General features: G+C 36.9%; 3 protein-coding genes, 1 long non-coding RNA gene and 5 other non-coding genes across 11 annotated transcripts; 5 read left to right on the top strand and 4 right to left on the bottom strand.

Annotated features, from left to right (window-relative positions):
- Window positions 1-5,352: 5,352 nt before the first annotated feature.
- On the bottom strand, window positions 5,353-11,468 carry LOC147524884 (ent-kaurenoic acid oxidase 1-like). The gene is made up of 8 exons (XM_086604575.1): window positions 10,831-11,468; window positions 7,290-7,767; window positions 6,921-7,184; window positions 6,609-6,698; window positions 6,434-6,512; window positions 6,229-6,335; window positions 6,002-6,123; window positions 5,353-5,648 (listed from the first exon to the last, which is right to left on the bottom strand). The coding sequence occupies exons 1-8, from the start codon at window positions 11,076-11,078 to the stop codon at window positions 5,543-5,545; spliced, it is 1,494 nt and encodes a 497-aa protein (XP_086460701.1). The 5' UTR covers window positions 11,079-11,468; the 3' UTR covers window positions 5,353-5,542.
- An 8,397-nt stretch (window positions 11,469-19,865) lies between these two features.
- LOC147524883 (uncharacterized) lies at window positions 19,866-21,440 on the bottom strand. Its single transcript, XM_086576917.1, has 3 exons — window positions 21,174-21,440; window positions 20,880-21,056; window positions 19,866-20,594 (listed from the first exon to the last, which is right to left on the bottom strand). The coding sequence occupies exons 1-3, from the start codon at window positions 21,438-21,440 to the stop codon at window positions 19,866-19,868; spliced, it is 1,173 nt and encodes a 390-aa protein (XP_086433043.1).
- A 439-nt stretch (window positions 21,441-21,879) lies between these two features.
- Window positions 21,880-27,017, bottom strand: LOC147524882 (uncharacterized). Of its 2 annotated transcripts, XR_015220916.1 has the most exons (6): window positions 26,726-27,015; window positions 24,987-26,662; window positions 22,323-24,865; window positions 22,149-22,239; window positions 21,975-22,044; window positions 21,880-21,894 (listed from the first exon to the last, which is right to left on the bottom strand). It is a non-coding gene; the product is annotated as an uncharacterized LOC147524882 (long non-coding RNA). The 2 variants fall into 2 exon arrangements; XR_015220915.1 differs by having other exon boundaries at window positions 24,987-27,017.
- Window positions 27,018-28,537: 1,520 nt separating this feature from the next.
- On the bottom strand, window positions 28,538-47,486 carry BSK2 (BR-signaling kinase 2). 2 transcript variants are annotated; one of them, XM_086604557.1, is made up of 8 exons: window positions 46,702-47,486; window positions 46,010-46,143; window positions 41,556-41,661; window positions 32,617-32,702; window positions 31,418-31,606; window positions 31,157-31,315; window positions 29,819-29,932; window positions 28,538-29,307 (listed from the first exon to the last, which is right to left on the bottom strand). In XM_086604557.1, exons 1-8 carry the CDS (start codon window positions 47,180-47,182, stop codon window positions 29,056-29,058), a joined length of 1,521 nt encoding a protein of 506 aa, XP_086460683.1. In that variant the 5' UTR covers window positions 47,183-47,486; the 3' UTR covers window positions 28,538-29,055. The 2 variants fall into 2 exon arrangements, with proteins under 2 accessions (XP_086460683.1, XP_086460687.1); XM_086604561.1 differs by lacking the exons at window positions 32,617-32,702; window positions 41,556-41,661.
- Window positions 42,077-42,149, top strand: TRNAC-GCA (transfer RNA cysteine (anticodon GCA)). Its single transcript has one exon. It is a non-coding gene; the product is annotated as a tRNA-Cys (tRNA).
- TRNAC-GCA (transfer RNA cysteine (anticodon GCA)) lies at window positions 42,552-42,624 on the top strand. The gene has a single exon. It is a non-coding gene; the product is annotated as a tRNA-Cys (tRNA).
- On the top strand, window positions 43,352-43,424 carry TRNAC-GCA (transfer RNA cysteine (anticodon GCA)). The gene has a single exon. It is a non-coding gene; the product is annotated as a tRNA-Cys (tRNA).
- On the top strand, window positions 44,028-44,100 carry TRNAC-GCA (transfer RNA cysteine (anticodon GCA)). Its single transcript has one exon. It is a non-coding gene; the product is annotated as a tRNA-Cys (tRNA).
- TRNAL-UAG (transfer RNA leucine (anticodon UAG)) lies at window positions 44,347-44,417 on the top strand. Its single transcript has one exon. It is a non-coding gene; the product is annotated as a tRNA-Leu (tRNA).
- Window positions 47,487-72,089: the final 24,603 nt, after the last annotated feature.

The following is a 72,089-nucleotide window of genomic DNA, read 5'->3' as shown; positions in this document are numbered from 1 at the left end:
TCCCACGTATCTTCCACAACCATCAATTTTCTCACGTTCATTTACTTGGCATCCCCTTCGTAGGAGGACAAAGAAGAAATTGTATGCTCGATTAGGTTTTAGATCTATCAGGCTTTGCTCTCATTCCACTAAGCTACGTCATAGGAAATCTTGGTGCTTAATCCTGTTTGATGGTGCATTCCATGTTAACTATTTATGGAAAGATCCACAATTGTTTAGATTATTGATATATGGGAAACTGCATGTTAATACATATATATCACATTAAGTCTAGGGAATCTGATTTTAAAAGACCCAAGTTTTCGTACAATACCAACTTTCTGGAGTATAGGCCAAACAAAAATTTTCAAACTTAAAAAGAGTTTTCCAATTTTGTTTGGGGGTGGCGTATTTTGGTATTTCATTTTAAATCTTGTTGCCACCCTTTGCCTGTCATGTTTACTCCAGTAGAGTTTATGTTAGTCAGTACGTAACAGTTTAATTGTGTTTCATGTTATCATATCATCTTTACAATATTTATGTTACAGGTACTGCCAATTTTTGCCACATTTCTATGGTAAATTCTTTCCTTATCTCTTTACACTTTGAGAAGAAAGCGTTCGATTGTTTGGGGGTGGGATAGAAACATTTGCAAAAATTAGACACTTTTAGAATGTAAATTACGCACTTTTCTTTATAAAAAAAAATAAAAATCATAAATATTGTGTATACTAGGCACTTAGTGATAATGGTATTGTTCCCTTCTCCATGATGATATTAGTCTAGAAATCTCACGTAGTACTTGAATTAGGATTTAATTTTGAAAACATAGATTAATACGTAGGTAATAGTCATTGCATCTTTTCACGAACCTCTTGCATGAGCATCTTTGATTGTACTTGGCAATATTTTTCTAAGACCTAGGTTAGAGTACTTAATACATATCCTGTGAGCATCTAGCCTAAAAGCCTCATAAGAGTGAAATATCTGAGTGATGACACAAGGGAGAAGTAAATTCCGAGTAGAGAAATCACACATCCACTTACTTGATCACCATACCATATCCTAAGCGAGAATTTAGGCCTTCTTTGGATCGATATAGCCAGAAATTCACACCTATATGAAATTTATTATCCGCTAGTCGCCCAACTGAGCCTTTCATTAGCCTTTTCACAAACCAAAAATTCTTTATCCAATAAAACAAAATAAAAAAAATATATAATAGAATCAGCCTACCTATCTAGATAAGTCTGAGAAATAGGATGAGTGAAGAAAAGAGAAGAGAAAAACCTGTGTAAACAAAAATTAGTTAGTTGCTTCAGGAAAAAAAAAAGTTTTCATCCAAAGAAAAGAAAAGAAAAAGAAAAATAGAAATAAAATAAAAACTCCAAAAGTAGAATAAAAGGAGTCAAAAAGCCAAAATAAAAAGGCTAAGGATGGAAACAAAGTATAGAAGCAAAAGAACAAGGTTTTCTCTAGTTACATAATATGAATACCCTACTTTCTCAGACTTATCTTTTTGAATATCATTTCCTTCCTTCTTTAACCAACACCTACGCCCCGTATCACCTAATAAAGACCTCTAGCTCAATTAGGAATAGGTTGGTGTGATAGTAAGTGGTAAATGTGTTTGATCGACCTCGGCTTCCTTGGATTGTCATTGAGATTGTGAGGAAACGTGTACCCACTGCACACTGGAGTTAGCAAACTTGAGTGGAAAAATCAGAGTGTTATATGTTTTGACACATTCCTTGTGAGAACCTACTTAGGCACGCTACCCAAAAGTTTCAGAAACAGACCTGCCATTGCATTTCATATCATAGTTCATTGTATAGTTGTTTATCTTAAGATGATTTGATTATTATGCATGTATTAGTTTAAGTTTTAGAATGATCATTCTTGTTTAAATACTAGTGAGATGTATAGATCATTGAGACATAAATAAGGAAACAATAGTTTTATTGCTTAGTCGTTGTAGTATAGATGAAGTTTGTGAGTACCTTCTCTAGAAAACTCTCACGAGGCTATAACTCGTCCACTAGGGAATTCCTCATGGTTTAAGGCCTTGTTGCATATGGTCAATGCAATCGCACTTAGCGAAACGAGAGTAGTTAGAACTCCATTTTTGGTCACTTATTCTAATTTCTCATATTTGCTTGAGGACAAGCAAAATGTTGTTTGGGGGTGGTTTGATAAGAGCCCAAAACTATAGTTTTAACCCCTTAACAATCATACTTTTAGACCAATTATGCGAGTAATAAATAAGAGTTAATGCTGATTACGTGTTTTTATGTATTTCAGGCATTGAAGTCAATTATGTGTAGAAATGTGCCATTTTGGCGAGATAAAGGAGCAAGGATTGGTTGCTAAGAAATTATGTGGTTAAAGGCCAAGATTCAAGGAGACAAAGCCTTTGTAAAGCCCGGTCAAAAGCTGAAAAGTCAACACGGGCAGAAACAGTGCACAAGTCAGTAGAACTTTTGAAGACCATATCTTTGGACTCAGGCCTCAGGATTGGGACTATCTTATGTCAAAACGACCGGCACGGAAAGAGCTTTCCAATGGTTTAAGCCTTGCCGCAATCAGAAGAGCAGAAGCGGATGAAAAGTCTGTTGAAGTCAAAGTCAACTGAAACGGGCTTTGTAGATTGAAGAAATTGGGCTTTGGGCTCGATTTTCCGGCCCAAAACATGGCTCCTCAGCCCATGCACGAAAATGTGGATCTGGTCTCCTCCTTTAAAAAAAGAAAGACTTAGCTCTTAAATCATACTTAGTTAGGTTAGAAGGTAGCCATTAGAGAATAGTTTTTTAGATCTAGATCTAGTTTTTTTACATTCAATTAGTTAGTTTAGAATCATATTTAGTTTTTAGAATAAAGGATTAGTTCTTCATTTCAATTTAGATTATTGATTTAATTCTTAGTTATATTTAGTTGTTTTAAATTCATTTTGAATCATTGTTCTTATTGTTCATTAGATTAATAAGTAGTTGTTATTCATTCAATCATGTCTTGTTCTTATTGTTCTATTAGATTTATAAAGTTAATTTCTTATTCAAATTATTACTCTCACCATTGTTCTTTGTGTTTGTTCAATTGAATTTGTTTAAGTCTTGAGAGTTAAGAGTGGAACGAATCCTTACTCCTTGTATTGCATGATTATGTTTTGAGAGTAAGAAGAATTGATTTAAACATAAAAATGGTAATATTACATATTAGTGTTGTTGACATTAATATTAGTGTTTTACTGTTTTTATGGGTTATCATTAAGCAGATAGATATACTAAACAAAGCCTTCAATCTGAGCCAAGGGTTTGTCCTAGTGCAAAGAAGGTGATGGGCTGGTCGCTGGTCAGTCGTCTTTGGGGTGAGGAAGTGGGCGTGCAGGCAATCATGTCCATGCTCCAGCCACTTTTGACCAGCTTCCTCCAGTTGCTTCCCAAAGTTGTTTTCAACTCAAAGTGAGACCTAAAATTATAAACAAAATGGATCAATAATATTCAACAGTAAAAAAACTTGAAAATAAGAAAAACAAGTTGAGAAATTTTAGGAAAAGAGAGACATACTCCCCTTTTAATTCACTCTTCTTCTCATATTAGTAGATCTATGACAGCAGCGCCATTTGATAAGAATAGATAGTAGGGTATTGGGGTTTTGAAGTTGTTCATCTTAGATCTAATGTGAGAAAGATGGTGATGGAGAAAACCCCACTTTTTCTTGATTTCTCTTTTGTTTTTGGTATGGTTTTTTATGTATGATGATGTTGAGAACTAGTTATTATGGTTTTGATGATGAAAACATGAAAATAAGAGTTGTTTTAGTATGAAAAACATGAAGATTAGATAAGAGAAAGGTAGCTTGGTTAGCAAGTTATACTCATTTGATTGATTCAAATGAGTATAACCAACTTTGGTTGGGTGAATGAATGATTAAGAAGATGTTTTGAAGAACTATTGTTATGAAAAGTTAAATTAAACACAATGAATAGAAGAAAACCAACTAGATTCAACAAAGTTTCAAGTTTTAGAGTAATGAAAATGGAAAACAATGAATTAAAAGTAAATAAAAACAATTAACTAAATTCTTATCTCCTACTCCTACTAGAGTCTAGCTATTAGTTAACTAGCTCCCTTATTTTGTAGGCATCTCTACACTTAATTATATATGTGTAGAAATATACAAGTTTGCCCTCATCTAATCTTATCCAACAAGCAACCTAATCTAGAAGCTTCTTATGCCTTCTTTGAGTGGATAGGGTCAAGCCTTTTGGGCCCAAGCCCATGCCTTTGGGAATTTGATCATTTGGTCTTTTGAGACTTTTGTGCTTAATCATTGTCTTGCAAAGGGTTTAGTCATTGGTTTTTGAAGCCTTTGAGTGTTTCTTGAGTTTTTGAGTTTTTGGACCTTTAAGTTGACTTTGACTGATTTTTTTGCACTTTTTTTCAGTTGTCCCATAAGGTCCTTTTTAAGCTCCTTTTGTCCCTAGATCTCGTCTTTTGAGGTATTTAGTCAAGAATAAAGTTGTATCCTGAAAAAACGATAAGAACATGAGTTTTTTACATTATTGATCATATAATTTGACTAAATTGAAACATTATAAGAAGATAAAAACGCATATTTGGAGACTAATCACCCATTTTATTTGTGAGCCAATAAAACAACAAACTCATATTTTAGAAAATTTCCAACAGGTACTTACAATTGATTATTCCTATTAAACTGTCAGTACAAGAAGCAACAATGTTTGGAGTAACACAAGATGTCTAGCAGCGACATTTTCCTTATTCTGCAGGCTCAAAAAGGAATGGAAGTGATTGTACAAGCTTCTAAAGCAGGACAAACTTTGCTAGCAGTAGTCGGTCATGGTATGTACTTATTTGTTTGTCTTTGTGGTATGAAACAACTAAGTATCACATGAAGCATACTGGGTCAAGTGGTAAAGAAGACTGGGGCAGTAGCCTGCAGCTAATGTATCTGTTTATGATGTTTCTATACTTACCTTTATTTTTGTGTTTTTGTACATGTGAAATCAACTTTGTAATTTTTTTATCTTAATGAAAACATAGTTCACTGAACTCTTACAGAACAGCATGATCAGGCTCCGTGCTCTATAAATCTGTATTGTTAATTCGCACATGATGTTAGTGTTTGCATATATCTATACAGCTTTTTTACATGTACCCGTAAATCAACCAGCCGAAAAAAATGTTTATCTTTGAACGATAAACTCTGTTTTACTCTTCCTTATGCTCCCCTAGCCAGATAACCAGATAGAGTACAGGTTTATAGGATTGTTTGTTTCTTTAGAATCTGAAAAAAGAAGGTTATACTTATCTGTAAATGCAAGCACGGAATATAAAGGCTATACTTAAGAAGTTTAAGAACTCTGTTTTTCTTATTATGGAAAAAACCATTTGCTGATAATTTTAGCTGATCCCTTTAGATGGTGGGAAGCTTTTCTAATTCATTGTAACAAAACTGCTATGAAATTGCATGCATCGCCACAAGACAACTAGCTAGAAAACCAAATTATCCAGGATGAAGATGCCAGCAAATGGTTTCCTTATTACATGGATGGTGCTGAAATTTTCCTGACTCTTGCTACGCAATTGTCTGTGGGTCTTGTATGGGGCAAATACATCAACCGACACTTTGGGTTGAGCCTTTCAAGCCTGCACGTAGAAGAATACAGTTAATACTTAATACTCATTTAACATAGAAATTCAGAAAACAACATAACAATAACAACATTTCAGTGTTTTGTTTCGTTTTTACTTCTGATGATTTATTCAGTACAACATTTATCAGTATATTTTTTTTTCAGACATTTATTTATTGCAAAACCGTAGAATTGTTCTTATTTCATCGGTCAAAAAAAAATACAAATCAACAACTCTTCCTCGAGTTCAGTTCGTTCTGGGAAACTCCGAAACTTACCTCAGACATCAATGAACATATATGAGGTGTTTTGTTTTGTGGATTGGCGAGATATAGTTAGAGTGGCAGTAAAAGCAGTAGAGCATACCGATAGTTGAGGAGAAAATGATGCATGAAAATAGCAATCTCTAGCTTAGCTAGATCATTTCCAGGGCACAACCTGCTTCCAGCTCCAAATGGAAGGTAACTTCCTGCTTTTGGTGTATATCCCTGAACACATTTTATAGGTTACGTGGTTAACATTCTTGTAGATACATATATAATCTAGTTGTACGACCATGTAAGCTTAAATTAAAACTCCGTGATATGACTTACATCCCATCTAGATGGATCAAATTTTTTTGGATCTGGGTAAACCTCAGGATCCTTGTGAACATTCCTGAGCCAAACCTGAACCTTCCAGCCCTTGGGTATGACATAACCTGTTAAAATCAAGACCGCCCCATTTCTAAATCTCATTGAAATGGAATTGCACACTTTTAAAACAAGAAAAAGGAGATATGAAAGAACGTTAACTAACCATTCATATTGACATCTTTTTTTGCCTCACGGAATACCACCAATGAGAAACTAATAAAGCGCATTGTTTCATCAATCACCTTCACAATTTGAGCTACCATTGTTAGTGTAACATTTTAAAGAATAATGAACACTATAGAGTGCTATGGTGGAATACCTAGGTAACTGACATATACCTTGTTAAGATAATCCATCTGTCTAATTTCCTTGAGCGTCAATCCTTTCTGCGTTGATGGCCTGTTCTTTACAATCTCCTCAGCCTCAGCCTAAAACATGTAGAAGCCAATTAGGATCGGAAGAAACATCTGCAAACCTGTAGATGGCTAGAACTCATGAAGCTAACTTGGTCCAATCATTGGCGTCACCAAACCAAGTTACTAGCTCGTGAATTAGAATGCCCATTAATAATAATTGTTGAAGATTTGAAACTTTTTCTTAGAAAGAAAAAGGGGATATTCTTATATTAGTTGGTTGGAATCTAGCATTACCTTGGCCTTTTGGAACATATCAGGATGTTCATGCAAGAGAACAGTAGCCCACATTGTTATATGACCAGAGGATTCATGACCCGCGTTCAAGTACATGACAAGGGTATCAATAATCTCCTCATCATCCAACTGTCTACCATCCACGTCTTTGACATCCAGTAAATTATCTAGCATGTCTTTCTTTGCTGGAAGACCATCTCTTGCTCGTACCGTTTTTCTATCATTCACAACAGACTGAAAGATTTCTACCAGCCTTTTTCGAGACTGAGAACCAAAGAAGGTAATCTCAGAGCCAAGGGAAAAAGAAGGGGGACAAAGGCACTATAACTGAACACACATAAATATAAGTATCAAGTACCACGAGCTCACCTGGCGTGCTCTATAATAAGCGAACCCAGGTAGGTTGATTGCCATGGCTCTTACTCCATAGTTTAATGTTGTATACACCTCTTCTAGAGCCTCCATTACGGACTCCCCTCCCTTGCTGATAAAGATGTGCATAATTATCCTGAACGTAAGCTTCCTTAGCTGAGTTAAGAACTCAATTTCCCCCATGTTAGACCATTTCTCCAATGTGGATACTACATTGTCTTCGATGAACTCAAGATATACGGACAAAGCTTCGTGACCATTGACAGGAGCCGCCGTTAGCCTGCGAAGCCACTTGTGGTCTTCATATGAGAGACCTACAAATGACTTCCTTCCAATCAGTTCCACAGTAGACTGTGGCCAACCAGGTTTGAACTTTTCGTCGTCCATAAGGACTTGCTTGCATGTTTCAGGTATTGTAACCATGATAGTTGGGTTTCCAAACATGAAGGCCTTGTACATTCCAGTCCTGCCAAATCTGCATTGTTTTTGTACAAATAATATCAGAAAGGAGAATAAGATGCATGTCGTTACGAGGATTCGACGCCATTTCTATTGGGGGGGGGGGCGGCTCTTGTTTTTAGTAGAATTCACACTAGATTACTGTACAAGGATGTGAAATTCCATCAAAACTGATGGATGGAAATTTTTTGCAATTTTTTCTCAATGCCTTCATAAGGCAATTTGGAAACACGCAAATAGTCAAGTAGACCTTGCACAACATTGTCCAACAGAACTAATCCGTAGTCTGCTTGGAATAGTTCTAAATTTTTTTTTTGTAATTTGTACTTGTAATTTGTAATGATTGGGCTTACAATGGAGATAAGGTTGTAAGCAATAATAGTAAAAGTAAAACAAATGTAGTATACTTGCATACAAAATTACAAAGTTACTGATTGGGCTAGAGTTAGTTAGATTCCAACGGGTTAGATTGGGAAGGCCTAACCCCAAGCCCCAACATAATCCAATCTCACTGGACAGTTAAAATTAAACCTTGGGAGTAGCCCCTGGGGCTTGGCCTGCAGTTCTAACTGGTAGAGAAACAGAAGTGATAAATGTATTGGTCTTTGCAAAATTGCAGGTGTGGAAGAGGCAAATGTATTGGTCTTTGCAAAATTGCAGGTGTGGAAGAGGCAAATGTATTGGTCTTTGCAAAATTGCAGGTGTGGAAGAGGCATCATTAGGCCATACCCGGAAGTGAAATAAAATTTTAATTGAGTTTTCCTAATACAAAAGTGAAAGTGAACTTGTGAATTGGGGTTAGGCAATCGGCCTGTAAGGCCTTAAGATACGGTCGTATAGTAAGCTATACAAGGCCTGTTCATAACTTTGTTTAAGAGATCTGAGTGGGTGCCAATTGTCGTGGTATACTGGTATGTTTGTATGATCATACTATATATATCCTCATAAAAGATAAAGTTTCAATACTAGATTACTAGCTTCATTCTCAAGCTACTTAGCTCTATGGCACTTTTTGTTTTTCCGTATAAAATAACTTATCATGTATTGAATCCAAACAAAATATGTGTTCTTTGGCATATAGTGAAGTAGATGATATCAATCTACATAAAATTAAGAGTTTACTAGTATTACCCCCACTAGATGAGCCAATTATGATTTCTTTCTTGCTAGAGAAAATTAGGGTCTTCCCCCAACACACAGCATATCCAAGTCAATTTTAGTTGACCGTTATCTTTCAAGTAGGGTCTCCCCCAACACAGCATATCCAAGTCAACTTTAGTTGACCGTTATCTTTCAAGTCAAGCTAAGCAAAATGATACTACTACTCTCACCACTTTTAAAATGAACTTGGCAAAAAAATCAGGAATTGTGAGGGTGGTGTTATTTTGCTTAGAAAGATAACAGTCAACTAAATTTGATTTGGATGTGCTATGTATTTGGGGAAAACCCTAATTTCCCATATAACAGGAAGGAATTCTAATTGGCTCATCTAGTGGGGATAATACTAGTAAACTAAAATTAAACCAGGCAACTCCGAATAACGAAAATAAAGTGCAAAATGTAAAAGAAGCGAGAATGCTAGCAGGCGAGTGACATGAGTAAACAACATTTTTTCTTTGAAATTTATCCAACTTTAAACCCCAAGACAAAAGTGTAAGATATATACTAAGATAATATTTGCAACTCGTATTTGCATTGCCTGCTGCCATAGTGCCATTCGCCAATTCTTATCTTTTCCCTATAAGGAAAACTCCCCAAACAATAGTGTTATTTCCATTAATTGGATTTTTCGCTTTTCAATTTTGCCCTCGCTCAAAATTTCTATTTACAATGCTATAATCTGATTTTATTTGTAATTTATTATATTTGATAAGGATGAATGTGTAAATGCAATATTCAACTCTAACTAGAGTGGTCAACAATTGCGGCGGTTGGGCTGAAATTCGATGGGCTTTTGAGTGGGCTTCGGTTGTAATTTTTTTAAAATCAATCTTACCATATGGACCGGGCTTTTGTTGGGTTTGCTTTCGTGGCTTGGTTAATTGGACAACTCTCAATTTCACGCTCATAGAGCGTGCCCAAAATGTTTCACTCATGGAGTGTGCCCAAAATGCTAATAGAAGATAAAGAAAATGGTGAGAAGCCCACGTAGAAAAGCAGGATATATCCAATTGTGAAGAGGACAACTCATGTAGTCCATCAGTCCATGTGATCTTGGGACTCAAATTCTAAATTCTAGTTGGGTCTCGCGATTCTCATCACATCTCATTGGAGGTCGCGTAGCCTATCTGGGAAATGGGAACACACAATGGCATGATCATTGAGGACATGGCGACACGCTGCATGCTTTGAGACTTGAGAAAACTGAAAATTCAGAATCCAGGGCCAGGGTCTGTCACTCTGTCCGCCGGACAGGGGACTCATGTCTACATTTTAAGACAGCAATAAAAAGAAATGTTTTTCTACGTGGTAAGCATCATTAGTCAATACATCAGTTGATGATTGTCCTCCTATTACTTTAATTTTGACCAACCCACCCTGTGCAAGATGTCAATTCACTATAATTAAAATTACGCAAATATAGACAAACATTTTCTATGCTCTGAAGTCCAATTGCAAATCCAAAAAATAGAAACAACAAATACAGATTAAGCCATGATAATACTTGGCAATGCGAAAGCAAAGCCGTGAGTGCATATCACTTTTTAGACTAAAAACAGAGGAAACTGGTATCATTTCACATTTTAGTCGCCATTTTGCTTCAACCAAATTTCAACCAGATTTAAACCATAAAACTAGCTTAATTGCCTATTTAAAATTTCAAAAGCCAAAAACTAATTGACCTTATTAAGAAAAACAAAAAACATTAAAAATTTAATAAGAAAGAAATGCCACTGAAAATGACAAGAACCGTCCATTCTCTTTCATTCTCTCTTATAGCTTGAAAGCAACACTCGTAAGATTCCCAAAGTAAACATATCCTTTGGTTTTCTCAAATACCAGATGTCCAAATTTTGCAAACAAAGCTGTTTTCATGAGTTCTATACAGAAAGAAAGAGAGGGAGAGAAACAGACTAACCTCTTGACAAAGCCATTGATGAAGGATTCAGGATCATTAGACTTGAAAGCTCTAAGAAAAGACCACATATTTCCAATCAAAGGCCACCCTAGATCACCTGGAGGGAGAGAAAGCCTTGTTTCGCCTAACTTTCTTTCATAATACCACTCATTTGCTCTCTTGAGCAATCCCAACACAACAACAAAACCACCTAACAAAGCAGTAAACACCACCACCCAAGAGTTAATTCCCTCCCCTGTATTCTCCATTAGAGCAACTATGTTTAGTGAACAACACACACCACTAGCATTTGGTGTTTTATAGACAAAAGAAGTACTAGTAGTTGTCAAAATTTCCTACATGGTGCAAATAAAGAAAATAGGAGAAAAATAGTAAAATTGATATTTAGTGAAAACAAGGTAACAACATTAATTTTTCGACGAATAGCTTTCCTATTATGGGCCTAATGAAGAGGTCTAGGATAGAGTTTGCCGGCCAGGCATCCGGCTTTGTCCTGATCTTAACTATTTATTATTCTTTGATTCTTTCTCAATGTAAACGAAACCCCAACATTCGCAAATTGCAACAACAATGCAACATTCAAGACAGGTGTCACCATTCAGTGGAATCTGATTAGGATGTTAGTGGTGACTGGTTACAGAAAAGCTAGCTCATGTTGTGGTCTAGTTCTAAAGGATCCTGCTTCCTGCTCCCTCGTGCATCAACCATTGTCTTGAGGAAGCTGTGTTAATAATTGGATGATGAGTACTTCCTGTTATACCACAGTATTTGTTGATTTGGCTGAACTTGTCCAATTAATTGGAAACCCAATTTATAAGCATTTCATTTGGTCAATTTTGTCATGATCCCTAGTAAGTCTCCATTTGATCGAATCTTACAATTTGTGGCTAATTAAGCATGCAAGATCAACTTACCTGATCTTGCTCATATAATCAATCATTTCCAACATTTAATTTCACATTAATAGCCACATTATTGGCATATCCACCAGCAGCGCTAGTGAGCATTATAGACCGCATATCGATCCACAAGAAAGATTGCCATTTTAAAACAGAAAAAAAATAAAAAATAAAATAAAAATAATGGGAATCATATTTATTAAGAATTTCTTTTAGAACTTTTTTTTACTAAAACAGAAACAATATGCATAAATTATCCGATAATAACATCTTAAAGTCTGAGCATCCTAACTCAAAACCCGCCAGCTTGCATCAAGTAAGTGTGCTGCTGTGACTGTTGGCCTGTTGGGTATAACCGTATAACTACCTTAATGTTGGCTTTGCCTGTGTCCAGGTTCGAGTCCGGTTGGCTTCATTTACTTTTTTGATACAAAAAGGCAGTGAGTGGAGAGTTCTAATAATCTATATAACATTACGCAAGGCATTAAGTTTACACTCCTGATGTAGGACTATTAATCTGAACAATGTAATAGTCTAGTTGCTCATTAAAATTAATTAGTTTCTAGTTAGTAGAAATCCAAATGAAAATGTTACTGAATAGACAACGGAATAAATAACCTGCTTCCGTCTGCTAGGTGAATAGGTGATGCTTAGGATGTTTGACCCTTTGACGTGAGCTCCACTTTCAACTCTGAAGGACCTTTCGAAAACTATATCCCTAGTGCTCCATAAAGTGACTGCACACATGATGTCTCAGTGCTAAACTTGATCTGTTTCTGGTGTGTAGATACTGCTCAATTATGCATATCCTCAATAATTATGGCTTTGAAAAAATACTATCTTGTCCACTGTAATAATAAGGGAAAGGTTTCTGATTTATCTTTTGTTGTTTGTGCCCTTATTTATTAGGGTAATTGCTTCATTCGGCCATGATAAATACACATTGTTCTCCAACCGGCCACGATTTTTAATTTTGACCAATTCAACGGGTTTTTTACCCTTTTGTCTTTCCTTACAACACTCTCTTTCCTCCTACCACTCTCTCTCCTCTTGTACTTCTGATGTGACATGCACAGTAATATTTATCCGTTAGATTCTCTTAGTGATACGTACTACCGATTAATAACCGTTGGATTTCAACCCATCAAAAATGAAAACGGACTTTAGCTATTAGGGAATCAGAAACCAGCAACTTATGGATCTACTATCAGCAATTTTTGGTTGTTTTTGTTGTACAGACATAAAACAACGTTGACCTCGATTTTTGTGCCAAACTATAAAAGTTTTTACAAACATGCAAAGCTCCCAGCTTTTTTACTTCATCTTCTTGATTATCATTTCCTTCGTGATTTTGGTAAGGTTTTTCATGGAGGACAAGAACACAAATCTTGATAATGGATTTTTATAAGGTTCATCTTCTTGATTATCCTCTCCTTCTACGGTTCTCATTGTTTATTGATATGTTTTGAACTTTAGTTTGCTATATTCAGTGTTGGTTTGTTTCTAGGTCGTCTTGGGTTTGATTTTACGTAGTAGTGTGTAGAGTTTTTTAAGGTTTCCATAGTTGTGCTTACTATTTCCATGTTGATTTTGTTCTTATTGCATAGAGTGAAGAAGTATGTAATAGGTGAGGTGAAATTGAGAGTGTTTGATATGTATATTTCTTTAGAAGGATTCATGTATCTTGTGGAAGGTTTGTCCAAGCGCATGAAATTGACTTTTTGTGTGATGTACTTGATGAACAAGTCCTTTTCTAGATCGATGAAAAAATTGACTACTTGAATATGATTCAAAAGCAGAAGAAGACAACTGTGCAGTTATTATGGTGAGCTTGGATTACCTTTTCAGTCACGGTTCCGCCAGGTTTTAGCAATGAAAACTGTGTGGATGCCACCATTAGCTACACTTACATGTACCATCAACAACTTGGGTTTCTTTGGAAATCCCACTTCCACTTCACATATCACCTTATAGAGTTTTGGAAGTATGTTTCACTGTATAGGTTTGGGCATGAATCGATGTAATGATATTTTGTGGTTTGTGAAACGGCTGGTTCATTGTGCTTGAGTGTCAGCACAGTAACTGTTAATGTTCATATGTTTTGTTTGTGATTATATCAAGGGTACCCTTATATCAGTGTTGTTGTTTATAAGGAGATAATGAGAAAGAAATTTGTATGGAAACTCAATAAGAAAATATGTATTTAGCATTCACAAAACTGGGCTGGACGGGCCATTCTAAATGGAGGTAACCGGCAACGTATTATGTATGATACATCAGCAACTAAAGCCATATACAAGAACACAATTATAACTATCAGGTTGACTTTAATATACACCTATAACTTATGTACAAAATAGTATTATCCAATAACAAGTTAAACAAAAGTTAACTTTGATAAGTTTATCCAATATCAAGTAAAACAAAAGTGTAGCATTTAATAACACATACTGAAGTTGAGAAGTAGTAACTAGCATCTCAGTGCCATATTTCACCATTGTTCCCACCCAACTCAGTTACAAGCTTGTCCATTGTTCAATATTTAAAAAGTGTTCTTATACAAATAGCCAAAAATGTTTCGAAGTCCCACCCTTTGTAAAATGACCAGAATCAGAAGTTGCTGATGGTTGGTACACAAGAATATGTATGTACTTAGATAAACTGGTGAGATGAAGAATCTAGTTTGGGTACGAAAAAACTTTGCCACGTGTTAGGAACGATACGATAGCATTAATTATTCGCCGAATAGTTGAAGAAATGATGGTTTTTTAACCTTTAACTGGCACGTGTTGGTAGTAATATGCGTGAGCTATAAGGACTGCTGTTCAGTGTTCATTTTCGGACCAAAAAAACTGCCCAAATTGAAAACCCTTGAATCCCTAATTTTCTAACCATTTCCAATCTTTTAAAAATGAGAAAGCTTAATTTAACTGTTCGTATGTCACTCGATAAAATGCATAAATTGTTCAAGGCATTCACTACTGCAGTGAAGGAAGATTTTGAGAAGTCTTGTTTCGGGAAGTTTTTAAGCATTAACGAGAGAATGCACACCACTACTACGCTAGTGTATGTTGTTTTGGGACACCAAGTAGGTAAACTTTGCTATCGAATCGGTAAGAAGGATTTGGTGTTTAAAAAAAGTGATGTTGCTCTTATAATGGATCTTAGTGTGAAGCCGGTTTCTAATTCACTCTACACGACAGGCATCAAGATCCCATCCCAATTTTGTGCAAGGTTTTTTAAAGGAACCACGGTTTCTGAAACAGAAATATTGGAAGCTAGAAACTTGGCAAAATCAAGTGTTGGTGAAGAAAGTCATAATGATGTGTTTAGGCTGAATAGGTTGTATATACTGTTGTAGGTTGTGCTTCCAGGATCTGCTAGGACGATTGATGGGAGGTATATTGATCTGGCCGAGAATTTAAATGAATTTGACAGCTTTCCTTGGGGCACACCTCTGTTTGAAATGTTGGAAGAGTCTTTGGAAGACATGTCTATCCTGGTGAGTGTTGGAAAGGATTCTTTCGCAGTTTATAGTTGTTTAATTTGTTTTGTTATTTGGGTATATCTTCACATCCCATCTCTTGGGGCTCGAAGACAAGTTGATGGTAGGTTCCCAAGAATACTAGATTAGGTAGACTTGCCTTCAAGAAACGTACATCTAGAGACTTATAAGAAAAAGATTCAGCCTCTTAAGGGGAAGGCAGTGGTGTTGGAAAGTCTAGATCTGTCTGAAGGAGAACTGAATGAAGAAGTGATAAAGAATGTTTTGGCACGATAGCCCATGCAAAGTGGTGCAGCAGTTTTAGGGAAATACAATAATGAGGAACTGTTTCAAAGACAGGCAAAAGTAATTAAAGGCCTTGTAAGTAACTTGTTTTCTTTACTATGTTCAACAATGTTGCATGTTGAATCCCAGAATGATAATATATGGGTAACTAGTTTTTGACATATGAAGTACTCATATAATCTTATAATGTTATAGAAGTTGTAATATGATATGGGTACCCAATTATATAGTTTTGAATTGGAATTGCAAATGTTGTTATATGAAGCACTGATAATGTGTTGTTATGGAACTGCATGTTTCAGTATTTTTTCATATATGAAGAAGTAATATGTTACGGTACCATGATTGATATATTGTTGACCAATATATGTCAGCAACAATGTATCTGTTGTGGTTTACAAATAGTGAAGTGGGATCTTAATTATAATATTTGTTATGTGCTCTGATCAATCTAAACCAGATTACTAAGGAGGTTAGGAATGTTGGGGATATACTTCAGAGTGAAATAAGGACTGGCATGGAAACAATAATTCAAGAGATTGTTCATGGTGGGTTGAAAGGTGGTATGGAAAGTTTAGAGGTTAAGGTTGTGATAGGGGGGGCCTAGAACAAGGGGTAGAACAAGGAGTAGAAGTTTAGAGGTTGAGGTTATGAAAGAAGCTAGAACTAGAAGCCCAAAGAAGCCAAGCAATGTAGGTGCTGATGCTATACTGAAAACACCAACAAGGTCTTCCCAGAAGAAGGTTCACTCATAACCTAAGAAAGGGAGTTCATCTGCTTCTAAGAAAGTTACCTTTGAGGTTTCTCCTAATACCTCATATCAAAGAAAAAGAGCATTGGACAAGGATCAAAGGCTTAAAGTTATGGGAGATACTTCAATACGTGCTAAGTATGAAATAAAGAAAAGGAAAGTGGTCAAAGTTTGTGGTACCCGAGTTCAGCCATCAAGGGCAAGCAAAGTTGAGGCTATAAAGGCTAGTGAGAGGCAAAACTTGAAGAAAAAAATATCAAATCAGTGAGAGAACAAGGGAACGGGAGATGAAACTTAAGGAAGCAGAGACACCCAAACAGATAAGAAAGTTGATCTAGGCTGAGTCAGATGAAGATGAAGATGTTGAACAATAACAAAGAGGGCAAAATGATTCGGAGTCAGTTGCTGCAAGTGTTTTGCAAGAGATTAGTGAGGCCATACCAAAAGGGACATACCAAGAACATAGTGTGGAGCTGGAGGAGGACCTGGTGGGGGTACAAACTGCTATAGTACCTTATGCTGAATCTGCAATGCTTGACGACCATGTTCCCTTTTACTATCCTTTGGCTTCTGCTTTAGTGTTTCCTCTTGGTAATCTTGATAGGGGAAGCAGTCCTGAATAGAGAAATGGAAAAAAATCAGTTTTGCTTTACTATTGGTTGGAAGTGCAGAGCTCCCTGACATAACCGAATTGCCAGCCCTATCACCATCAGAAGGAGCAAGCACTGAACATGTTATGGCATCTGTAGATGAAGATCAGAACACTGTGGGTCAGCATGATGCTGCTAATTTGGAGGAACCTGATGTGGTACTCATTCACACTTAAATGGAGATGGAAATGGATAAGAAAACTGAAGAGAGTGGTCGTACGTAGAAGAAGGAGGAGGGAAAAAAACTGGGAAAAGAAAGTACTGGTTTATGGGAAGAGAAAATGGGAAAGGAATGTGACTCATTAATCAAGGTTGCTCTGTCATCAACCTTTTACAAGAAAACAACTACCAAAGGTGAGGTAAATGTTGTCAATTATTACTGGAAAAAGTTCAGTAGGAAGAAGGATCAACAAAGCTCTCCAGATATGAGAGTTTTTGGGTACGATCAAGTTATTTCAATGCATAATTTTCATTCGTTACATGGAAGACAGTGGGTGGATGGTGAGGTAATGAATCTACCATTAGTAATTTGCTCTACAACTATCAGCAACTTGGTATTAATGTGCAAAGTAAACTACTACAGAAAGTTAATTGTTACTAATTACTATATGATTCTTTTCTAGGTTCTCAGCTTATATGTCAAGTTATTGATAAGGTGGTATAAGCAGCACTATAAGGAACATGTCATTCCAGAAGAGGAAGTGTATACTGTTGTGGAGGATGTTTACTTTGCTGTGAGTTTTCTATACTTTAATACTAAGTTTCTGTTGAAGCTTACTCACTATTCTGCCTTAAGTTTGATAAGCTTCATCATCACTTTGTGGATGTAGAAATTCATCATAAGAGAGTATGGGATATTCAAGAAAAAGCTACAAGACCCAAGTTTTCGAGCTGCAAGTCCAGAGGAGAGAGTGGGTAATAGTTTGTACCATACAGATGAAACTGTTAAAGAGTATTTGGACCCCTGTGAAGGAAGGATTAGAAATCAACCACACCAAGTACAAGGTAAGGGAGCAATTGTACCTCTTCAAGTTCATGGTAGTCACTGGATTGTTGATGTCTTTAACTTTAAAAAGATGAAAGTGTGCACCTATGATTCTCTTGGTGGAAACCAAATTTCTGATGAACAACTAGCTTTGGGGATAATGATTCCTTATGTGCTCAGGTGTGTTGATCTAAGCTCCATTGTTGATTTGAACACATCATGGGCTCGTGAATTTGTTATTGTCACACAACAACCAGATTCCAACAGTTGTGGATTACATTGCCTTGCCTTTATTGATAGTCTTCTTAGAGGTATTCCTGATAGGGTAAACCATATTGACATGCAACCATTTAGAATGCGGCTGAGGATTGGAATGGACATTATATTATGTGGGTTAAATCCAGATGAAGTGGCTAAGAAAAGAAAAGAATTTGAAGAGAGGTTGATAGAAGGAAGTCCGCAAGCAGAGAACTAAGTTAACAGAAGGAAGGAAGTAGCAGCTACTGAGAAAGAGGCACTAAAGCAAGTTGACATTGGCATAGAGGTACAGAGTGAAGCAGATTCAGCTGGAATTGACAAAGAGCCCAAGGATGTTGAAGTAGCTACTAAGAACCAAGTGGACATTGACCAATGCCAACATAGTCAAATGAACAAGGATGTTGAAGCTGGAAGTGACCAAGTGAACAAGTATGTTGAACCTGCTATTGAGAACCAAGTGAACAAGGATGTTGAACCTGCTACTGAGAACCAAATGGAGATTGACCAATGCCAATAGAGTCAAGCAGATGCAGCTGGAAGTGACCAAGTAGACGAGGATGTTGAAGCTGCTACTGAGAACCAAATCGCCATTGACCAAGATGAAGAGAGTCATGATGATGCAGCTGGAAGTCAGGTACAGCTGAAGGATGCAAAAAACAACAAAGATAAGAATGGTGAAGATGGGTCTGCTGAACAGCAGGAGAACATAACTGAAGACAAGAACTAGGGGATATCGAAATGATGTCTCATTTTAAGACATTTGTTATTATTTTGGAACTTATGTGTCTCATTTTGCAGTGCTTCGTTTTGATAAATATAATATTTTGATGTCAGTGGTTTGTTTAGATAACGTCTCTCATTTTCAAGTTACAATCCTATGTGTTTCAATTGTGGCGTTAATTTTACAACAAAATAACTTACATAGTTATTGAAAGGCCAATACCATTACATTGATTCCCAACTTACATAGTCATTGAAAACAACAAAATACCATTACATTGATTCCTAATAACTACATAGTTATTAAAAGGCCAATGAAAACCCAAATAACATTACAAGCGTAGTTACTGACACTACCTTTATATGGTGTTGATTGTTAATTCAATTAAAGTTTTCGTTGGTAAAATCAGCCGGAACCCCAGCTGAAAAGTCAATCCAAGCGGCATCATCTGTCGCATTAGGGCAGGTTTTTCTGTTGTGTCCAAGGGCACCACAACAGATGCACCTTCTCCTTTGCATTGGCACACCCTCCCCTTTAGAACGTTTCCTCTTCTTTTAGGGCCTGTCAGGCATTACCTCATCTATGGGAAGACGAACCATGATGTTGTAACTTCCCCAATGCCACTGTTCTTTGCCCTTCAACGGTGTCCAATTCTCCTAATAGGTATCCATCATCGTTTCCTTTAAGTAGCACGGCAAGCAGAAGTCATAACCGACCATCGTCAATGGCCTTCATTGCATGGCTGCAAGGAATACCAACTTGTTGAAAAAAACCACATGTACAACATTTATTTAGTAGGTCAACTGTATTCGTGTGCCCTACGCTAGTAACCGAGTATTTGTACTCACTAGCCCTTATTGTAGTGAACGGCCGACTAATATAACGAGAGCAAATGATTACATCCTCAGCTATTTTCGTTAGCTTTGTCTTCATCTTCGAAGCCATAACCCGATAGTCATAAAAGTGCCTCATAATATTCATTCAAATACCATTTAGCAGAGATGTAATTGGCATAGCTCGCTCAGCCATAATCATCTTATTCCAACTCTCGATATGATTTGTATAACAAATTCCATACCTTCTCATTTCAGCATAGGCAAATGACCACTGTTCCTTAGGAATCTTTATTATTTTTCTGTGACCTTTACTATCACTACACCAAATGCGACACATGATTCTCACAAAGTCAGCTTTATCATAAGTTTCTGCTGCGGTCTTAACTCTACCTTTGGTGTCTTCTTTGCTGACATTGTTAGAGATATGTTGTGCACAAAAGCAATGGTACGCATTTGGAAGATTTTTTGGCACTGCCTGGAGAATGCTTGTATGCCTATCTGATAATAGAACAAACTTATCTGTAGGACCAACTACAACATCTCTGAGTTTCTGAAGAAACCAATCCCAATGTTCATTGTTTTCTTTTGGGACTACACCAACTGCAATTGGAAAGCAATGACTATCTCCATCAACAGAAAGAGCAGTTAGGATGACATACTTGTATCTACCCTTCATGAAAGTTCCATCAATCATAATTAACGGATGAAGGCACCTTCTGTAGGCACAAACAGTTACGTCATAGCTCATAAACAAACGCTCAAATTTGTGCTCACTTGTTGTTATTATATCAGTGTGGCAATCTAGATCAATTTTCTTCAGTTCTTTAAAATAAATTGGCAGCATCTCGTATGATTGACTAAAGCTGCCCCTTATCTACATTGAAACAAAATACACCAGATGAGATTACATATGCCTAACAGTTACTTATTTAGTTGTTGACAGTTACAAGTCATTTAGCTTTCCTAACAGTTACACGGCATGACATATACAAGTTCATTGAAAAGATGATACATGTTCTTCATAGCATACTATAAAGAATAATTTGGTGTACAAATAGGTGTTCTTCATAGTATACCCTAAAAATAGAATTGTACTAAGACTGTACATATTGCTACTAGTTCTCCTCAAAGTTGCTGACAATTACAATAGTACTCTGACCTTTTCTAACGCAATTTCTCTGGCCCTCCACGCAACTTTATATGTCACATCAGTTAGTTGTGCCTGTTCCACCTCCAACTGCAAGTTCTTCGCAGTCAGTTCTTCATTGTCCTTAAGCTTGGACATAACAATTTCTGAAACCCACTTTGCGTCTACTTGTGAATTTTTTGAAACAGCCTTATCTTATGCACAAGTGTGTGCATCTCTAAAAGTTATAACCACCCACATATCAGACCCAGTTGTAGATTTTGCATACAAATAAAATGGACAGTTAGTTGCCTTACACTTCATTACCAACTTTTGGGAGGTAGCATTGCAACGACGTAAATCAAACATGTGTGCAATTGCATAAGATTTCATGTCGTTCACAAGATCATCCCGAGTGGTGTAGTGTTGACCTACTTTAGGGGGTACAAACTTCAACCCCTCATTACAAGGATTTACAACCTCACTTTGGTTAGTATGGGTTTTTAAACTATGAGAACCACACAAAGGATAATATCCTTGACGTAGGTCTTCGAAATTCAGATCTTTAGCACTAAAAACCCTAGCATCAACCATTCCCTCCAATTCGAAATCAATCTCACCTTCCTCATCGCCATCATTCACAACTGTTATAGGTGTGTCCCCCCACAAATACTCTTAACTTCGGTTTAGAGTCGACTATATATCACCATCATCACAATCGTATTTTTCAACTTGATCATCATCATCATCTTCAACTACTACAACTTCACCCGCAACATCATCTTCATATTCATTTTGAAATTCAACATCCTCATTACTTTGAGAATTGCCGATTATGTTTTCTTGAGGAATGTCAGCTGTATCAGGTAAATCATTTAGTATTTGAACTTCATCTTCATTTTGAAATTCAACTTCCTCATTACTTCGAGGATTGGCAATTATGTATTCTTCAGGAATGTCAACTGTATCTCCATATGGATTTTGCAAATCAAACTCTTTATAGTCTGGTTTATCAGCATCTTCAACACCAGTGGGATCATCCTCTGCACTACAATAGGTCAACCATTAGTGCGCGGACTATCAACAACTCAAACTATAATTATCCCCTATAATGTTTATACTGCTTACCTCCAATGACAATTACAATAGGTATCCTTTCGTCTTTTGATTTGCAACTACCAACTGCACTTGAGTTTCCCTTTGGAAACAAATCTAAAATAGTTACTAAATGTGAATAATTTAACAGGAATATATTAATAACTAACATATTTACAAGTGTACTACATGTTCGTCATCTCTCACCTGCCATGACCTTTTCGAACATCTCCAAACTGTGTAGGACATTTTCAACGACATTTTCATTTTCTATATCTTACAATTGACGAGTCACAGTCTAAGGAACACAATATTTATAACTGTCAGTAACCAAACCATTTACTAGAACCAAGAATAACTAAAATAAAATTAGTAATTTACCTATTAGTTCGTCCACAAGTTTAAATTGATTGAAAGAATATTTCTGTCGAGCTAGTACTTTTTCTTTCAAAAAAGATTGTTTTCTTAGAGAATCAGTTATTGGAATTTCTTCATTGAGTTTTTTCTTCATACAATGTTCTCCACCACTTGATCCATGACATACACTCTTTAATAGAAAAGGTTTAAACGGCTCACTACAAATTTATTTCTTCTTTATACTAGGAATTCCATAACTTGATCCAAGACTTGCACTTCTAACCATTTTTTGTTTAAATAGTTCACTACCAATCGGTTTATTCTGCACTCTAGGTTGTCCACCACCTTTTCCAGGAGTAACATTATCTACTATAAACAGCTCAGTACGAACTTTTTTGTTCTTCACAGTAAGTTGTCCAAGACTTGATCTTCTAACTTGTCATGCTCCCATACCACATGGTGTGATGACGATTGCTTCATTGATAACCCAAACTTTCATTGATTTCATTGGAGTCTTCTTCTGCTTCTTAATCATGTTCAAGTAGTCAGTTTCTTCATCGATTCTACAAAAGGACTTGTTCATCAAATACCTAACAGAAAAACCAAATCTCATATGCGATGACACAGCTTCAACAAGACACATAAATCCTTCAAAAGGAGTATCTACATCAAACACTCTCAATTTCACCTCACCCCCTAGATACTTCATCACATCATGATTGTCAGATTTCATCTCGCCATCATAATAAATAAGCATATCGAATGAACCTGCAAAAATACTAAGTTAGCACAATAAAAAGTATGAGCTTTTAATAAAACGACAATAAAATTCTTTTATTTATTGTTCTACATTTATGACATTGTATAAATACCATAACTATAAGAACAAAATCAACATGGAAATGGTAAACAACTATGAAAACCTTATAAAAAAATACTCACACTTCTACGTAAAACCACAAAGAAGCAAACCGAAACATAAACCTACGTAGAAACTAACCAACACTAAAAACAACTAAACAAACATCAAAACTGACCATTATCAAAGTTTGAGTTGTTTTCATCTATCAAAATTCTTAGAAAAATCGAAAAGGAGAAGACAGTAGAGGAACAAAAAAAAGAACTCAGAGAAAAAAGTGTAGCTTTGTAAAAACTTTTTGAAGTTGGCACAATAAACGAGATAAATATTGTTTTGTCTTTGAACTATAAAAACAACGAAAAAATTGCTGATAGTAGATCCATAACTTGCTGGTTCTTGATTCCCACAATAGCTAAAGTTCGTTTTCATTTTTGCTAGGTTGAAATCCAACTGTCATTAATCGCTAGTACGTATCGCTAAGAGAATCTAACAGATAAATATTATTGTGCATGTCAACATCAGAAATACAATAAGAGAGAGAGTGTGTTGCAGAGGAGAGAAAGTGTTGCAGGAGGAATGAGAGTGTTGTAAAGAAGGGCAAAATGGTCAAAACCCGTTGAAAAAGTTAAAATTAAAAGGCATGGCTGGTTGGAGCACAATGTGCTTTTATCATGGCCAAATCATACAATTACCCTATTTGTTATGGTTCTGTTTTGGGTCATCTTATTAGCCAATCCCTATGCAACGACAACTACTCCAGTAGCTCCGGACAGCTACTCCAGTAGCTTCGGCATACCTATCTCATCTGTTGAAAACTTGAAATTTGGGTTTTTAAGCTTCACTGGATGTTTTTACTTAACTGATTCTAATGGATTAATTTAATTTATACCCACGTATTGGACCCTTCACACACCTTCATCTCGAGATGATGTACAATGGTGACCCTGTCAAGACACTGGTGTTCAGTGTTCAGAACGTAGTATTGACAAATGCGAAAGAGATTCTAATTTTAAGGGGAGGACACCTCCAAAATGCTTTTATATCCCACTCCCGTTCTCTTCCACACTGCTGTAGAGCAAATGTGCAAGGTTCCTAAAATGGCTAAAAGGATGGCAATGAAATTCAACGGAGCCCAGCGTATCATGGCAAAGAAAGAGAACTGGATATAAGAGTCTTTAACTCTTGACGGATCTTGTAAATGCAGTTCTGGACCATGCCTAATGCATTGGGATATCGGTTTCTCAAATATACTTAAACGGCTACATATAAAAATTAACGTGATTTTGTCTGACAGCATTTTAATCAATAAAGTGATTATTTTCTACCCTACTAACAGGATCTCTTCAGGGAGAGTTGAAAGAAATTTAAGTTGGACGTAAATGAGTCAAAAATATAAGGGAGGAAAATTATTGCACATATAAAATCGAACTAAATATAGGCGAGATCTTGCTGGTATTAGTGCTTAAACAGATTACCTCAACTTCCAAGATACCATCAAGGCATACGCATACCAGTAGTGGCTAATTCATAATTCAATGGATGCCGGATTATACATGGATAATATTGAATTGGGAACTAATAAAGATTTCGAGTGTTCCAAAATGTAGCTCGATCCCACAGTATTTGGTGCACCTTCATCCTTGGCAGTACCATCAAACTCCAGTACTCCACTCATTGTCCATTTGTCCTCCATACAACCACTGGTTTCCTGCAATTTTGAACTGGAAAAATAAAGACACTCTAAAAAGAAAGATGCATTTTAACAGCAAGAATTAATATTAAATAGAAATTTGTTATACAGTAATACAATGGTTGGATTAGAACCACACTTGTTATATGACGAAGCTGAGAGAACTGGGCACCCAACAAATATCAGAAATGAGAAGGGAACTTGAACAATCATAGAGCCACAACAAGATCTTCAGAGTTCAGACCACAACAGGTTCTTCAGAGTTCTTTCTAAAGTGAAACTCGACAACAAAAATAGTGGAAATCCAAATAAGTAGCCCAGACGCGAGATAGTGAAATAACACGAAATAGTAAATAACTGTCAGAGCACTGAACTAAACTATATTGGCAAGTCCCTGCTTCTCCCCAAAAGAGGAACACTAGGAGATGAAAGTACACATGCTATGACTGTTCTGTGATTCACCAGACAGTAACCTATGTATAACGTATTGTTCGACTGTATCCTCATGTTCCGTCAGAATATTTGTTCATACTGATCCGACGCAGTATGTATAAAAGTTCTTAATGACACTAAAAATTGTGCAATTTGTCATTGAGGACAGGAAGTAAACAGAAGGTGTTACTGAATTTGGAAAAGGTTCCTATCAGACTTCATACAACAAAAGGAATTGTTGAGGATGGACTGGAGGACACTGCTGTAAACACATCATCCCATACACCGAGATGATCCCTACCATTTGAGGATCCTAAGCTTATCCCCTAACCAAAGACCGACTGGTTGGATGACGATGGCTACAAGTCCTGCCATTGTCTTCAACACCACGTTCCAAACTATTATATATATACGATGACCATAAATTTAAGTCCTACTTAATTATATGTACACAATCTACAACCTGTATCAACCGAAAAAATGAAGTGCTCCCCAAAACTCAATCAACTAGACTATTACTACATGCAGAAGTAGTTCATATCCAGAAGCATACAGTGCCGAGATACCCATCCCAGTTGCAATTAAGCTCAACACCACTATTTATGGTAAACGGCTTAGCTTGTCAGGCCAACAGACCATCTGGCAGCGTTTTTGTATCATTTAAAAACAAAGACAGACACATACTGCGACAAAGAAGATGGTCGTAACTTACATGAACCATGACTACACAGGATTCTAGAAAATAGCACTTGAATACTTCCATCCCCTCTCAAACCTAGACAGTACTAAAGACGACGTGCAACAAACAAGAGCATTTACCAGTGACCACATAATTAATCAACTATAAATTTGAGCATATTCGTAAAAGAATCTATCCTACATCTGAAACACCTAGAAAAGCAAGGATTACTAGCATAAAAATAAAATAAAAGAGCAAGACCATCATACACCAACAGAAATGTCATTCATTGTTTATGTTTACATTAGAAAGAGGAAACCATATGAATATGTTTAATTAAACCACAACATAACATAACATAACAATCCAGTACACAAAGTTATTTCCATGACTGGGCGCGGTTCGGGCCTCAATTAGGTAAAGGTTTAGCATCCGGCGACTGTGTGTAAGATATTGAGATCAGCTCAGACCTACACTTCTCAGCTTCATCATCTTTCACATTAACCAGACTTCTTCCAGTAGTAGTAGTACTACTACTGTTTAAGTAATCAACTAATTGTTTCGAAGCAAGAAACGTATCTGGATTTGATATAGCAATTAGCGACTCCCGTGTCTGCTCCTGCTGTGATACGACCTTCTTTTCAGGTGACCCGGTATCCATATAATTATTTTTATTACCCTTTTCTCCTGTAACAATTCCCTTTCTACTAATAATATCAGGTTCAATTAACAAGAAATTAATAAGATGAAGGGGTGAACGATCGTACCTTAATAATACATATATATAGTCGGAAGTTTATTGACCACTCTTGTCCGAATTTGATTTGTGGAGAAATACTAGTTGTGCTCGTATTTGTACACGGAATTGCTGATTGGGATTTTATTGCCCGGTCTTATCTATAAAGCTTATAAATGATAAATGCATCCAAATATTTGTCCGTAACCCCAGTAGTTTCAAAATGATTCGTTGCCTGTCTGCAGATAAGGCATAGCTATTTAGACATGCCCCTAAATTCGCGGAGCTCCAATGTAGCTAGGACAGCAAATGCTATGTGTCACGTTGAACACGAATCTAAGGCAAACATTTTTAGGGGTTGATTTTAAGGTTAATTTTAAGGTTAACGAGTATTACCCCCACCCACTAGATGAGTCAATTAGAGTTTCTCTCCCACCAGTCAATTAGAGTTTACTAGGGGTGGGCAATGGGCCGGGTTGGGCTAGCCCGGCCCTAAACATTTAAAGCCCTTAAGATATTAGGGTCGGGTCGGCCCGGCTTTAAAGTCAGCATAGGGCCGGGTCGGGCCGGGTCACAAGTCGAAACCTCAAGCCCTGACCCTGACCCTAGCCCTCTTTAAAGGCTTTAGAATTAGGGCTTTAGGGGCCTATATATTTTTTTTTTACTACATCGGTTTTAAAACTCATTTATATTACAAAATGTCTGATAATCTACAAACTCAAAGTCCAACCAATCTAGTAATAATCCTCGTATAAGTCTAAAATTTAAAATGCACATCCACAATCTAATGAATGAAAAGACATCGGAGTTGAATTTGTTCTTCCTCAGACTCAAACCTCACTAAAATTACATTTAACATTGAAATACATAGACAAATAATTATATTATCATTTTAAAGGAAGAAGTAATATATATATAAAGAAGAAACATAATAGTTTTGGTTAAAGGGTCATGGAAGTTGTTAAACTATTTGTAATATCATAAATTATTTCTATAATAGATTCAAACAAATATAATATTACCTTTCTTCTAATTTAAAAGTGATTCAAGCTTTGTATATGGAAATGAAAATATTGGCTTTTGAACAGTGATGGAGAAAGGTTTGAGATTACAAATGTCATTTTTCCGACAAAGGTTGTTTTGGTTTTACATGTTACAAATGTCTGCTTCTATTTTCTTTTAATGGTGTGGAAGGAAATCTTTAGTTTTAGACTTGGCTTGGATGTGAATAAAAATATAATTTATAAGAAATAAATGAGAAAAGAAATTGAGAATAATAAGTTATGGACTTTGACTTGATGATCAAAGGAATAAAGTCTTATTTTTATTAAATTTAGTGCTCGTTGTTCTTAGGTACCGCTAAGTAAGTTGACAAGTTTTTGTTATATAAAACAAGTTATTGGAAATACTGCTTGGGTGTAAGTGATAAATTACAGAAGACAATATTATTTTAATTAAAATATTTAACAAAGAGTTGAATGATTATGGTATGTGTATTTATAGTGAAAGTATGAAACAAGGCCGGTTAGGGCTTTGGTTAGGGTCGGGCCCTATGTTTTAGAATCTTAGCCCTAGCCACATACTAGAATGCATTAGGGGTAGGGCCGGCCCGGCCCTAAACTCTGTGAGGGCTTTAGTTGTGAGGGCTTTATAGGGCTTAGGGTCGGGTCGGTCAGGGCCGGGTTAGGGTCGTTAGGGCCGAATTCCCACCCCTAGAGTTTACCATGTTTTTTTTGTGTGTATTTAGAGAGAGACCCTAACTTCCCATAACTTCCCATCTAGTGGGAGGTAATACTAGTTCACGGGAAAATTTGGTTTCAACAATATTTTTTGAGAACAGAGGTAATATCAAACAATTCTAGTTTCTTAATTCTGAATCTGCCCTTTAAACATCTGGTACAAATTAATCCATTGTTACTGAGGGGGAAGGGTCTCCATCACATTACCACTCTTGTTTCTTGTTTTTACTTAACTAAGAACAATTGTATGAATTCGACCCCAGGATATACGAAGTCTGAAATGAAACAATTGAATGTGTTTGTTTTCTTGGAGATCACGAATACTATTTGAGACGAACAGAAGACGACAGAGAGCGCTTCAAAGCAGTCAATGTGATCATCAATTTCGTCAACTTATTCCTTGAGATGACTGTACAATTCCTTTCCCTCTTCCAAGTCCGCTGTTAAAAGGCACTGGACGCATCCACTAAAACAATTCTTACCTCCTAAGCTTCCCCAATTACTAGCTCTCGAGTTCAGTAACGTATTTTTTCTTCTTCTCTACACGCCTTAGTACCTAGCGTATCAACACCAAAGTGACAGTACAACATGAGGATTACTTTTAGACTGTGACACCTGAACTTTAACCACGCCAGCTATTCTGCTTCTTTGTTTCAAATGCAGCACCATCATTGAGCATGTCCTGAGCATCTGTTTCCATCCCAAGCTTAGAAAGGGCAAGAGCTTGCAGGTAAAAGGAAGTGGGCCACTCTGGCATGCACACTTGGGCCTGCATGGCATCTCGGAGAGCCAGTTCTGGCTGGCCATTCATCAGGTAAGATAGGGCACGTCTTGCAAAGACGGTAGCAGAAGGAACAGGCATCAACACCACCAACTGCATATTGGGAAGGGGTGATCGAAAAGTTTAGTAATTCAATATTCTAATCAACTATGAAAACTTCAATCTATTGTTAAATCATACAGCTCTTAGAGCATGCTAAAAGAAACAAAAAACTCATACAGAACAACCGAATTATTTGATAAAGTTTATTCCTCAATTAGTCACTATGTTCAAAAGTCATAACATCTTTCCTTTTATGCAGGTACAATTCCCAATTTGAATTCTTGAAACAGAACAGATAAACATATGTTTATCGAACCAGATCAATTCATGACAAGAGATTGAAAAGATATATTAAGTCGAAATGGTTAGGTAAACATTTGATGATTGATGGAGATATTAAATACATGTGCCTTTAAGAATTTGTGGAGTATTGGTGTCTGTGTGTGTTTGTGGTGGGGGGTTGGAATGTGGGATTGCCTTTTTGTAATTTGGGAAAGTCACATCCCAGACTAACTATAATTCAGTCCAGTGGGCAAGTTACAACCCCAAAAGAATATAATACCTTTGAATAATTGTCAATGGCACTCTTAAAGTCCTTGTCTCTAAACGCAATATCCCCAAATTTCTTTGTATTCAACATTTCTTGCACCTGCTGCGTCCATTCTTGAAATGATAGCTACATAATTGTACAATGTTGTCAGTGAACACATACAATGAGATTGCAAGGCCTCAGTCATAAAAAGTGCAAATAAGTTACAACTTGCAAGGAAAAAACCTTGTTAAACCAATTCATGTATTTAGCAGTATCAATAATCATCTTATGAAACGCAGATCATGTCATAGTGGAAACACGGATCATGTCATAGTGGTCTGAAATGTTGCAGTTCATGCAAACTCAAAGAAAAGAACTCCTGCAAAAGGGGATTCGAAATGACTCCTTTGTAAGGAGCCCAAGCAGCTGAGATAATTAAAACTATTCTAGGCTTCTGGCAAGCACTGGAAATTGGATATGAATAGAAAGGAACAACAGGAGGTTCGCGTGAACAGCAGAAAGTGAGAACACTCTTACCAAGGGAGTAAAAGATGTGTTACAAGAACCTTTCAAGGAAAAGTGCAAAGACTGAAGGATAATGACCAGAACAAGAAGATCACAACCACCTCAACGTTTGTGTGGAGTTAAAATAACAAAAGCAGAATTTCATGGGAACAGTTACATGGCAGTGGAAAATGTGTTGCAGGTGGAAATTTCAGCAAGCCATAACGGCATGAAGATAGGTGCTAAAATGGTAGACAAAAAGATCCAAAATCTGATCAGTTCGAAGGAGATTGAGACCTGGAAGAACAAATGGGTCTTCACTCTTCTACTAAGCAATGGACCAGAGTAGAGGGATGCTGTGATTTGTGGTTCCTCTTGTACTTCAACTTATCAAGATACTACATGAGGACAAAGCTAGATTATTGATTTTCAGGTTTTGTGACTGATACATGTAACTAGGAGGTGAGTTTGAGGAAGGCATATAATGTTTGACTAGCTATTCACTTGTGTGATTACTCTTTGATAAGGCTCAGGGCAATGAATATAACAGCCTGCCTTTTGCAAATAAAAATGACAAAATTCCTATTAATTTTACAGCTAATGTTAAGGACACTAACAATGATGACGAGGAAGACAATACTAAAACTGTTATAGTGATGATTGTAGTGACCAAACTGATTATGAAATCGTGAATACTAGTTAATTAGCAATATGATATATGATCTACTTCTTAGGAAATTTGACACTTTACGTTCTGTCAGACTAGCGTTAAACATTAAATGACCCTTACTACATACAAATTTGTTTGTCACAAAGGAAACACAAAAAATAGCCAAGATATAGTTAAAAGTAACGTCGTCACACCTCATTTTCAGCACCCTCTTCATCCTTGTATCCTGTTTTAAGCAAAATATCATGCACGGCGGTAAGATCCATCCTGACACAAGCCTTTCCCAGAGGAGAAAACAATGTTGGTGGAACTGCCGTGTTTTTTTGCAGCCCCAGGAGGACATGTGATGCCACCTAACAAACCCGGTAAGAACAAATCAAAACGGCTTAAATGCTAAAATAAACATAAAGAAGATATCCAAACTTCATTGGAATAAATGTTATCACAAATATTACCTCTCTCTGCTTTTGTAGGGGTGCTACTGCTGTAACAAGAAACTTAGTATTGGGTCGATCTCTAGCCTCGGACTGAAGACATTTAGAAGCAAGTTCAACCAAGTTGGTTGCATCTTCATTAGTATATTGTCCCTCTAATGATGAATCCATCAACAACAACACGTTCTTCCCCCTTATCAAATCAAGAGCCTGAAAAACAGTTACAAAAAAAATACATTTATTTGAAGAAATACTCTCTTCTTCGCATGATTTCAAAGGACTAGCTCAATCTTAACAACTCTCACTCCCTCGAATCTAGAGCATTCCCAGGTTTCTTTACTCAAATGTCTATACTTTTCAAATCTAGAGCACTCTATCAAATTTCTACCAGTTGATTCTCTCCAATACATGATTTCGTAGGATTTTACAGTTTTATATCTCGCATCAATTCTAAACATAGGCAAGAAAAGGTGGAAAAGGAAAGCTATTTTTCTGAGATGTTATGGGGACACAACACTCTATTCACCAAAATTCAGGACCCATTTGTATGAAAAGGCTATAATGTTAGCTTTTCATAGTTCAAGAAAACATAAATGATGGATAAGTTAATTTATCAAACCAATTTATTTAAAAGTACTCGTGAAAATTATATTACTTCTAAATTTTACCAACACACCAACTCGAGAATAAGAGAAACAGGGAAACTAAAGAGGCAGATGTTTCCATGGACATGAATGCATCGGCAATGTTGAACATTTAGGTATCTTAGCTACACATCAAACAGGGACTTCATATCCAGAGAATTGTCATTAATATGACATTATTTTGGTGTTAACCATATTTATACTAATCATTCCCGATAAAATCTATGACTTAAAGAGCTCCAAGTGCAACCATGAGCCTACTAGAAAAGTAGTACATATGTACACCACAATAATGCAATTTAGATTCGAACAGGAGTCTCTGAAGAATCACAAGTTAATGGATGTGTTCAAATGACCAACTTACTAGTTTTTATCATTCTCTTATATTCTCTCAACATGGTAGTATTAATCAATTTCATTTTAGTCAATATATCAAAACACATACAAGATCGTATACTTCACAGAGATGGGACACAATGAGAATATTCTCCTTAAGGGATGTCCAAATATCAACATAAGCACTATAAACAATAGAGAACAAGTAAAAAATATATATATGGAGACAAATCAGTATACATGGCTAGGTGGAATATGCTTGCCACTCAAAAGATCCAACAGAACTGTCCCATAACTGTAGATTGCACTCTCAGGGATGACTCTGCCTGCGCAGTTAAACATCCAATTAAACAAAACACAGAGGACTTCTCAAGAAACGGAACAAAGATACATATGTCAAAAGATGTGTACAAACAAAGGCAGGAGAGTAAGGTAACAAATGAATGAAATCCACAACTTGAAACATGACAAAACTCACATAAATCCCATGTGTGTGTATACTGATCATATGATCCTAAAGAAAACAAAAAAGGAGTGAACCTTTACATCTTCAAAACTAAGGAATTAGTGCAAATATCACAGTCAATAATAAGCAAATCCTTTTTTTACTGCAAAATTCGTAAACTAACCAGCCAATACACATTTAACTTGAGGAAGACACTAAAGTTTGTGTTCTTCAAGTTTTGGTAGTGTGAATTTGATATGGTATCAGTGTGATCCTTTCTTTTGTTTGATCTTTGATTCAGTTTAAATCAACAATGATCTTCCATCGTGTCTTTCTTTCATTGCAACTTCTATGAAAAATCATTATCATTGTGTTTGCTATTCCACAACATTGTGCCCATTCGCAGCCTTGTCTACTTTCAATTGCATATCAAAGCGCCAAGTCGAGCTAACATAATCTTTAGTCTTGCTGTATCGAAAATCGACGTCGTTGTCTTATAGTTTTATTTTAGTTCGACAGTCTTTGTCTCGAATATTTTTAGCTGCTTTTATTGCTGCTGCAAATCAAGCTCGCTCTATTACATCTATAACAAAGTGACTTAATTTTTTTCAGGGGGGTTCATACAAGGCTAAGAGTATCTGTACCGTGCGGCAAATCTCCAACAATCCATAACTTTGAGGCTGTCTGTCACTTTGTTTTGGTAACTCACTTTTGGTGTTTTTACCATTTACTTTGGTGTTAATTGTTGCTTGTTGGAGTTCCAATCACTCTTTGGTTGCTTAGTTGCAATCTATTTTCTGGACATATTCATTAAATCTGTACTTCATTAAATATGGGACTGCAATTGATAATGAAGTCAAGCAAATACACAAGTGCTGAACAGATGAATTCTCATTCAATTTCAGACTTTGTTGGCATCTCAACAGGTGTAGCTCTTGCTGCACCACATGCCTCTGCTTGGATTATAGCTAGGTTACATGGACACGCCATATTTTGAAAAAAATCTGTGTCGGATACGTATCCACGTGTCCGTGTCGGACAAATATTGTATTTAATTTATCTCGAATTTCTGATTTACCATCTAATTTAATAAATTTATAATTATTAAAAAATTAATTAATTATTCCTATCCATGTCCCTGTGTCGATCTTCAACTGCTCGCCATATCCGACACCCCGTATCCGTGTCGGACACCGACACGCGTGCCCGTGTCAATGTAACCTAGGATTATAGATACTAGAGCTAGTAATCATGTGTTCTTCATCTTCATTATATTCATCTTACTCATATTTTGACGTTATCACTTATTTTCAGTTCCCAAACACAGTTTACACATACTGGGACGGTTAAGTTTTCCGAAGACTTCAAATTGGATAATGTTTTCTACATTCTAGCTTTCAAATTTAATCAGTTGTCCAACACTCAATTAACTAAATCTCTTCGATATTCAATGACATTATCTCACGATCACTGCATTTTTCAAAATCTGCAAGCGAAAAAGAGGATTGAATGGGGTAATGTACGTAATGACCTTTATTAGCTTAAGGCTCCTTTCGCACTTCATGTTTACTCTTATTAAATGTTCCAAATATTATGCCTGTGACATGTGTCCTCAAGCAAAGCATGTTAAGCCATAGCTTATGCTTCTATATTAGTGAGCATATTGTATTATTCTCCATATACTAATTAGGAATGTATTAGTTGTAATTACCTTTATAGCCTTGTAATTATCTACTTATACCTCCTTGATGAGAAGAATAAATACGGAAAATTATATAGAAACACAAGCTATGGCTTAACAAAGCAACCACAACCACAAGCTATGGCTTAACAAAGCAACCACAACCACAAGCTATGGCTTAACAAAGCAACCACAACTAGACCTTTTCAACTAATGCATTGGTAGTCTTTCCAAACCCTCTTTAACCGCTGCTCGTTATTTCTTGACAATCGTTAATGATTTTCTCGCTAAACATGGATTTTCTTAATGCATTTATGTTTGAGACTGAAGTCTATTTGAAAACCTTCTGTGCCGTGGTGAATACCCAAAATAATTGTCATATTAGGAACTTTGTCTCTGGCAATAGTGGAACTTTTAATCCCCAAATTCAAACTATTCGTTCTGCCATTGTAAAAGAGTTTTCTCTCCAATGAGATGCAAGACTTCTTTTCTCGTCTTGGTGTCATTCATCAGCTTAGTTGTGTTAATACACCCCCAAGAAAATGCCATTGCTAAAAGATAGCACCGATATCTTTTTAATTTTGCACGCACTTCACATATTCAATCTAATCCGCATTTAACCTTTTCGGGGTATAAATGGTGATGCTAGGAGAGTAGAGACGACATTATAGATAAGTAAACCAGTAAGAAATGGTAATGAAGTAGACAACGGAATACTAATCTTAATTAGGATGGAAGAGGGTGGTAGAAAGTTATCTTATCTCTTTACAATACATCACTTTATAATACTGATACTTGGGAGTCAAGAAACCCAAGATGGAAACAAAATAATACTCCTACCACATTTATAGAACATGTGGAGATACAATAAAATTTTTCCTCAAAGACAAAATATAGTATCATATCTTTCCTTATACCAATATTTCTTAACACTCCCCCTCAAGCTGTAAATATACAACTTGGTATATTACAGCTTGGACTACATGCATAAACTCGAAGAAAAATCAAAACTGCACCCCCTTTCGCAAAGAACCACCGCTAGACAATAAACCCAATAGCGCATGAATATCAGTTATAGTGCAAACTGTAACTATAACTATAACAACACTTTGATGACGCGTTTCTTGGCTGCTGCTCAATCCATTGCTTCTATGGCTAACGAAAATACAAAGTGCAAACCGTATCACTAACGATCGCCGCTATTTGGCTGCCGCTACCAATATCATGTCTAAAGTCCACACAATACCATTGCAGTTTAGGCTCATTATAGGCTTTGACTGCTACCTGAATACTCATGCATGCAGTTTAGGCATAACTGCTACCTATATTGTTATAGTTATGGCATGATTACAACGTGGATATTGAAGAATGCCTTATACTTGCTACCGAGCCAATACTTAAACTGAACAGACTGCCTCATACTTCTTAATACCTCATTCTCTTTCATAACTCCATATTCTCCTCCTCAAGTTGGAATATACAAAGGATTTTGTGTCCAACTTGGACAACTAAAATACAATACTTGGGGGATTGGGATGTGGAAGGGGGTTAGATCCAACAAATGGATGGGGGTGTAAACAAAGATCCACTAGAAATACTAGAATACTTTCTACGCATGCATTTACTTGCAAAACACATGTGAATATACCACCAAACTACAACTTCACTTTGAAACACATGACTCAACAACAAACAAAACTGATGAGAAATGCTCCTCTTCTTAGAGGCTTCATACTAGTTGCGGAAGCTGGTAGTATTTGACGGTGTACCAAATAAACAATAATTGTGGCAAAGTGCCAAAGAATACTACTTGAATACTCATGAGCAAACACGATACTCGAGAGAGACCAAAAATACTGTGAAGAAATCCAAATAAGCTTGAAACTCTCTTCAAGAACCTCAGAATCTGAAACTTACATTCAGGAAATACCAACTTGATGAGAGTACAACATTTCAAACAAATGACAACCAGACTCAACACTCCATAAGCTCATTTGTTAATATTAAATACTACATAGGGATTGAAATTCCCAAAGAAACCCAAAAAGGGGGGGATTTGGTTTCCTACAAGCAATATTGAATACCTAGGAGATTTTAGAACCTCCAAATCCCAAAACATATGACTTTTTCTTTTCACTCAAAAAGCACCTCATTTTTTTTAATACCAAAAAATGAATACTGTCAGGGCTTTTTCGTACCCTAAATACCTAGGAAGCACGGATATGGACACACGACACGGATACGCGGACACGACATTTTTCAAAAATATAGGACACAGATACGTCATGGACACGTTTGAATAATATATATATATATATATATATATATAAATATTATATAATTGAGCATTTTTCACCAAATTCAAATTAAAATGGCAATTCTACTTCATAAAATGACCAATTCAAACACATTAAGCAGCAACTTACATGTACAAGTGTATAACACTGCAAACAAATGCCAACAAAAAAGTTCAAAACAATACAAAGGATTTGTCAATCAAGTTGTCCAACTTCAATCTCTACTATCTCTCTCTCCCATTGATATCCGTCTCACTCTGTCCCATTGATTTCATGGGGTTTTAAAAGGAAGGTTTTGACAATTTATCCATGGAGGTTTTAAAAGGAAGTTCCCTTTTTTTGCAAATTAAAATTAGTTAGTCAGGTACCACTTAATCACTTCATCTTTCTTCTCTTGTATCTCTTCTTATCTTAGATTTTATTTCACCTTTTTTTTTTTATTGAAGTTCCAAAAAAAATTTGTGAGATTACTATTCTGGCGTGTCCCCCGCGCGTCGGAAATTAAAAAAATTAATTATAAAATCAGATACTCCAAATCGCATATCCGACACGTATCGGGGCGTATCCGTGTCAGACACCGATACTTCACCCTTACAGACGTATCGGTGCTTCATAGCTAAATACTTCAATAGAATCAAACTTGATCAATGATTGACACGAAAAGAAGGAATGCTACAACAAGAAGTACTTGAATACCAAGAAAACTCAATACCAACTACTATTTTATTTCTCAATAGTACCTAAAAAATACACAGAGAACCATACTAATTCACCACAAGGTCTAGAAGACTTTTCTGATAAGATTTTTCTGGAATTTCTAGAATTTTCGGAAAACTTCGGAAAATACATTAAAAAACAAAACCACTTTATGTACCCTACTGACGTTAATCTAACTGAGAGCCCTCAATCTGTGACTTCCAAGAATGATTTTGTAGATCCAAGAATTACAATATACTGCTAGTTGATACTATTGGTTGGGATTTCAATTACGAGGAAAATTGAAAGTTGAAAGTGAATGATATATAATTTTTTTTTCTTTGTACACTGATTTTGGTGGAAACCTCTCCTAACATACCATTGAACTCAGATTTAAACCTGAAGCCCGGGTACCAAGTAAATGGTGATGCTAGGAGAGTAGAGACGACATTAAAGATAAGTAAATCAGTAAGAAATGGTATTGAAATAGACAACAGAATACTAATCTTAATTAGAATGGAAGAGGATGGTAGAGAGTTATTTTATCTCTCTACTATACATCACTTTATAATATTGGTACTTGGGTGTCAAGAAACCCAAGATGGAAACAAAATAATACTCCTACCACATTTATTGAACATGTGGAGATACAATAAAAGCATTCCTCCAAGACAAAATATAGTATCATATCTTTCCTTGTACCAATATTTCTTAACAGGGGGAATGAGGGGGAATGTGTTTTAACCGCTGCATATCTCATCAATAAAATGTCACACCCTTATTGTCTAGGAGAACACAATGTGAAGTTCTTCTCAATCAAACTCCACCTTATTCGCTTTTAAGGGTTTTCGGTTGTTTATGCTTCGCTCGCAATAAAAAAATCAAACACAAATTGAATCAACGCACTAGGCCAGGTATATTTGTGGGTTATCCTTTTGCACAAAAGGGTTATGTTTCATGTGATGTTGTTTTTTATGTGTCTATTTCCGTATCGTGATGTGAGTCCAGCACCTTCAACTAATCCTGTGACGCCTTTACCAATTCCTGATACTTATGATCATGATTTTCCAACTTTACCCACGTCATTACTAGATCCCTACTGTCGTCACAACCATCTACTATATTATTACCTTCACCACCAACACCATCTCAATCTTTAACCCAAGAATCACTATCACAAGAAACAACTTCACCACCTACACTAGCTCCAATACCTCCTGATCCAATACCCTCAACGTGAAGAAATCGTCCTGGAAATATCTCAATGATTATTCGTGCGCTCCATTACCTCTCCAAACAGTTTTAAGCAAAGAGGTACAGATCATCTTCTTAAAATCTATATCTCTTATAATATATATTCTACTGCACATAAAGCACTTTTGTCTGCTATTTCTTCTGCAGGTGTTCCTAAATCATTCTGAGGCAGTGAAAATACCACAATGGCGTGATGCCATGGAAATCGAAATTGCAGCTCTTGAAAAGAACCATACTTGGTGTATTACTAATCTGCATCGTAACAAGAAACTCATTGGTTGTAAATGTGTTTATAAGATGTTCGTTCTGATGGTTCTATTGAGGGCTATAAGGGGCAGTTAGTTGCAAAGGAATTTTACCAGATTGAAGGCCTCGATTATCACACTACATTTGTTCCTGTAGCGAAACTTGTAACTGTTTGTGCACTTCTCTCTATAGTTGCTATTAATCAATGGCCAATACATCAACTAGATGTGAACAATCTATGATGCACGGATACTCCTAAAATGCCATTGCACCCGTATCGGTCGGGTACGATACCAATACAGGTACTGGATACTTCTAGGGTACTGGAATCCCTAAAATAGACCTGGTCCGATAGTTCTACTCCATTGACTCCATTGAAATGTAAATTGTTCTTGAGCCTTCAAGCTGGATTGACTTTGACACGCATTATAATAGTTTTTCACTTGTTCTTGACTAACTTTACTCAAAGAATTGCTAACATAATTTTCAGAATACACATATTTTAAAATATTCATATTAATTAGCCATACCCATAGACCGTACCCGTATCCTAATATTTCAAAAAAACTGTATCGAACCCCGTACCGATATTGCCGCATCGGTACCCGTACCCGTATCCGTGCATCATAGTGAATAATGCATTTTTGCATGGAAATCTTAATGAGGAAGTACAAGCCACTACCTCATTGTTTTGGTCAGAAATCTTTATATGGTCTTAAACAGGCATTTACAATGGTTTACTTACTGCACTAGTTTGCAAGCTGTAGGTTTTTCTCAATCTAAAGTAGATTCATCTCACTCAGATCGGCCACTTCTATTTTTGTATTTGTCTACGTTGATGATATCATAGTAACTGGCATGGATATTGTAGTTGTTAATGAGCTAAAGCAATTTTTATCTTGGAAATTTCACATAAAGATCTAGGTTGTTTGAAATATTTTTCTAGTACTGTAGTTGTTCAACCACATCAAGGCATTTTCTTAAGGATGCTGGTTTGGGTATTTCTTAAGTTGCTCAGAGCTTCTGTTTGTGATTTTCCTATGGAGCATAATCTTCATCTCTTTTCTACGGGTGGTACTCCACTCATACTTGTCTTCTTACAGGTGTTTCGTTGGTCGTCTCATATATATTACAGTTACTTGGCCTAACATTGTGCATGTTGTACATGTGCTAACCCAGTCCATGAGTGCTCCTTATTCTTCTCATATGGTTGCTGCCAATTGAATACTTCATTATTTGAACAGTTACACTGGCAAGGGTATACTCAGTATTCTTCATTTGCGTGGTTTCTGTAATTCTGATTGGGCTGGTTGTCTTACCACACACCGTTCAACAACTGGCTATTGCCCCTTTCATAGTTTGAATCCATTATCTTACAAAACAAAGAAACAAAAGACAATTGCTCACTCCTCTGCTGAGGTTAAGTACAGAGCAATGTCTTCTACTTCTTAGCTCCAATGGTCAAAATATCTTCTTTCAAATCTTGGTATATCTCATCCTACACCTAGTTCACTTTATTGTGACAATACGGCGGCTATCCATATTGCTGAAAATAAGGTTTTCATGAGCGGACAAAGCATATGAGTTAGATTGTCACTTTGTTAGTGAAAAATTCAGTCCAAGTTGATTGCTCCAAAACATGTACGTTATGTTGATAAACTTCAGATGTTTTCACTAAGCCTTTTGGCGCAGATCCTTTCCAACGTCTCCCTCGCAAGTTGGGCATTACTCATGTACATGCTTCATCTTGAGGGGGAGTAATGGGAATGTAAATTCTTTCCTTCTATTTCCATGTAACTCTACTTCTTTTGTATATATTTCCAGGTTTGCATGTCTTTCCACATATATAGGAAACCTACTTGTAATCTGTAACTAACGTAATACAGAACATGTCTTCTCTCAACTTGGAGCAGCATGACTGAGGCTTAAGCCTACTCTTTGAGGCTAATATGCTCCCTCTAAAAGACATGGTCAATTTCAATACATACATTATCCTAATCAGAATATTTTATGGAAAGAAAATATGGCCCTTGTGACAATTCCACAAAAGGAAATTAAGCACAATCTTAAAAACATTATTAAGAAATAAATGTGAAGAAAATAAAAGAATCCCACGCTGTGGACTATCCATATAAGGTGAGATTGTTTAATATTGCCCGGATTTCTTTCTATATAAACTAACCATTCAAAGTGTGAAAGGCATTTGAGATCTGGTTCTTTATTTATTTGTAATTTCTAATTAATACCTCCTTAAGACCTCAACAAATGAATTTATCACTACAAATATTTGCTTGCATCCTGCCCCTTCATGCGGCTTCCACTTTGCAATGTGATGCGTGTGATATGAAATTCCAAACCTCTCAGTCTCTATTATTCTTTTTAATGATACTTAGGTTTAAATTTCAAATCAATCCAGGTCGCATGCAACAGAAAGTGTAACTTAGGCAATTAACACCAAAATCACAAGCATATCAAGTGGTTCCAGTAATATGAAAAATTCCAAAACAACAATACACAACTTATGATTAATATCTGTAAATCAAGCTTCAAATAAACCTACCTGTCCGCAAAAATTCTGGTGGAGTATAAGCTAGGTTCGTACTATAGCTCTTCCCATCTCGACTATTTTTCATAAGGCCAAAGCTAGATAAACGAGGATCACCATCCTAAAAGGGGTGTGGGAAAGAAAATAAAATCAATCAAAAATAATATACTCATAAAATTGATACCTGTAATTGAGGAAACATCAGCAATTTACAGACATAAAACCTTCCATGAATATACATATTCTACAAATCCAAAAAATATATATACGAATGTATATATATATTCATAATAACAATATCACTATAAAGAAACTAGGGTAATGTTCGATTACATTTAGGGTACTCCAAAGCAGCAAGCAAAGGTTGTCTACAATAGCTCCATAAATGAAGCACAAGAACAAAAAGTGTGATTCAAATCGATCAGACATTTTTTTTAAGAAAAAAAAAGACAATTTGTTCTATTCAGGACGAACTAGACAATCATCAATACAACTGTAATTTACTTTACACTCCTATCAACTGTTGTTCAGCAAATGGGTCCATAGCTCAGTTGGTAGAGCATTTGACTGCAGATCAAGAGGTCACCGGTTTGAATCTGGTTGGGCCCTTTTTTTTAGCGGTGAGAGAAAAAAACATGTTCAATGAAAGATACATTCGACTAAAGAAAAACCATATCATATTTTGAAAACTTGTTTTTCCAATTGAGAATTGGGAAACAGGAAATTGCAAAATTGCAAAACAATTACATCCACACTCCGCCCAATTGGTAAAGCCATGTTGATTTCCAAGGAAATCTAAATTGCTGTCTTGACTCTTGATCAGACCAATTCACACATGATGGTGCAATCTATTAAGTGAAGAGTCTTTAGAAATGCCCACTAAAAACTCTTCATGTAGACCACTATTTGGTTTTTCTACAGTGATGACATTCATTTTTCAATATGAACATAATTTACTAGACAAGACGCATACAGTACTCCCAGAAAATTAATTACCAATTTCTGGCAAGTGGGTCCATAGCTCAGTTGGTAGAGCATTTGACTGCAGATCAAGAGGTCACCGGTTCGAATCCGGTTGGGCCCTTTTTTTTCCAAGGCATGAAAAAATTACAAGTCCAATAACAGATTCCATTGCACAAACAAATCATTCATAAGTCAAAGAAAATTAGAAAACAGATATATTTGCTCGACCAAAATCAGTATCATACAGTATTACTGTATGTAAAGTTGTTTACCCACATCAACTTGTAAAGCGTACCTAGAACAAGTATGAAGGGCTGATTTTTTTTTGTAGAGATGATCTACCCACCTCCAACAATGGAGATCATCCCCACAAAAAATCAGCTCTCAACTAATGTAGGTACCATTTTGGAGTGGAGTGGCTCTACCCCTACCCAGTTTCAATTGGGATAAAAAAGGACAAAACCAAAAATGAAAACAGAACATATTCATCCTCACTTGAAATGTGTTGTATGTCCATCTTATTCAATACCCCAACCATTGTTCGACACAATAGATAAAGCTCTGTTGACTGCAAAGGAAATTCCTTTGTTGTATGTCGACTCTTGATAAGACCCAATACACAAAACTACGTATTCTATAAATGAAAGAAAGTTTTTCGAAAAACCCACTCATATCTCTTTAAGTAAGACCCAATACTATCCTCTCCAATCAAAAGAAAAAATAAAACCAACGTATGCTCATCATGAGTAGTGATGCCATTCTTTTGCAAAATGAACATCATTTACTATTCATGACAGTGCACAGAACTCCAGTAAATTGTAGCATATTCAAGAATTATTTTTGCAAATGGGTCCATAGCTCAGTTGGTAGAGCATTTGACTGCAGATCAAGAGGTCACCAGTTCGAATCTGGTTGGGCCCTTTTTTTCCAATGGATGAAACAATCACAAGAGACCAAAATGAGTATCATATTTTGTAAAAATGTTTCCCGCCATGCACTCTGGTTGCGAAGTGTACCTACAACAAGAATGAAAGGCTAATTTTTTGTCGGGATGACCTACGCATCTCCCACCATGAAGACCATCCTCGCAAAAAATCAGCTCTCAACTCATGTAAGTCCCATTTTGGACTAGAGTGCCTGAAAGGGACTGTAATACAGGAGTGTGGCTCTGTACCTCCCCATTTTCAATTGGGAAAAAAAAGGACAAAAACCGAAAATGAAAACATATCAAATATCTCCTCACTTTAAATATGTTGTTGTGTGTCCATCTAACCCAACTTCCCAACCATTATACTGTTGACTGCAAGGAAATTCTTATCTTTTATGTTTTGTCATTTTGAGAAGACTCATTACGGCAATATTATGAAACCTATAAATTGAAGAAAGTTTTTCAAAAGGCCCACTCATATCGCTTAAAGTAAGACACAAATTTAACCTTTCCAATCCGGGAATGGTTACTAAACACGACAGTGTGCAGCACTACAGCAAACTTTAACATATCAACCCTACCACTTTTGAGCAAATGGGTCCATAGCTCAGTTGGTAGAGCATTTGACTGCAGATCAAGAGGTCACCGGTTCAAATCCGGTTGGGCCCTTTTTTTAAAAAGTATAAAAATACTGTATTAGTAAAATTTATACCAGATTTTGTAGCATTCTTTTTTTTTTAATTCTAACTTGGAAGAACCATATATACATATATTAAAAAATAAATAAGATACACATTCCACCCTGCATGCAAGCATTTGACTGCAGATCAGGGGGGGGGGAATGGTTACTAAACACGACAGTGTGCAGCACTACAGTAAACTTTAACATATCAACCCTACCACTTTTGAGCAAATGGGTCCATAGCTCAGTTGGTAGAGCATTTGACTAGATCAAGAGGTCACCGGTTCAAATCCGGTTGGGCCCTTTTTTTAAAAAGTATAAAAAATACTGTATTAGTAAAATTTATACCAGATTTTGTAGCATTTTTTTTTTTTTTTAAATTCTAACTTGGAAGAACCATATATACATATATTAAAAAATAAATAAGATACACATTCCACCCTGCATGCAAGCATTTGACTGCAGATCAAGAGGTCACCAGTTCAAATCTAGTTGAGCATTCTCTCAAGGTGTGCTTTTTTGTTTGGGAAAACTCAGGAAAGGAAATCAGGAGTTGGCCACCTTTTCCTTAGCTTTTGTTGTGTTTGCAAAGGAAAGGGTGTAAGACTTTTCCTTCAGGATTTTAAACCACAGAGAGGAAAGGTATTTTCAGTCCGCAGTTCAAGCCACAGATTTGGGGGGGAATTTCTTTCCTTTGTTTCAGTTTTTGCAAAACAAAGATGAAAGTATAAGGAAAAGGAAAGAGCAAAGGAAAATTGAAAGCTTGAATAATACATTCCATACCCAGTTTCCTTTCCTCTCCCTAGAAAACATAATTGACTCCATTCCCCAGTTTCTATTTCCATCGCCCAGTGGCCCAGTTTATGAAACAGACAGCGGTAAGAAGTTGTTTCCATTCCATTCATTTCTTTTCCATTGTGGACCGTTCTTTGTTTTACCTTTCCTTTCCCTAACTTCAAGTTAAATAAATACGCCCTTAGTACTTTAAAACGAAGTCCTATAAAAGATATATTCGATTTACTGAAACCAATATTATATTTTGCAACATTGTTTATCGAACTTTTACTTGGAATAGAATGATATAATCAATTAAATTACACCAATACCCAAGTAACTAGTTAGAAATTAATTCATAATGACCCAGACCCAGACCCAGACGAAATATAATGTGGGTCAGCAATTTTGGCTACGTCCACAGAGCGCACCAGAATCCATTGTATTCAATCAAGCTTTCTAAAATTTAAACAGAACCTCCCTACTTTCCCAATAACTTTCTCCGAATATGACAGATTCACCATAGATAAAAATTAGGGTTACATAAGCCAAAACAGAATAGGACACTAGATTTATCCCACAGGTCAATGGCAAAAAACAGGCTCCACAAATTAACACCCAACAATCAAAATAAAACGTATTACGATTTATCACCAATCACATGTCCACAATCTTTATCCTACATGTGTTCTACTTCTTTTTATTTCCTTTTTGCTTACACTCTAAACCATATTGTAGGAAAGTAAACCAAGTAAGTCCAGATTTTTTATCACTTAAAAGTTTAAAATCCAGACCACTTTTTGCTGAACATATCAAAGAATCTCAATGCACTATACCTTTTTCCTCCAAAGTCGTGCTAACAAGTTCCATACATATGATATGAAACCAAATAATTGGGCAAAAAAATTGATATGCAACGCTTGAATTGTAAAAAATTGGAAAAGAAAAATAATAAGATTATGAAGGTTAGAACCATAATTCCTATAAGTATATGGAGAAAGAATCAGTAAGTTATTCAATATGTATATGTTGTGGCTAGAACTTCAAACAGTTTGATCTGAAGTGATTTAGATAGTGTCAATATCTCTCACAAAAATAGTGCCAAATACCATACGGACATACCTCGTCAAAGAGGATCCTGTAAGCATTCAAATCATGATAAATTCTTCGATTTTCAGTATTGCAATGGTCAAGTGCTTGTGCAATATAGTATGTAACCCTCAAACGCATTTCCCATGGCAATGGCTGCTTGTCCCCTATGAAGTTCAAAAGTTAAATTAGTATAAAGGTAACAATATATTCCAGAACAGAGAATCACAACTCCACTTAATTGATTGCATTCAAAGAGTTATAATTAAAGACCGGTTAACAAACAATCCGAGATAATACTCTAGAAATGTTTCTGGAGTGATTTATAATCTCTTTGTTTTCAGAACTTCATGCTATCTATGGCAATCTAGAAATACTTGATAAGAATATGATGGCAAGTTGTCAGAAATCGAATTATACGAAATGTTAACACACTAAAGCTCTAAACTCAAATACCAATTTTCCCTCATCCAGTCTGCCGAAACAGTTTTCATTAGTGTCGGAATGGGCAGATTAGGTCGGGAAATTGGGTCAGTGTAGAAATGCACAATAACAAACCTAATTCACAAATCAGGTTGTGTGGTTGTCAGTCTTAAACTCTTAATAATACATGTATCAACTTTCGAAAGAAAATTCAACTTAATCAAAATATTAATAAACTATTTAAACACTTTTATATATCCACAAAACAAGAAAAAGAGGAGAGAGAGAGAAAAAGTACATACAATGAAAAAGATGTTTAGAAAGAGTATCATTAGGCATATACTCAGCAACTAACAACCTTTCATCACCTTCAGCACAACACCCAATCAAATTAACCAACTTCTTATGTCTAACTTTCCCTACACCACTTGCTTCCACTACAAACTGATTTGCATCAGGCCAAGACAGTTTAGAAAACCGTTTAATAGCAACTAAACGGTTATTATTATTCTCTACTAATAACTTCCCTTTATATACTACATTTGCTGCTTTCTCACCACTTTCTGATACTATATATTCTGTGTTAAATCCGTTTGTTGCGTTACGTAGTTCAGTTAAACTGTATTCCTTAAATACCGGAACTGTTGTTGTAACTAAATCTTCATCTTGTTCAACCTGTTGTGTTACTCCTATAATAGGATCTGCTTTATCTGATTCTTCTTCTTCTTCTTCTTCTTCATTTGGTGGTTGAATTTTATTTCTCTTGGATAGTAAACAACCCATGTATGAATGTTAGAAGCCCAGTTCGAAAAATGAGTGTTTGTGAGTTGATATAGAATATAGAGAGAGAGAGAGAGTCACATGATGGAACACGTGAGTACGTGACGTGGAGTACATGTGAGTTTCGAGATAGTGTGAAGTGTGTTTTTTGGTTTGGTGTGCTTTTTTCAACTCTCTGAAACACTCCATCAACGTGCAGCTTTTTGTTCTTGTTTTTTTACTTGTACAGATGTACTACAATTACGAAAAAGGTGAATTAAATGGAATGTGGTCCAGAGAGTGAGATAGCTATTCACCTGTCGGTCTCTTTCCATTTCTAGCTAGAGTTAAATGAATGAGTTAAATAGGGTAAATCAGGATGTCTATTGATTAATGTGAAACTAACTCATTGATTAAGTAGGCTTTCTTTCTAGCGAATTCGTCGTTTTCGTTGATTGGATTTGGGAACATAAGTTTCAAATAAATCGTCTAGACAGATAGGTTGACTTGTGAGGGTATTTATATATTGGATTGGTGAGCAATGGCTTTGTGAACGGAGTAACCTAAAAAGATTAGGGGGTGATGCCGTATACGAAAAGACCACTTTATTTGAAGTCCAGCGACAAAGTCAAAGTTTTAATTGTTGATATTATTTTTTCTGACTAGTATTAATTGTTGATATTGACGTCTTGGTGGCCTTATAAAAACATTAAAAATAAAATAAAGTGGTCGTCTACCCGAGAATATCTTCATATATGAGAGTCGCAATCGTTTGAATGTAACATCTTCTCATCTTCTCTCTTATCCTTTTTGTTAGAGTTCGTCTACCCGAGGATATCCTCATAGGGACGAGGTCCGCGACCGTTGGATGTGTAATCTAACGGTCGGAAAATACAAAATCATCTCATTTTCTCTCTCATCCTTTTTGCTTTTGATTTTCCAACCGTTAGATCACACATCCAACGGTCCGCGGACCTTCATCCCTATGAGGATATCCCCGGGATAGCCCAGGCCTTTTTGTTATTAATGTGAATCACACATCTAACGGTTTGCATACTCTCAATTTTCGAGGTAATTAGAGCTCTAAATAAATTGTTTGGTCAAATTTAGATTTCTATATTATCCTTTATTTTAGGAATACAAAAAGTAAAATAGTAATTTAAATTCCATATATCAACTAAACAAAATATGACTGTTTTCTGACCCTATATTACCCTTTATTTTAGGAATACAAAAAGTAAAATAGTAATTTAAATTCCATATATCAACTAAACAAAATATGACTGTTTGCTGACTCCGGCTGGAATTCGATTTCAGGAGTATAAATCGAGAGTCTCCAATGCGCCACAGTATGAGAGAGGTTAGAAATTAATTATTTCACAGTTTTAATTGTGAAAAGGGAAAAGAATCAGCAAACCCTTCGTTCTCACTCTCAATGGTTTTAAACTAAAATTAAATGAGAAAAAAAAAAACGGAAACCTCAAAACCATTCGTTCTCCAAAGTTCTTCCCGTTTCTTTCACTATACCCTCACAACAACAAATAATAAATATGTTCTCCTTTCGCCTCCCACTTCTTCTTCCTCCTCGAATTCGATATGCTTCCAGCATTCTCTTTGTTCGATCAATTCCACTTCTAATCTCTGTGTATATATACTCTCTATCACGCCAAGCCAACACACACATATCAAGGTAAAAAATTTATCTTCTTTTCTTCTTTTGTTCAGTTGTTATTTTTTCCCAAATTATTGACTTTTTTATTTGGCTAAAACTGTGGAACTGTTGAGTTGAAATTGTGCATGTTTTTTATTTGTTTGGATTCTGTAAATCAATTTTTGAGATTCCTACGGTTGATCGGCTTTCATTGGATTGGCTATTGGCTTCATAGTTTTTATTTTTTCTAATAAAGTACTTCTTGCTGCGTCTGTAATCACGTTTCACATAACAGGATAGTATTTCTCTTTAATCTTCTAATTCTTTTCAATTGTGTGTTTCTCATAGCTAAATGAATTTCTCTTGAATATCATATTGTATTATTGGTAACTCTCTTGATCAATATTTGCACATGTAGTTTGATGAATATCATATGTAAGTAAACGAACAGTGTTTGTTCTGGTAAGTATACACATAATATGCATGTTCCATTATTGTAATTTTTTTTCTTTGTTGTAAGACACTCGATGTTTTTTGTACTCTCTCTCTCTCTCTCTCTCTCTCTCTCTCTCAATTTTGTTAATGTTTGTGATTGCTTTCTTATTAGTTTTGTTTCGTTTAGATTGTAGATTAAAAACAATTTATTCAGCTTGATGTAAGTAAAAACTCTTTTGCTCAATCAAAACCCACAAACCAATACCCCTATAATTCATTGGGGAATATCAAATGTCTACAAAGCTTATGATGGTTTGGAATACCATTGCCCTATCTCTTCTAATCTGTTGTATCAGGTTGACCATTTTTTTGTTACAGCGCAGTCCATTATACTCGAAGCTAGTAAGCTTTTTCATTCTATTTCCTCGAATTTATTATTATTTTTTTCATACATAATTTGGGGTTTTTTTTCATTGAAGATTTACTTTGGGGTTTATTTACATTTTTTAAAATAGGTTTGCAATTTGTAACCATGTTTATCACTTTATATATATATATATATATTAGAATAAGACAACGTTATCTTTAAGTTATTGTGTTGAAAATTTTAACTTTGATATGCATTGTATGAAATTATATAAAAATATATATGTTTCTCAATCTTTCTTAATTCTTTTTTGTTGTGATTTTCAAATTGAGTTATGCTAGCTTTATGCTTATATATATAGAGTCGTTGAGTTTGAATAGAGGGATTTGGTTGAATAGGTGGTAAATAAAGTCATTCGTAGAAAATTATGTTAGTTTGGGTTCTCCTTCGCTTGAGCTTAATGGCATCCATCTGTAAGCCTAGCTACTTAAAGATCCAAGCTCCATATAGTATATATTCTGACTTTCTAAGAATGTAGTTTCCTTAAACTCTATCTTTTCATTGTTGTGATGCCGCCTTAGTTGTTCATTCAAACTGTGTATGTATTTTGAGAAAGCCAAACTGACTTAAGATTCTATTTATATTCTTCAAATATGCACGCAATTTGATAAAACTAAAAACTCTTTCTATGATCCACAAATACATAGAAACAATTATTATGTCTCTCAATTAATTGCTTGGAACGTCTGACGAAAACAGGGAAAAGAGAATGAGAGAACTCAATCAACGCAGCAAGGTGAGGTTGAAGAGTCTAGAGAAACTGAAGTAACAGTTTGTTATCGGTTGCAAGTCTCAGGTAACTTTCAATGTAACTTCCTTCTTTAAACTGGTTCTAATCAACTCATATTTTATTTTATTATTTTTTTTAAGTAGAAATTTTATTGATAAAGATAACGAATTTTATAAATAATTAGGACAAGTGTGCAACAAATTGCGCCGCAAGTCCTTTATGAATGGCAAATCATATTCTCCTAAATACAAACTCGTTGGAACCAGCTGTCATTATGTTGATGTCCATAACTTTCTGCAATCTTTTAAGGAGCTCAACATACTATTGTGTCAAGAAACCAAAAGTGTCTAAACTGAAATGAATAAAACAATGTTGGTTAGCTCTACAAGCCTCCTCGTGTTTCTCAAATTTCCCTGCCGCTGCTCTATTAGCTGCTTCTCCCACCTCAAAGACTTTATTCCCAAGTCCTACCAACGGAGAGGCTCTAGTTACATCAACACACGCATGCCTCCCCTCAGACCAACTGTAGACCAATACATCCGTAGGGGGAAGTGTCGATCTTCCCTCATTCACATCAGTGAGAAAATTCACAGGAGCTTCCTTCTTCACTTGTACCCCAGCCCTCCAAAATGCATCACATAAAATATCTTTGACATGATCATGTCGGTATTTGAAACCTGGGAAATACCTACAATATGCTGCATGATCCCCGAAAGCATCTAGTCTACTATTTTTGCAAACAAGGCATAGACCACCATCAGAGTACAAAGGAATCATGAGACAATACCGAAGAATAGAACGATACTCCACTGGCGACATACGCTGTCCAAGTCCCTCCATCGGAATAGCCAGTAGAAAATCATTTGCATGTTCTGACTGTAAGCATCCAATAACTGCTTTCTGACGAGTAGATAACACAAACTCCCTCTCAAGACCAGCTATAATCTTACTGTAAAACGCTTTTGCCAAAAAAATTTGTGGTTTTGAGAAGACGGTAGCATTCACAGCCAGAGAGTTAATGTCAAAATCGGGTAGATAGAGACTTAATGCACTGCTAGCAACATCAAGAATCTCATCCAAAGGCACTGCGCCACAACTCCTAAGAATGTGGTTCTGAAGCTCAGAAGTCTGACAACGGGAGGCCACAAAAGCAAAAGTAGAGACATCAGTGGTACAATAAATACCTAACCCATTCAGACATAATAGGAGTGTCGATAGACGTCACTGCAAATCATCGAAGCCAGGACCATCAAAAACCACAGTACCCTGGAGAACACTGTGGAGATGTCGATCAAAAGTCTTAGCTGCCTCTCTGAAAAGATCTGGTGGACAAGTATGAATCGTAACTCACACTGTGGATCTTCCAAAACAGCTAAACGGTCCATCAAACTAATAGCCTTTTCAACACACTTGCGAACAAGACCCATGACAAAGGATGAATCAGTGATGACCGCACCTCCAAGCAACTTGACCCGCTGCTGAGGACGAGATAAATCTGAAGGAAAGAGACCAGGAGTAGAGCGACGTGGATCCGGTGATGGCCAAAATATCTCAGTTTTTAGCCACATTAATAACCAACTCGTAAGAAGGTCATTCTTCCTGAATCATACCCAAAGTTGTCCCCACCTGTTCTGTATCTCCGATCATAGTCTCATCATTTAGGTACCAAGCCTGTAGTAATAACTGACAACTAGACTGGATCCGTAGAATCAGGGGATGCAACACTAGTGCCACTACAACAGAAGGGATCTGTTGCAACGCAACCTTTTGCAACGCCTACTTTTCGTTGGTAAAGCATAGCATTTGCAACGCCTAATGGCGATGCTCAAACGTTTCCGTCTTATTAGTACCACCTGATGGGGATATAACTAGTGTGACGCTAGCTGGCGTTGCAAAAGCATTTGTTTAAATTTTTTGTTTAACTGAAATTTCATTTTTAATGAAAAAATTGAGTACTAGCTACGGCGCAGTGGTCGCAAAAAAGTATTTTACCTTTGGCAACGCCCTTGGCATCTTTAATAAATTTAATATTACAATTTCCTTTTTTCATCCAATTTCTATTTTTCTACACGATTGTAATTGGCAGCGCCATTGGTGTCGTAACAGTATTGGGTGGGATGATTTTAGGTAGGAATTATTTTGGTGGTCACCTCGCTAACAATTTGGGAAACCAAAATAAACCCTACCCGATAAAAGAAACTACCGCGCTACTCATAAAAAAAAGGATAAAAGCAAAACAAAAAAACCATTCTTCATCGACAGAGGAAGAGTGTACCACATAAATTGTTTCTTCAAATTGCTAAAAGCCATTTCTTTGGTTACTAATTCTCGACAGGTACGTCATTTAAATTTAGAAATTATATACTTCAAGTTCTGATTTTTGGTTTTGTATTTTTTGGAATTAAAGTTTGAAGCTTTGGTTATTACTTCAAACTCGAATCTTTGGTAATGTAGTATACTAGAATCGCTACTTCTAAAGAACTAGAAATTCAGAAAACAGATTTGTGAATCTTTTGTAGTCTTTATGTGAAGATTTGTGAAGGGTGTCTCTAGAATGTAGTGATAGAGTGAAAGAACTTGTAGAAGAGTCTGAAAGTGAAGAAGTTGAAGGAATGGTCTGTTTTTCTTTTTTTTGTTCATAGGCTGTTGGAATGAAGGAAAGGAGGTGATGAGTGTTGTGAATAGAGTCAGAGACATTGAGAAGTGATGTCTGGGTGTGCGAAACTTGAGTTATATCGAGAATGAGTTAAAGAACAGAGCAGAGTTAATCTTCGAGAATGAGTTAATCTTGAGCTCATCGATGTTTATTTCTAATACTCATGAATTTATTATACATAAATGAATTAGTTTATACTATTTTGTTATTAAAATCTTGAGCTCATCGCGTCCTATTTTTTTGAGATATAGTCGAGTCGCCATGTCTGCGTCCGCGTCCGCATCTCTGTCCGCATCCGCGTCCGTGCAACATTGAGTAAAACTAATAGTAACGAAATTAGGCCACTCGGATAGAGATAACCCAGGAAGCATCCTTCTGTGTTTCAGAACATTGACATATGCTCTAAAACAAGACCAGCCAGGAAACCAAACAAGACTTACAGAACAGGATATCAAATTATCGTACTAAGCTACTAAAGTAGTAGAATTCATCTTATGGAAATAGATTTGACCAAACAAACCAGAACCGTGGGAATCCCAATTTTCTAAGTCAATTCATCAATTGAATTGGACTATTTGATTGGGAGTTCTTTAACATATACTAGCATACATCCTTCCATGATTAGCAAGATCCTTGACTTCAAATATATTCCATTCTCTCTTATCCCCTAGTCGTAATTAACTTTTCCTTTTTTTAGTGTTTATCTACAGGAATTGAGGTTCTCTCCACTGTTTCTATACACAATTCCCTTGATGTTTTGAGGTTCTAATAAATTTCTTTGTAATATTTTCGTTAATTTATGAGTATGATTGATTTTTTTTGTCATTGTTTTGTTGTATGATTATTTAGATTGGGTGTTTGGTTTTCATTATTGAATTCTTTGTTTGATTCTCCTTACTTTATATTAGTTAAATTTATTTTACTTCAAGTATGCCAAGTTATTGGTGTAGAAAATTGTTAGTTGGTTTTCCTTTGTCATATACCATGTAACCGAATCATCTTGCTAGCATTTTTTAGTATTTGTAATTACGTTATTACGTATCATATTAACTTGATGGATTTTTTTTTCTTTTGAGCTGATGGGATCATCGGCTACAAGCATTTGCTTGTAGGATCATCTGTCCTCTCGGTTTTGTTCGTTATAAGAACCTAAGGAGGAAATTTGAACATGGCGTCACTAAATCCCCTTTTGCACTTGCACTTGCATCTCCACCATATGATGACTCTTATTAGGCACTTGGTTTAGTTATATACAATGAGATTTCCTCTCTTGTAGTGTATTTAATTTCACTATTTCTATTTTGATTGAAAAAGTTGTAAATCTAATAAACTGCCATAACTATTGGAAAAAAACTGGTTTCTGTAAACTGCCATAGTTATATACAATGAGCTTATGGGTGAATTATGTGCTTGCTGGTTTCCGTAACGTGTGTGCATGCTTGCTAAGATGACTTATGTTTTAGAACCGAGTTACGGTGATAATTGCTGGCCCTTTTTCTCTGATTTTGGTTGCTTTTCAATCTTTCTATCATGTGTATGCATTTTAAGGACAGTAGAAGTTTGATTGAATGCAATCTTGAATACAAGACCACTTTGTGAAGTTAAATTACACATTGTTTCTGGTAATTGTTCGTATATTCTTATATGCATGCCTAAATTAATTTCTATCAATAGTGGTGTAGGAAGTTGGATTGTTAATGGACTGTCCTTGGTTAGTTTAAATGTTTGGGTTTTCTTATTTTGTGATGTACAATTATTATCTCGTAGTAGGGAACACGGAAATGGATAAGAGTTGGATGCAATTGCCAAATAGGTTTTGGCCAGCGTATCAAAAAGGAATTAGGGATTAGCTTGAGAAGTAGTCATGAAGAGCTACTATATAAATAAGATATATACATTTCTTACCTTTTATGATTAAATTTGGATGCAACAAGTCAAATATAAGTTATATTGTGGATTGCGACAAGTCAAATTGTCCTTATCTGATAGTTTCAATTATTCATACCAGCTTAAGTATGATAATAGATCGAGTGACTGCGATATTTTTTCCTCATTTTAATCTAGTAGTATTGTTTTGTTCTACCATGTGACGTGTACAAGTATTTTTTTTTTCCTTTGTTGAGATTGCTCGTGGTCATACAGACAGAACGGGCAGGACTAGATGTCCATGCAAACAATGCAAAAATAGGAATTATAAGCACATCGACGAGGTAAAAGACGATCTAGACCTTTCTGGCATGGACAAGAATTACACCCGTTGGTTTTTCATGGAGAAGACTATGAGGAACAAAGTGGCGATGATGCGATGATGTTGGTGAAGGGTACAGTTTGATGGACTGGATGACATGTTTGAAGATTTCGGGGCTCCAATACACATTGATAATCTGGTGCCTAATGTGGAACATAGGGAATCGGGGAGGTAATATAGATCCATTTGATGAACTTTTGAGTGAAGCACGTCAACCTTTGTATCCAGTGTAAATCTTCAAAGTTAGATTGTGTCGTGAAGTCGCTTCATTTGAAGATAATCAATCATTTGGAGTAACAAATCATTCACTATGATTCTCTAGTTGATTAAAGCAATATTGTCGAAGGTGAGACACTCCCAAAGTCCCATTACGAAGGAAGGCATTAATGCGTAACTTGGGACTTGGTTATATCTCAATCCATGCGTGCAAAGTATGATTGTGTGTTGTTTTGGAAAGAAAATGAAAATCTTCAAAATTGTCCGAATGTAATGAGCCGAGGTATCAAGTCTTGAAGGTAAGACTAAAAAAAATACCACGAAGGTGTTCGTTACTTTCCACTTAAAACCAAGGCTCAAGAGGCTATTCATGTTGAGGGTTAATCTTTGCAGATATGAGATGGCATAAAGAAAAACTTGAGCATGAGGAGAAGCGTGCTTAGACACCCGCCAGATTCTAAAGCTTGGGGTGATTTTGACAAGGAACATGAGTGTTTGCCAATGATCCTCGCAATGTTAGCCTTGGTCGCATAGCGATGGATTTAACCCGTTTGGGAATATGAGCAGCCAATATAGTATGTGGCGGTATTGGTTATGCCGTATAATTTACCACCATGGAAGTGTATGAAAGAACCATTCACCTTCATGTGCCTACTGATCCCAGGGCCTACATCGCCTGGGAATGATATCGATGTCTATTTACGACCTTTGATTAATGAACTAAAAGAGTTATGGAATGATGGGGTGGAGACGTGTATGATCAAAGAGCAAAGGAAACATTTCGGTTGCATGCTGCAGTGTTATGGACTATAAATGATTTTCCAACACTAAGTAATTTATCTGGTTGGAGCATGAAAGGGAAACTGGCTTGCCCTAATTGTAACAAGGATACAGTTTCCATGTATTTAAAGAATGGCCGAAAGTTGTGTTATATGGCCAATCGTCGTTTTCTGCAGCCAAGGCATCCTTGGAGAACTCGTGGCAAACACTTATTTGATGGAAATAGGGAGAGCAGGTTGCCACCTACAGAGTTGTCTAGGGATGAATTGTTATCACAGGTGAACTATGTAGAACCTCTTCAGAAATTCAGAAAGCAACCGCCTAACAAGAAGAGAAAGCGTACTGAGATGGAGTTGAATTGGACAAAGAAAAGCATATTTTTTGAGTTACCGTATTGGGACACTCTTAAGCTACGACACAACTTGGATGTTATGCATGTTGAGAAGAACATCTGTGACAATGTAGTGGGGACATTGTTAGATATAGATAGCAAAACAAAAGATTCAGTAAAAGCTCGATTAGATTTGGCCGCATTGGGTATAAGAAAAGAGTTGCATCTAATCCCAAGAGGTGATAAGTTTGTAATGCCGCCAAAGCATGCTACACATTGTCATCTTGAGAGAAAAAATTTTTTGCGAAAGTGGTTGAAGTCGGTGAAGTTTCCGATGGCTATGCATCTAACATTTCTAGATGTGCAAATGCTAAAGATGGTAAGATAACAGGAATGAAAAGTCATGATGTCATGTGCTCTTGCAACAACTTCTCCCAATTGCAATCGTGGTTTTGTGCCCAATGATGTAGCCATTGCATTGGTTGAGTTGGGAATGTTCTTTAAAGAGTTATGTTGCAAGACTTTAAAATTGGAAGTATTAGAGAAAATGGAAAAGGATATTGCGGTGATACTTTGTAAGCTCGAACAAATATTTCCTCCTGCATTCTTTGATGTAATGGTCCATTTGGCTATCCACTTGCCACGTGAGGCGATACTTGGAGGACCAGTGCAGTATAGGTGGATGTATCCTATTGAAAGGTGAGGTTTACGGTTTGTAATTTATTTAATTTGAAATTAGCATGTTCAAGTTTTTATTTACTATATATATATATTACATGTGTGTGTTATATGTAAACAGGTATCTACACACGCTAAAACAATATGTTAGAAATAAAGCTCGCCCCGAAGGTTCAATTGCTGAATCGTATGTAGACACCGAATGTCTCACATTTTGCTCCATGTATCTTCAAGGAGTTGAAACTCGGTTCAATCGTGAAGAACGAAACTATGATGGTGGTAATGAGAATCAACAAGTTGGATTTCATGTTTTCACACAGAATGTTCGGCCTTTGGGAGCCTATACAAGTTCCATTCTTGATCCAAAAGACTATGCCAAGGCTCATTACTATGTGTTGAATAATTCTGAAGAAATTTCAACACATTTAGAGTAAGTTTTATTGCATTTAGCTTACCGAAGTCTTTTTTATCATCATCAACTACTCGAAGTTATTAAGTTTATATATATTTGATATGCATGCAGTCAACATGTGAGCTTGAAATGCAAAGCTCACACTAACTTACATGAGAAACAAGAAATGTTGTTTCCTAGTTGGTTTCAAAACGTGTAAGAGCTCGTATTGCTACTTTTTATACAATGGTTATGAACTTGGATAATATGCTAATTATGTTTTCCTAATTTGGTGTACTAATTTTATGAATAGATGCAAGTATTGCACAGTGAGAACTCTTCCGAGGCGACGGATGAATTATATTCATTGGCATGTGGGCTGATAAATGTGTGAAAAGATAGCGGATGCATTGTTAATGGGATTAGGTTTCACACCAAGGATCGAGAAAAAATCTTGAACCCAAAATAGTGGTGTTGAAGTAAAAGGGGAACACCAAGGAGAAGAGATTGACTTTTTACGGTGTGTTAACCGATGTTTTTTGAGGTTAGTTATCTATCCGGGAATCGAAGTTTATCTTTTCAAATGTGATTGGTATGATGTTGGTAATAAAATGACGGGGATTCAAACGGATGGTCACTTTACTAGTGTTAATGGCTCCAAGATGTGGTATAAAGAAGACCGGTTTGTCTTAGCCACGCAAAGCATGTCAAGTCTTTTACGCCGATGATACCAAATTAGGTGTTGGTTGGAAAGTTGTGCAAAAGACAAAGCCTCAAAGCGTGTTTGATGTTCAGGAGAAAGAAGAAGCGGTAGTGATGTAGCATATCAACGGGAAGAGCAGGTTGGGGTGAATATCGACAATGTCCAACTTGATCAAACTCATGAAGCAAGCAAAGCATCGGGTTCAAAATGCACCATTCACACCCATACGCCTAGATAGGGAGGATTTGGACCCAAACGAAGTTGATGCTAATGTGGTCGTGGTCGCTATGGAAAGTCATCAAACCGATAACAATTTCATTATTGACGAGGAAGATGATGAAATAGATGACACATTAATGGAGTATTGTTCTGAAGAGGAGCATGTCGTATCCAGTGATGATGATACAGACATTGACTGAATGTTAATGAAAAACTTCATTATCCATTTTTTATGTTGGTAATCTATATATATATATATATATATATGTCATGCATTCACATTAAGCGTTAAAGCATATTCTAGCTAGGACAGGTTGTTTGGATTACATTACATTAAGTGATAGTTTTGTTGTTGGATCTATTTAGGTGCTAAGTCGGTACATGCTTATATATTAAGAATTGAAACTCTCCATTTTAATGCTATATTAATTTTTTTATATATGACTTTTAATGTGCTTTATTATTGTATTTAGATTATGTGCCATTTGATATCAATTGTTTTTATCAAATTTAAGTTTTATGTGTGTATAGCTATGACCTTGAGGTGTAACTCAACGAGTGAGGGCACAACCAATGTCGGTTAGTTTAAGTGAACACATCAAGTATTGGTAATAAGATTATATTTTGATTTGTTTAATGCATTGGATAGTTCAATAATAAAAGACTAGGCATCTTTTTTTCTTCTTTTTATGAATGTTTTGTTAATGCTCCAACTAAGAAAAAAAGAGGCAAGGCTATGAATAAGAAACTCATTGATTACAAAGCTGCTACTGGTCAAAAACCTAGGATAGAGATCCACAAAGATCATGCAAGACCTGTGGGAAGGTGGAGTACTCAATTCGTGAGGGAGATTGGAGTAGTAGCGACAACATGGACCTCTTACAAAGTGATTGGGATAAAGTGGAAGAAGATGTGAGAGGACCATTACGTGATCGCATTAAGGTAATAAAGTTTTTATTCTAGTTGCATGGCATATCGAATGATTCCTTGTAACTTTGTAATGCATTTCTTGTAGGACAAGTTTGATGTGGATATGCAACTTCCACATGTGAAGTACGTTGTGGACAAGATATTAGGGGGCTTTAAGAGGATATAGGTGTCTTCTTCACTTGCACTATAAACGTTTTGGAAATGATGCAAGGGTAACTAACGAAATCCTTATAGTGGCGCGTGGCAAGATAAATGGGATGCTTGCGTGATTGGTTTGAAGGGAAGATTTCAAGGTATGATAGTTTACTTATTAGTCTCCTTTAAATGGTTATTGTTGGCTGGTTATTGTTGTGATTGGTTTCATGTGTTTTGAGGAAATTAAGGAAATCTAAAAGAGGATATAATTATATTTTTGAGGTTGAAGTGGTAGTCTGGCTATGTTCCAAGGAAAGGATTGTTCTAAATTTTTTTTTATTAAGGGTGAGACCCTTTGTTTTCCTCTTGACTTGAGATTAGGCAATAATGCAGCTCTTTACATTTATCCCATCTTAGTTCAAAGTTGAGTCCAATGAGCCACTGATTATATGATTATATTATTCAAATACAACTTGTAATACAATATTCATTTTACTTGTAAAATTAGCGCGAAAGCGTAATTCAAGTAATCGGCAAAAGCTCTCAACAAACCATTGTGCTGGTTCAAAGTCATTTCTACATTTCTTCGAGGAATCGGTATATTTTTTATTTACATAATTTATGTTGCTTTGGAGTTGTGTACTATTATTTAAAATAAATTATGCGTTTTCAAATATTTTTCATTGACTCAAAACCCAACAAACCGTGGGAAAGATTGAATTCTACCGTCAAACCCACTTTAGTAGTAAGGGATGGACTAGTCCCAGAGCTCGGAAAATTATGTAAGTTAAATGACTCTTACTTGCTTTTACCATTGAACTTTAATTTCATATATTTATCCCTAGTTTAAACTTACAGAATCGGATCGACAACTTAAAGTTGAGTCCAGGCGTAGGTGGTGAGCCAAAGATCGAGGATGAAATTTTTAGTACAAGATATTGGGTGTAAGATTTGGATATTATAAAGGCCTTGGGCATGGTGTCATGCCACCATCAGCTAGAAGGATGAGATCCATTCACTTAGAGGAGGAAGTGCAAAGGAGCAGTGATGAAGAGGAATTACAAAGGGCGAGAAATGAGGAATTTGAAAAATGTAATGACGAGCTCATCTTTGCTGAAATGGTATCCCAAAGAACTAAATTGGAAGAGGTTTTGGCCGTTCAAGCTAGGATGGAGGCTTGGATGCTACTGATCAGATTGGAGGTTCTCAATGGTGCGTAGTTTGAGAACTTTAAGCAAGTAAGAAATATTGGTATCTTATCTTACATTAATGATGTATTGGTTTTTTTTTTTTTTCACACAATTAGGGATATATGATTGACAATTAGGTGTACACATCAAGGCATTGATAATTCCTTGAAAGCTTGGTGTGTCTGAACCTTTAAGACGTCAGATAACCAGTGCCATAGTTCCTTAGATATTGTATGACATTTTTTTATTTTTATTTTAATGAAATTGTCTTTGCCTCTGCATCAAACTTTACGCCTCTATGCTTCCTTTGCAGCCTCTATACAGGTAGTTAGCCCATTCTCGATTGGCATGTGAAAACGGCCAAATTCTCCCTAGAGCCGAATTACTTCGATCTGACGTAGGAGAAAGTAGACACGCCTTATCCCACACGGGATAACCAGTCCCAAAGCGCTAGTTATAAAACCGAAAAGGAGAACAACCATATTCTGTTCTCCTTATAATGGAAACAGGCTTCTATATTGATTTTGATTATGTCCTTAGTGCTATATCCATAGTAGTAGAGATGCTATCAATACGTAAAGAACTAAATTTGACATTTTCATGCATATAATTGCAATATTTGGGTCTTATTTTACCTTTTGTGATCATTCATTAACGGGGTACTAAATTGTCCAAAAAAAAAACAGAGTAATAAATTATTATTTTGCGGCATTTGGATAATGCAATAAAACATTGCCCTCCCTCTCTATATTGGCGTCAGTATAGGAGTAGCATATTTGAACATATTTTGTAACTTTTAGAACCAATGCAAATCAGGAACATAGTGAGCTTGTATTCTGGTAGAATTTCAGTCAACCTATCCTACCTTGATTTCCATATCAAGTTTCTAATGCCTTCTTTCATCTTTTCGAGATACATCACAATATATTGATTCTACTTCAGTAGGCCCTTGTTGATTAGTTTGTTTTCAGATCGCTTAAAAGCCACAATTTGCATGATGTTTGCAATGGGTAGACTTTGGACATTATTTTGGTGTTAGCTCCAGTTTGCACTTCTCACAACACATTTTGTTTTTAACTTTTGATATGTTGAAACACGGTTCAACTCTAGGGGTAATCTCTCAATGAACTCACATTTTACTCGGGAGAGCTTTTTCATACATCTTTGATCAATTCAGAGGAAATGGAAAGGAAAACTTTAGTTTCAATCTTCTTCAGTGAGTTTTGGTGCCTAGTTATTTAGGAAATTTGGATTTTTAATGCACTTAATTCTGGACGTCTATGCATGTGTTTCCTTTTCTATTTTATTATAATTATTAACTTGTTGTTGTGTGAAATCTCGTGTGCTCTCACAAGCCATTTTTTTCCCCATTTGTGTGAGTCGGGTCAGGTCCGGGAAATGAGCAACTACCGTGGTGCTTAATTCCTAGGATATAGCCATTGATGAAGATGCCCTCTCGGATTTAATTTCTTCATTGAGATTTTTACTTCTTGTTCATAGTGGTTCAAAAAATCTAAATCTTTACCGACCGCTTAGTAGTTATATATCATTGCCTATTACAAGTAATGTCGAGAATCGTCGATGTATTGTCATAAGAAGGGCTTCCAACCGCTTGGAAAGGGCCTTGGGACATCGAGCAATGATCCACCCACTAGCTTAGAGGCGGTAATGAGGTGTGTAACATGCCTTTTATACACTAGTGTATCGTCACGATACTTGTGTTGTTTTCTTGGTGCATCTTGGATATGCAAGAAGAATGTGTCGAAATCCCATGCCCGATACCTTTACATCCGATCATGTTGGAACCGCCTTTATCCCTACCGGGATAACTAGTCCCAAAGCGCTAGTTATAAAACCGAAAAGGAGAACAACCATATTATGTTCTCCTTATAAAACAGTTGCGACTAGTTCTCACCGAGGAAGCGCCCACATCGAGAGACCCAATAAAAAGTAAACGCGATCGGCATCTAAAATCCACCTATTCTATTGTCTTATGCGGGACATACCGTTCAGCAAGCTCAACACACTTCGATCGGGCCCCAGCCTATAGTATAGAAGTAAGAGGGTGTATATATGGGCATAAACGACCGGCGAGGTGGAGCATCCTTTTCCCGGTTCGCCTCTAGAGTTGGGTCGTACTCGACTCGATCCTGGTCTGGTCGACCTAACCTTGATGAAGGAGTGGATAACACGACCTCAGAGAGTTTGAAGTGAGGAGCCAAAGGAGTGAAAATTGATTTCGCCGGCACCATAGCGGTTTCGCATCGAATCGACGAAAGCGGCGCAGCAGCCTCTGTCGCGGTCATGTTTCTCAACTTTGCAAATCTCGCATCAACTTGGGGGAGAGTAGCATTGCGCTGCCCGGCCAAAAGCTTGTCTTTGCCCTGCGCGATCGCCTTTCGCCCCTCTGCTTCCTTTGCGGCCTCTTCTTGAAATTGACCATAGCGGTTTACGCATCCGAAGCGCATCGCGGAAATACCGTTTGAAAGACAAAGAAGGGTACTTTCACTCTTTCTTTCCCTTTTATAAGCGTGAACTCTAGTTTCAAGTAGGTTTTCCCAAGAGTCTATGGGCTGTTGGATAATGCAGATAAAGAGCAATTCTAGTCTGAATTAGGACTCGGGGGGACACGCCGACTTGTTAGCCGCAGTACGAGCGCAGAGAGTTTGTCCGTCAAAGAGTGAGAGAGTGAGAGGTGAGCTCAAGCTGTATCTCCTTGCTCTGGTGCCCAAAACAGTTCCTTCTGGGCATATTCTGATTCAATTCCAACAAGACCGTTTATTGCATCAACGGCGGGTACTGGTTGAAGAAGGAGGTTTCCATTGATTCGACTATTGATTAACCGGACCGAACCACCGAAAGAGTAAGAGCGGTTTCGATATAACAAAGCAGCGGTTGGGGAATCAGTTCCCTTTCTAGCGGCCGGTTATTCCTCCAATCGCTTCTTCAATAGTCACTGCGGTTAGTGTACCCGGTATGGCCGTTGGTGATTCAATTGCAAACATAGGACCGGATGAAATAGCATCAGAAGAGCAGCGACTCCTTCTTTTCTTGCAAAGCGAAAAGAGAGCACCGGATAGTGATTCAACCACGGTGGTATTGCCAAGAGCGGAAGCATCGATCGTCATTTTCTTCATTCATTCCTATCCCACGAAAGCGAGAGAAAGAACTGGGGATGGAATAGGTGACTTGTTCTCTTCGATAGAGGCGGTTGTGGAATCAAAAAGATATTATATCGGCCGATTGATTGCTCTTATCCTTCCTTCGCTGCGCAGATGGCAGAGCTACCACACTACGTTCCGTTGATTGATGGGAGTATTGAACAACCAAAGACAAGAGAGGCGAAAAGAAGCTCAGCTGCCATAGTAGAGTCTCGGTCGGTCGCCCTATAGCAAGTGCCTAGCTCAGCTCCAAAGATTGACGAGAAGACCGCCACTGTACATCTTTCTTTCAAAAGATGAGAACACACCACCATTTAGATGAGGGAAAGCCCTTCCTAAAAACCAGGCGTGATCTTATATACGATACCACCAACGCCACTTGGGCAACGGCAACTCTGAAAAGTGCATGTTTGTTGGGGGAAGAGAATCTATAGTCCAACTATATGATGTGGTTTTCATGGATCAGATAGCGACTCGCTTATTCGGGAGCCCAGAATCACCCTAACAAAAAGTTTTTCCTCGATGCCTTCGCTTATCGTTTTGGATCAAAGCCGCCACGCGTAGACAACTCTGGAATTTGGAGAAAGAGAAAGACGTTATGGGTTAATGGGGTTTCTGCCTTAGCTGCTTGTTAAGATGCGGGGTAAGCTGCCTTTGCTTTCGGTAGATTTGGTTAATCAACGGGCTTTGGCCCTGCCTCTCAATCTGCTCGAACTCAAAAAGTAACAGCACCTGGATTTGCCCCTACACCTGGAGCTGGAGCAAAAACCGCTACACGGCCGGTAGAGCGCGTAGCAAGTAAGAAAGCCATAACAGTTCAGAGGTAGAAAGGGTGAGTGCCTTGTACTCTGCTTCCGCACTAGACCTGGAAAGAGTCGGTTGCTTTTTGGAAACCAAGTTGAGGTCCCATCTAGTCTACAAAAATAGAACTAGAATGCGAACTACTCGCCTTTTTAGCTGAGGGACGCAGTTTCACCGACCTAATGACCAATAAACTACGGCTGGAATCATCCTTTTTATATCCACTTCCTTATAGGCACCTCTAGAAAGCTTTGGTACGGACTCCAAGGATGACTCCCATAGCCCCAAAAAGGCAAAGGGAGTAATCCATTGAGAGTCAGTGAACGAGTAAAAGAATGTATGTAGCTCCGGATTGTTCTTGTTCTCTCCGGTTATCATCTCTGTCGGACAAATAGGTTTTCTTTGAGTACAGGTTCCACACAAGCCTAGGTTAGGGCAAGAAAAGGATAAGTCAACCCCTAAGGGATATTATATCTTAACTTGCCAGTCTGGGGGTATGGGTTTAACGTCACAATACACAGCAGTGATATCTTGGCTTCGATGCTCGTTGAGGAGTGCCACCGTATCCACAGGCTATAGCCAAGAGTTAACGGAGCCAGGTTACTGCATGTCTACGGGCCCTAAACGAGACTTCGAATAGAAGGTAATAGAGTGAAGGACAACTGAAGCCCTAAACGAGCTAGAAGCCCATTTCTACAATGAGAAATATCTCGTTTTCAAACTCTAATGATAGATGGGACCGATAAGGTTAAAAACGTGTTCTAACGATAAGAAAGCAGTTATTGAGTCAAACCAATGCATGTAGCAACGTGTTGACAAATATACCACACCTCCCTCTTATGTTGTGCCTGGAGTTGGGAATGAGCTGCTATGCCCACAACTCTTATTTGAGTCCTTTTATTTTGAGTATATAGGAAGCATCCCACGCCCGATACCTTTACATTTGACTCTGCCATCTGTTGGAACTGCTTTTTGTAGTTGAGCTTGTTTGCTTGATTTACTTGATGTTTAGCCTTGCTTATTTTATTGTTTCATTGGTGATAACTTTATGACACGAGGTTTTTTAATGGTTTGGCATTTACATGTACAATTTAGTTCAAAATCCATTAGCTTTTGGCTATTTTTGTCTTCTTATTTGATCTGTACCTTCATGAATGTGATCGAGTTATAACTTTGATAAGTTCTTTCTAAGCTTTTGGCTATGGGCACCAATTTACGCACGCATATAGGAGGTGCATAGTTTCACATGCATTGCCAACTTGTGTATATTAGGTTTATTAATGTTTCTAATAAATTTACTAAAGTGATTTTTTTTTTTTAATTTGTTGTGCCAGATTGGTCGATTGGTTGCCAGAAGTAGTAGAATCAAGAAGAATCTCCGAGTGGATGCTGCTCAAATTAGCATGCTATAGACATTATTTGTGGAATTTTAGTTTTGAATAATTCGTCTAAATTTAGTTGAACATTGTTAAGATTATGTGAGGCGATATTTTTTCACAAAAAATAGTTATGTGAATTCTTTAAGATATTTTGTATTGAATGATTTAGTAATGAAATTCATTTTGTTATGATTTGTGGTGAATTGTTATAGGGTTACTGTGTTCTATAAAAATTGTTTTGGGCATGATTATGTAAATGAAAATGTACAGGTATATATATGAATTGCACCATTTGTAATGCTAAATGCGTCCCAAATAAAGCGTGTGCTTTTCTGGAATTTATATCATTCGCAACAATTTTGGTGTAGCTAAAAGATTTGATTATACCGTAACGTAGACACTTTTTGCCACACTTGGTGTGTCGCTAAATTTATGGACGTTTGTTGCCATGCCAAATGTACAGCTAAAAATTCAAACTTTCCGCAACGGAAATAATGTAGCAAAAGGTTGCCTTTTGCGATGCCTAGTTGTGCAGCTAAAGGTATCACTTTTGCAACGCCATCCTAGTTGTTACAAGCTCTCTTTTGCGACACCAAGGGCTGCAAATAGTTTGTAATAAATTTGCAATTAATTTAATTTTCATAAATGAAGTAGCAACGGAATTAGTGTATTAGCAATGTCCATAGGCATCGCAACAAACTAGGAACATTTGCCACGCCACTTTTGGTGTTGCATTTGAGTATTTGAGATGCACTTTTTAGCCACACCTTTGCAACGCCATCTGGTGCATTGCGACAGATCTTTTGCCACGCTCAAAGGCACCTTTAGCGATGGGGTATGGCGCTGCGAAAACCATGCTCTGTTGTAGTGTGCAAAGAGAAGGGGACCCAAATGATCGCCTTGTTGGACCCCAGTAGCAGGACCATATATAGCCGTCCCCCAAATATAACCGTGCAGGTTGACAATACAAGTACTCGACCCAAGGGGCAATAGCTGGGCAATGGATACGAACCTCTCTTAACATGGTAGTTCGATCAACCATGTTAAAAGCATTCTGAAAATCTACCAGTAGCATCGAAAGAGAGGTACTATCGCTGTTAGTATAAACTATACGGTTGACAGCGTGCAAAATCGTTTCCGCTCCACCAGAAACACCAACCCCATACTGAAATCCTGTAAGTACCCTACCATATCTTTGGAAACTCCTTTCATTGCAATCTTGGAGACCAAACGGCGCCAAACCATGCCCACAGCTATAGGACAAATGCTATTATCTGGCTTAAGAAGTGGAGTAAGCAGAGCACTCACTATGAATTCTGCTAACGGCTGTGGACATCGTCCCTGTAACCAAAGATTCACCACAGGGGTCAAAGCATCAAGCAAATCAGACGATATAACTGCTGCAGCACCACTCATAGCATCCAACAAATGCTGAACTCAGAGACCATCACGACCACAAGATGTACCTTTTAGAAACGACCTAATACATGACAACAAGGTGTCTCTCTCTACCAGTAAAGGGGTCTCAGTAGAAGGAACAGAAGGTCTCACAAGTGGTTGTTGTGTTGGGTGTTTCTCCTCTAATGCTTGTATAGTCTCCGTAGAATTAGAAGCAACCCCTAATGATGCTGCAGCAAAATGTCCATTTGCAACTTTCTGTAAGCATCGACGCACATTTTGAGTAGGGACATATTTCCTGGTAGATTGGATTGAATGGTGCTCTATCACAGACTCTAAGAGACGAAACATCCCCCCAGGCTCGTTCCATTTCATCAAAGCATGGAGAATCTATTTCCGATGAAGATCTTTCCTAGTACCAAAACGATGTTCCTGCTGGTTCTGTGGTTGAAAAACTAGTAAAGTGCAACGCGGTAAAAGGAGGAGACAAACCCAAGACAGAACTGAACCAGGATCAACCATGATATCCCAAAGGGCTAATTTCAGTGCACTAGAAAAAGCCAAACGACACACACGTGGTATACTTTTCACAGTACGAAAAGGTATACGAAATGTGATGTCAAGTAACGTCTCATCAAGAGAGGACGCAACAACAAGCAAATTAGGGGTATTATCGTCACCCTTCTGTGTTTTGGGTGTAAGATATGCAGAGTTGGGCTTAAGGGGTGGTTGTGGTATGTCCACAATAACACATTCGAGTTCCCCATTCTCCATTAAAGCAGGTGGTTGTATGGTATCATCTGGATGACGACATGGTATACCAAATGCGTGGATGCAAAGACAAATACCACAAATTCATTTGTCTAATGACTTTAAGGAATCCTCTAGTGACAAAAAAAGTTCACAATCCCCTTTAAGTTCATCCCGTACCCTGTCAATACTCAACTGACAATCCATGTGTTGTTTATCAAAGTGCATGAAAATATAGGAAACCGTAAACTTGTTACTGTTTACTCCATTGGTGTATCCATGACGACCCCGAAAAGGACAGTAAACTCGCTTCTTAGGTGTTGGGGCAATGAAACCAGAAGAAGCAACTGAGAGAGCAAGACTTTTCTTCCCTCTCATAGCCACATCCCGTCGAAGACTCAAAAAATCCAGTCGACCAAAACCCAAAATCCAAAACCAACAAATCCCAACTCCCGTCGAACGAATCCCAAATCGGCAAAACCAAATCCTATCAAACAAATCCCAAAATAGCAAAACTCCCGTTGACAGTTCAACCAATCCCGACAGTTCAACAAATCCCAAAACTCATCCCATACAATCTAAAGGACATAGACAAATAATAATAATAATAAGGAAAGGAGTATATATAAATTAAAGGGTGCTGAAGAGGAAGAAGGATTCGGGCTCGGGTGAAATGGGAAGTTGTGGGTTCACAGTTGTGATGAAGGTTGGGTATCCGGTGGTGTGTGGCTTGGGCAGTGGAGATTGAATTGTTGGTTCGCAGTTATGTGTTGAGGCTATTGTGGAGGGGCTGTGATGGTGGTACAAAGCGCGGTGGGATGAGGAGAAGGTGGCTGGAGGAAGTTATTAAGGAGGTGGTCATCAGTTTATGGTGAGGAGGCGACCGGGTTGTAGGTGGAGGTGGTGAGAGTGGCAGTAGGTGGGGGGCAGTGGTAGCAACACAAGTGGTGCTGCAGAGTCAGAAGGTCGATGAATTGTAGATCTGATTTTGGATTTTCGGTGATGGTGGCAGTAGCGCAGGTGCAAGGGAAAAGAAGGGTCGGGTTTTTTTTTTAAAGGGTGGTAGGGGATATTGGTGGAGGCGGTGTGTGGTGGTTGCAGCACAAGTGGTGCTGCAAGGGTCGGAGAAGAAGAATGGTCGGGGAGAAGAAGATGTTTGGAAGTTGGACTGATAGAGTAGGTGCAAGGGAGAAGAAGGGTCGGGGTTTAGAAAGGGTGGTAAGGGATGCTGGTAGAGGCGGTGGGTGGTGGTTGCAACACAAGTGGTGCTGCAAGGGTGCAGAGAAGAAAGTTTTTTTTTTTTTTTTTTTTTTTTTTTTTTTTTTTTTTTTTTCTCATTTTTCTTAATTTTGCAGTTAGAAGAGTTTTACATTTGGGTCGTTTGCCCAATTTTGCTATAATTTCCAAAAGTGAGAATATTATGGCGTATGAACTTATAGCTAAGCTATTCTATTTTAATTTCTCTATAGGTACTTGATAAGAGCCCAAAACTGTAGTTTTAACCCCTTAATAATCATACTTTTAGACCAATTATGTGAGTAATAGTTAAGAGTTAATACTGATTATGTGTTTTTATGCGTTTCAGGCTTCAAAGTCAATTATGTGCAGAAATGTGCCACTTTGATGGTATAAAGGAGCAATGGTTGGTTGCTAAGGAGTTCTGTGATTAAAGGTCAAGATTCAAGAAGACAAAGCCTTTGTAAAGCCGGTCCAAAAGGTGAAAAGTCAAAGTCCACACGGCGGCGCGTAAACAAAGGCACAAAGTCGTGAGAACTTCAAGACCGTATATTTGGACTCAGACCTCGGATTTGGGCCTACCTTATGTTAAAAGTACCGGCTTGAAAAGAGCTTTCCAATGGTCCAAGCCTTGGCCCAATCAGAGGAGCAAAAGTGGATGAAAAGTCTGTTGAAGCCGAATTCAGCTAAAAAGGGATCTGTGGACTGAAGGAATTGGGTTTTGGGCCTGATTCTCTGGCCCAAAACATGGCTCCAAGCCCATGCACGATTTTGGATCTGATTTCCTCCATATCAACAAAGAAGACTTAACTATTAAGATATCTGGGAGCTTAGGATAGAAAGTAGCCATTAGAATAGCTTCTAGATCTAGTTTTTAATTGTTTTTTTAACTAAGTTTAGTTCATTTCATTTCTTGTTTTAGATTAAACCTTTAAAAGTATTGTTATTCATTGATTAGATAAATAAATTAGTATTATTATTATTCAATTCGTTTTCTATCATTACATTTATAGACCTAGTTTAAATTCTTGTTGATATCATTTCTTAAGTATTAATTAGATTTCAATTATTGTTTGTTAAATTAGTAAAGTTAGAATCTTGATATTATGTTTAGTTTAGATTTATATGGAAATGATTGTGGAATGATTCTCGACTAAACCTCCATTAGAGGGGGTTGAGAAGCCTTGATGAAAGCTTGATTCCGATTATCGTAGAGTCGTCGTAATTTCTATTCCACTCTAGAAACAATTAATTCACCATGAGAATGGGTTTAATCGTTCACATGCTAGTTATGAATTGGTAGAACTTCCATGTGTAATTAGGGATTAGGAAGAACCAATTGTTCTGCGTAGTAGTTCAATTCGAATTATGACGATTCGTCGTTAGTAAGTTAAGTTGAGTTAAGGTGGAATCAATCCCCCCTAATTCCTTATCATAGAATCAATGCAGCATTCAGTAGTTAATTAGTCGTATCTTGTGGGTAGTTGCATCGTAGTTTATAATTCGTAAATCTCTCATTAGACTTTAGTTAAGATTGATTAGACTTAGAAAACATTACATGTGAAAGAACTAGGAGTGGAACGAACTTCCTACTCCACTATATCAATTCAATAGATAGAGAGTAGAACAATCTTTGATAAACTAAGCACATAATCTCGTTTAGTTTTACTTACGTTTTAAGTTTTATCGTTCATTTCGTAGGTAAACTAGCATTTTTACGTTTATGAAATGGCGCCGCTGCCATCTTAGTTTCACTTTTGCATTGTTTTCGTAGTATAAGTACTCTTCTTAAAGTCCTATTTCACCCACCCACCTTTGTTCGATTCTAACTGTGGTTGTCTTTTTCAAAGCATTAAACTTCCTCGCATAAAAATTGCACGGGCCTTTTGAGCCAAAAAAGGGCGCGACTGCGCTAAAGTTACTGGAAGTTGAACGCGACCCACACCCAAACAGAGCGCGACCCGTGCTCAAAACACTGTAACTCGAAGTTTACACTGAGCGCACCTGCGCCCTCAGCTGATTTTTGCCGAATTTCCACAGGTTTGTTTCGAACTTCCATTTCTTCAAGTTTTCAGTGTTCTAACTTGTTATACACACTGAGCACGCGTAAACAAGACGTTATTCATAAGCGAAGCAAGGACGCAATCAGGTATTCCTTTCTTCCACACCTCGCATCTTCTGTTAGAGGTTTATACTAGAATATCAGGATTATTTGGAGGTTGTCGTGTTTAGTTAAGTTTGGTCTTAACCTTGTATGAGATTAAGGTCTGGTCGAACAAAAACACCTAACGTAATTACACGGCGAACGCCAACAAACGCCTATCTCTAGTATACCACTCATTGCACCTCTAGTTACTATTCCACATACTCTGCGACCGCGACACAATGCCCGACGAAGGAGAGAATCCTCTCTCGGACTTTTATAAAGCCTTGAGCAATAGCCCCAAATCTTGCATCGTTCTTTGCGGACCGATTGGGGATTTCGA

Source organism: Coptis chinensis, chromosome 1 (assembly GCF_015680905.1).
Source record: "Coptis chinensis isolate HL-2020 chromosome 1, ASM1568090v1, whole genome shotgun sequence".
Taxonomy (NCBI): Eukaryota; Viridiplantae; Streptophyta; class Magnoliopsida; order Ranunculales; family Ranunculaceae; genus Coptis; species Coptis chinensis.
The sequence above is the reverse complement of the archived record's forward strand: the minus strand, read 5'-3'. Positions and strand labels throughout refer to the sequence as shown.

Coding starts and splice junctions, on each gene's coding strand:
- LOC147524884 (XM_086604575.1), bottom strand. CDS start 11,078: ATGGAGAATACAGGGGAGGGAATTAACTCTTGGGTGGTGGTGTTTACT. Junction 7,768..10,830: donor ATCAATGGCTTTGTCAAGAG/GTTAGTCTGTTT, acceptor AAAACAATGCAG/ATTTGGCAGGACTGGAATGT. Junction 5,649..6,001: donor CATTTTCTCCTCAACTATCG/GTATGCTCTACT, acceptor TTCTACGTGCAG/GCTTGAAAGGCTCAACCCAA.
- LOC147524883 (XM_086576917.1), bottom strand. CDS start 21,440: ATGGTTGATGCTAGGGTTTTTAGTGCTAAAGATCTGAATTTCGAAGAC. Junction 21,057..21,173: donor ATGCTACCTCCCAAAAGTTG/GTAATGAAGTGT, acceptor GCATAAGATAAG/GCTGTTTCAAAAAATTCACA. Junction 20,595..20,879: donor GAGAAATTGCGTTAGAAAAG/GTCAGAGTACTA, acceptor GTTTCAATGTAG/ATAAGGGGCAGCTTTAGTCA.
- BSK2 (XM_086604557.1), bottom strand. CDS start 47,182: ATGGGTTGTTTACTATCCAAGAGAAATAAAATTCAACCACCAAATGAA. Junction 46,144..46,701: donor TTCTAAACATCTTTTTCATT/GTATGTACTTTT, acceptor TGAACTTCATAG/GGGACAAGCAGCCATTGCCA. Junction 32,703..41,555: donor ACCAGAATTTTTGCGGACAG/GTAGGTTTATTT, acceptor TTAACTGCGCAG/GCAGAGTCATCCCTGAGAGT.